The sequence below is a fragment of the Amaranthus tricolor genome, chromosome 1 (genome assembly GCF_026212465.1).
Source record: "Amaranthus tricolor cultivar Red isolate AtriRed21 chromosome 1, ASM2621246v1, whole genome shotgun sequence".
Lineage (NCBI taxonomy): Eukaryota > Viridiplantae > Streptophyta > Magnoliopsida > Caryophyllales > Amaranthaceae > Amaranthus > Amaranthus tricolor.
Genome location: NC_080047.1, coordinates 9,383,448 through 9,453,714, shown reverse-complemented (window position 1 = coordinate 9,453,714; position 70,267 = coordinate 9,383,448). Strand labels below are relative to the sequence as shown.

The window sequence follows — 70,267 nt, the reverse complement described above, 5'->3', positions numbered from 1 at the left end:
GATTAACAATTTTTATATAATCATTATACTATTTTCTTCTAAAAAAGGATCACGTGAAAATTACTCAAAGTGGTGAAAACTAAAAATCAAAACACAATTTAGCATTTCAGAGCATATATTTTAATGATATTAATTTTTGATAGAGTATATATTATTGTCTGAAAATACATTTTTAGTGATATTTTCATAAATATTTAAATGAAATATCAAATTCAAAATACATGTCTTCAACCATACATAAAATGTGCATCTTTTGAAAATACTCATGTACCATGAAAATTGGTTTTCATTATTTTCACCCTTAATTGTGTCTCATTAGATTCTTCAACCATACATAAAATGTGCATCTTTTGAAAATACTCATGTACCATGAAAATTGGTTTTCATTATTTTCACCCTTAATTGTGTGAAAATTTGAAAAAAATAAGATTATTTAACAACTTAATTTCAAAAATAAGCTTCGTAAAAACTTATTTTCCAAAATAAGCGTCCGTACATCCAAGCCTAGCCTCGGGAAGAGTCGCTGTTAGTAACAGCGAAAGTGAAAAAAAAAAAATTAAAAGCCCAAAGTCGCTGTTAGTAACAGCGACTTAAAAAAAAAAAATTAAAAGCCCAAAGTCGCTGTTACTAACAGCGACTTAAAAAAAAAAATTTTTTTTTAAAAAAAACAAATTTTAATAGTACTGAACTTGAAGTGATCGTTATGTGAAAGTTGTTTCTTTCGCTTTGCTGATTGTTTGGGTGCTGCTTTTCCTTTTTTTGTTTATTTTGTCAATTATGTGTGGACTCATGTCTCTTTTCTTCATTTCCCGCTATGGCGACTCATGTCTCTCCTTCCCTGCCGGCTGTATGTATACTTCAAAGCTGGATGCTGCTGCCCCTCAACAGATTCAAGTATAACCGTACCAATTAAAAAAGAATGTTATTCAAATGAGTTTGAACCTTAAGTAATATAGTCTCACATGCTTACTAGCTATACCAACTACTTTTAAGTGATTTTTTCTAAGAACAAAGGGGGTAAGCTTGATATTAGTTGAGATGAGGTTTGTTTGAATGGGTAATTTGTTAATTAGAACAGAGTAAAAATAGATAGAAGGTTTGTTATAAATGGGAAGATATAGGGAGATACATTTTCTGAGTTTTGAACTTTACCCAAACAATCAGCAAAGCGAAAGAAACAACTTTCACATAACGATCACTTCAAGTTCAGTACTATTAAAATTTTTTTTTAAGTTGCTGTTAGTAACAGCGACTTTGGGCTATTAAATTTTTTTTTTTCACTTTCGTTGTTACTAACAGCGACTCTTCCCGAGGCTAGGCTTGGATGTACGGACGCTTATTTTGGGAAATAAGTTTTCACGGAGCTTATTTTGGGAAATAAGTTTTCACGGAGCTTATTTTTGAAATTAAGTTGTTAAATAATCTTATTTTTTTCAAGTTTCCTAATTGTGTCTCATTAGATTCTACCCGTTCGGCGGTTCCCTCCACCCCATCGAACATGGTTAAGTAAATACTTGTTTAATTCATTTCAATCTAAATTTAATTATATGAATTATATTTTGATTTTAATTATATGAATTATATTTTGATTTATTAAAGATTAGATTAGTATATTACTAGGGGTAATTCAAATCGGGTAATAAATAGTAGAAAATGAGAGATTACTACTTTTTTTGTCTTTTTAAATTTACATTATATATTCATAACACTTAAAAAGCTCTCACGTATCAGTTAAACTATACTACTGTCTGTTACTCTATTCTTTCAGTTGTTCCCGCAAGTAATGTATTTTATTAAATAATAAATTTAATAGAGAATTAGTGTGGAATATGTGAAGAACATAATGAATATATAAATGTTAAAATGAATCTAGTAGAAATATGAAGAGATCATAAAAAAAATAAAATATTAAAATGAGAATTAACAAAATTAAGAGTAATTTGCAAAGTTTATTTTTTGCGACTAATTGCATTAACGCCGTTTCGAACAAATATCGTTATGATGGGTAAAAATGACGTTATATATCTTTTTCAAACTACGTGTTGGAAAATAGGCAAAATACTTGTTTTGACCAAATTTTCGCAAAAGTTATGATGGGTAAAAACGATATTAAAGTGCTAAAATACAAGGGTATTATTGGTAATTAGAAAAGTCAAAAGTGATTAGGGATGAACAACGAAAGTCAAAAGTGATTAATAATGGTCGACGACAATCCAAAGGTCACTTGGTCAGAATGGTGTAGATTTTAATACTTTAATGATAATTATTGGCAAAGAAACAAACTTTAAAATTATAATTCGTAAACATACTAAATTTAAAGACTATTATTTACAAACTACTGCAAAATTAACTTATATCAAAAATTTATAATATAAAAATAAATAAAAGTAAATTTTTTATGCGAATAAATATAACAAATGTAACGTCTAGTGGACAGTGAAGGAGTATATAACTTATATAGTTATATTCATCTGTTCCCTATTCAGACGAACTCCCCATCTTTTTTTTTCTTGGTGAATTTCTGAAGATATAGCGTTCTCCCAAAGCTTCTACAAATCGAATTGGGAAAATGGAAAACCCTAATGTGCAACAGGTTTGAAAAATGTTTCTATATTTCTTTCTAATCGATGAATTTCGTCTAATGAACTGTAATTTCGAAATCAAAATCTCAATTTTTTTCCTGCAGATTCTGGAGAAGCAAGTGTTAACAGTGGCGAAAGCCATGGAGGAGAAGATCGATGAAGAAATTGCGGCCCTAGATCGTCTTGAAAACGACGATATTGAAGTTTTAAGGGAGAAGAGGCTTCAACAGATGAAGAAAATGGCGGAAAAGCGTAAACATTGGATCTCTCTTGGTCATGGAGAATACTCTGAGATTCCGTCTGAAAAAGAGTTCTTCTCCATTGTCAAAGCGAGTGATCGTGTTGTTTGCCATTTTTATCGCGAGAATTGGCCGTGTAAGGTTAGTATTTTCTCTTCATTTTTTAATGAATTTTCGCTGTTGGAAATTTGTTCAGTTTCATTTAATTTTGTTGAGAATGTATGTTCGTGGAATTTGAATTCTGTAGATCAGTAGATGTATCAGTGCCTACTGCTTAATGCCATATGTGTAAACCACTTTACCAACTAACCTAGTTCAAGTGGAATTAAATTTGCCGTTTATGATGGGTTTAACAAGCAAAAGTTTTTTGATTTATATATATGCTGAATTAAGGGGAAGAAATTTACAACGCTTCATCAACATTGGAATGGAAGTTTACTAGTTTGAAAATGTAGGATTTGTGGAAAATTTTATTACCCATTTTGTTTGGTTCGACTAGGAATTGAAATGGAAAAGACTATTACATTACAATTTTTTTCTACCTTTTCATCCTCATCACCGCCGGTTCCGATTGCCCACCCCAAAGCTTTCCTTCAAATCAAACAAATGATGATTAGTTATGATTTAAATTGAAATGTTTTCCGGTAGACCAAACACTGCTTGCTAGCCAAACACCCCCTTGGTGGAAGAACAAATAGGATTGGGCTTGGATATAACATAATATCTATTTGGGTTGCATTTTTTACCACTATAGCTCATAACGTAAAAATGTAGTAATGGTCGCGACTGTTGTAATGGATTGATGTGGTAATGGGAGTGATGTAATTATCTAAACATAGGTTAGAACCATAAGGTATCCCTTGATACGCCGTAAAACACGCTGTTATTTTTTACACTTCTACAAAGCGGGAAATATTAGCTAGTTGTTTTCGAAAACCTTTACAACATGGACTATCGCGATGCAATGCGATGCGTCCTTGTTTTGCTTGGTTATTCCTGCACTCAATGATTAGTCAAATGTTGGAAGTTGAGGTGGCAATTATATTTGCTGTAGTTTAAGTTTGTAAATGCTTCATCGATTGCTTTGGTATTTGGATACACAAAAGGAAGCAGAGCAGAATTGAAGTTACTCAGTCCTTCAAGGAGAGAGATTACCATTCATTTGTGATTTTTCGATTAAAATTTTTAATGGGGGAGTTGATAAGATTTATAGGTGAAAGTTAAGATTCTAGTATAAAGTTTCCTTTATGGATACTGAAATCTCAGTTCTCATTTGTTTGTGTCACTTTATTATTCCTTTAGTCTCCTAAGATTGCAATTGGATTAGTTTAGGTGAGGTACTTATGACTCTTTGTTTATCATGCGGCATTTTATAGTTTTGAATTGATGAAGCTATTTAATTAAGTAACACCGTGCTGTCTTGTTTAATTTCAAATGATTTTACGTATACTCAATCAAACATCAGACAATTCAGCTAAGGATCCACACCAATACATGAATGATTGCAATTAGACGAGTTAGATGCTGACTACTCCCTCTGTCCCGAAGAAATTGCCACAAATGTATATTGGACAAAGATTAAGAAACGATTAGACCATTTGAATTGATTGTATGATAATAAAGGAGTGTAGAAATTTGTGGATGAAAAATAAAAGAAAGTAGTTGGGACATTTCCACAAAAATAATGGTAGCAAAGTAAAAGGGACGGACTAAAAAAGTATGGAAATCTCTTAGGGATAGGGAGAGTATATAGTAACACTATGTTATTAGAACTGTAAAGATTATGTTCCTTTAGTGGTATATAATGGAGGAAAGGGAAAAACTGAGATTAAAGTAGCTGTTCTAAGCCATTGGTCAATGCTGAAAACAATACATTTGTTCATCTGGTAGTTCTTTGTACTTGTGTAGTGTGTTTAAAGTTAAATTGCGGGAGACTTGTATCCAATTTGTTATGGAGTTAGATTTCAATAGATGTGAACTTTTTAGTTTCACCAACCATAGTACTTGTGAAAAGCTCATGTTCTATTTGTGTTCTTTTGCTGAGTTTTGGAGGCAATGTAACCGAATAGACTTTTGAATTATTGGATGCTGTCTAGACCATAGGTGAAATGGACAAATTATATTTTGACTTACTAAGGGATCTCTATGTTCTTTGTACTTGTGAAGATTATTCCAAGGTATATTTCAGTTGGCAGGCATACTATTTACTTAGGGACTCAAACGTTTCTTTAGGATGTACATGCTTGAGTTTCATGCAGTGTTTTACCTATGCCTTCATAAGCGAAGTATATTGTAATCTCTCTTCTAAGGCTTATAAGAATGGGGAATGGAGTTTTCTCGAAACTTTTTTTTTTTTGTAGCATATTTGGTTGAGGGAGCTGAAGCAGCAAAGATAATATGAGCTATTAGGTCCCTCTAATAGAAAATTAGTTATGTTTATTATGAATTGTTAACAAATGTTTATGTTTTTGTAATATATAGAGCCGAACTTTTGCAAGTAGCACATAATTGTGAGATAACGTAACTCATCAATTTGCAGGTAATGGACAAGCACCTAAGTATTTTGGCAAAGCAGCATATAGAGACACGTTTTGTGAAAATTCACGCTGAGAAAAGTCCCTTTTTGGCGGAAAAGCTGAAGATTGTAGTCCTTCCCACTCTTGCTATTATAAAAAATGCCAAAGTTGAAAATTATGTGGTATGCCTTTCCTTCCTCAGAACTACAAATTCTCGTTACACTTTGCTAAGTTGTAAGTAGCAACTTTTGTTAATTCTAGGTTGGTTTTGATGAGCTTGGTGGCCGAGATGATTTTAGCACAGAGGAGCTGGAGGAGAGATTGGCAAAGTATCAGGTTATCATATTTGAGGGTGAATCATCAGTAAAATCTTCTCGCTCACAGGGACATACCAGAAGTGTGAGGCAAAGTGATACCCATGATTCATCTGACTCAGATTAGGACTATAGCTCAAATAGTCTTTTGGAGGCCTAGGTCACTTGTTGTGTCTTTTTGATAGTTGTTGGCGCGTGTGTATTATAGAGTCAGTGGAGGGTTGGAAGAAAGGGATTTATAGTGTGTTTGAATTTGGATAATGAAAGAGGAAAAAGAGGAAGGAAATTGCTTGGAGGGGAAGAAAGAGCAGAAGAGTTTTTTTTGTTGAGGTTTTGTTTTTCACAAATGGAAGGAATCTATCTCTCCAATCACTATCCGTGTTGAGTATAATATCTTCTTTCCAATCTCCATTTCCCTTGTTCTTTTCACTTCATTGTGAAAAAGGTACCATGAATTTTTATCTTAATTTATTTTCCTTCCGGTATATTTGTTTTGGATGTATGGTATTCTTTTGATCGTATTGAGTTTGTAGCTTTATGGCCTTTACATTTTACTACATTTTCTAATTTTTGCATGTCATTTTAATTTTGCTACAACTTTTGCTATTTATGCAAAGCAGAAGATGTTGCTGGTCTTGAACTTCTTGGAATGTTTTCCTCTTGTGATATTTTTGACGATGAAAATTCCATCGATTCAATTCTTGGATCTTCAAAGAAAACCACCAGATTAGTGAACGCGACACTTAGACTTCAAGGTAACACATTCACAAATCAAGTTGAATTACTTGCAAGGCATTTTATCCCCCCACTCCTTTCTAGCTCCACTGCGGCTTCCACCACTCCTCCACCATCCTAGTCTCCCTCCCTAAGCCCTACTTTTTTGCTCCCCTTCCCAGTCACCTGGTACTCTGATCAATTTGTCCTTTGCAAGGACCCCCTCTCTTGCTCATCTGCCCCCTTTCCCCCGATCCCATGTGGTTGTTGTGGTTTGCGTGGCTTGAGTGAGTTGGGGTGTGTGGCTTTGCTTGGTTTCACAGAGGGTGGGGCAAAGAGATTGATGGGTTGGGTGGAGCTGGGGAGGGAGAGGGTGGGTTATTGCAGATGGTGGAGGGAGGAGTGTTGGTGGTTGGAGGGAAATGGGATTAGTTGGTAGGCGCTGGGGTAGGGTAGGTTGGTGGCAGGGGGGAGGGGAGAGGGGTGGTGATCGTCTGGCCGGTTGGGCAGAGGAGGGGATGAAGGTTTTATTTATTTTTATTTTTATTTTTCTTTATTTTTAATATTTAAAATATTTTAAAATATTTTTATAATTTTTCCTTTTAGGGCAAAGTGACCTAAATTAGTAGTTGTTTGGTGCATTCTAGGCAAATTACACTTGAAAGGTGGCATTGTTACAAAAGTAAATTTGGGGTAAAATTGATCATATTTCTCTATCCTTTTTCTAGAGGGGTATATGTATGAATTATCTGTTATCTTTTCTCATTTTAGCCTTGTTTTCTAGCGAAATATTGAATTGATATTGATCATTATTATTAATCAAAGGTATGAATTATAATAGGAAACTTGTGAAAAAGTTAGATCATTAACAAATTCTAAAGAAAATGCTTGTGCTGGAAGACTGGATTTTGGAAGGAGCGATGTTGAACCCCTTTTACTTGATGATTCATGATTGTCAGAGACTAGAGCATTTCAAATGGATTTGAAACCTGACCTGTTTGATTAATGATATTATTAAATGGTGATAATGAGAATGATTTATGGTGTAAAATTTCATTGAAATTTCATATCATTTCCATGGTAATGAAACTTTGATTACGAAAAAGTTTTTTTGTTTATAAATTTCCATTACCATTTAATACCACATCTGCAGATGGTAATGCATTAGAATGAATTTATGAAGAAAATGAGATGATTGAAGTTGGAGCATGACCATCAAGATAATCAAGAGATCTTTCACCTAAATTATACTAGTTTTTCATTTCCATTACCACCGTTTATTACCACCTATCAAACGAGGCGTAAGAGCATCAAAGAATTGAACATCCATATATGCACTTAAAATTCTTTGAAGGGTACTACAATTCTCAAAAGATTGAAGATTGAGTTGATTATGTGAAATATCATGTTCATGTACTTGATATACTATATAATTTTAAATGGGTTCATAGCAACCCTAATATATGTATTGAAATTTAAACATACTTGTCATCATAATACTTATAAAATCAGTTCCTAAAAAATTTAAAAAAACATTAAATAAAATGTGACTCATTGGTGAAAAAAATCGACAAAATTAAAATAAATTTGTAATTGTAGAATTTAAGATTTAGATTTCTTACAACGAATTTAAGGACTTACATATCGGATTTTTTGAGTGACATACTAATTTAGAGGTATGTAAGTTCTTAAATTTGTCGTAACAGATGATTTTTAAATCAAGCATGCTTTAAATTTAATTTAATTTTTTTAATTATTATTTTTTGATATGTATTTGTTGAGGCTTGAGAGATTTTAAGTCTCATTTACTATATTCTTTACTTATGGGCTCGAAGGCTACAAACCAAAATAAATTTTGAGTTTTTTCTTTTAAGTCTCAATCCCTTTCCCAAATAAAGAACAGCTAGTCTCTTGAGAAATCGTCTCTTTGAGAGACGTACTTCAAGTCCAGCCTATTAAAGATTAATATCTATTTACTGTATTTTTTATGTCTACTTATATTATTCTTAATGCTTGTTTACCATATCCTTAATGCGTATTTTCAATATCTTAAATGTCTATCTACATCATTTTTAATGCCCACTAATAATATTTTAAAAAATATATAATGAGCAAGTCCAATTAAAAAAATCTCAAAACAAGAATTTGCGAAGAAACAACCCCTAAATCAATATATATCATGAAATAGAGGGAGGATTAAATTAATTAAATAACAAATTGAAGTGACCATTGTAATAATCAATGATAACTTCAATAATAATTGATTTCAATAAAAACTTTAATATTAATAATAGAACTGTACCAAGTATTTATGAGTATCAAACTAAAGTTAATAGCGTTCAACTAAATTCGTAAATCGAAATTATTTATTTAATACTACATATATGCATATATCTCAATTAATAATTGTTATATTTACCGTTCTAGTTCATTCCAAATCAATCTGCTACATATTTATGTTTGGACATTCATAAAATCAATATCTTTATAAAGGGGCAAAGTTAGAAAATGCAGGTTAAGAGGATGAAAAAAATATAAAGCAATACTATCAATATATAATAGAAAAATCTATAAGGCCGAACTAAAAGTTAGCTCGCAAGAATAGGCTATGATTATTGTTATTAAAATCGTAAAATTTATACGATTCTACAATTTTACGATCCTACGATTTGATCCAACAAATTTAGTTTAAATTATTATTAAATTTTCTTATTCACCATCTTTTACTATTCTTTTTCACATACACAATTATATTTGAATTGTTCCATAATCGTAATTTTATATAAAAGATTTCTTTATCGATATACAATTTCATGCTCATTATTGAAAAATTTTCTTTTTAACTATTAAAAGTAAAGTCAATAACATTATCATTCACAAATTTAAATCTTTGAAATTAATAATAATAATTGGATACTAAATCTTTGAATTTTTCATGCACAACACGATTTATGCCTTGATTTTGACCTTAAATAGGACACATAGTTTCGTGCTTTGTGAGTCATGTTTAAGGTTCGGGAAAAACAACTCGCTCGACATGAGACCACATGGACAACATAAGGCTTGTAGGCGTGGCATGAAGCTTGCAGGCATGATCCATCAGACTCAATTATCCTAACCAAATATAAAAAATATAAGTTAGTCATGGTACGATACAACTCGACAACCTAGCTTGTCATACCCTACCTTATTGTAGGTCTAATGTTGGCTAGCCAAGTTAAGGTTAGGCACGACTTCTATTAGACACAAATCCATACATAATATGTTTTATGTCTTATTAGTCCGCTCAGACACAACGTCACATTTCCTAAATAGTTCTAAAACTAAAAGTATTATAACTACTCTTTTCATGTTTTCGTATTTGAAATTTTTTTAAATTAATTAAGGTAGTGTTTGGTAACATAGAATTCATTTAAAAATAGAGAAATTAAATTTTGATATTCAAATTCAAGAATTGTAAATGACACCTATATAGAATTTGCAAATTCTGATACTTACCACATTTTACATTGTTATTGCAATTCTATGAAATTGACCTAATTTCACATTTTTTAAATTCAAGATTTGCCAAACATAATATTTGACACAATTCAACATTTAAAAATGAATTCTAAATTGCCAAACATACCATGATCTAATAGCTTTTGAGATAACTAAGTGAAATTTATAAAGGAAGTGAGTATATACCATCTAATAACAACTTAACAAGGTAGTTAAGCATATCCATGAGGACAGTGATGCCACGCAAGCAAAGGACAAACAGCCAAAGGAAAAAAAAAAAAAAAGTCGGCTTCACTATCTCCATGGATAATGAGGGCCTTTAGCCTCAACCTCCATTTCATCATCATCATCATCTTCTTCTTCTACTATTATCCTTTTCTTCTCTTTCTCTCTCATGGACGTTCTCTATTCTCCCACCACGCATACTTCAACCCTAATTCCTCGGTTATCGCTATCTTCTTCATCATCTCCTTCTGTTTGTCTCTGCATTTCAAGAATTCAATCAATTCGGAGTGATTTCTTTGGTTATTCCTCCAAATTGAGGCTTAAATGTCGGCGAAAATGCAAGGTTATACGGTTTCGCACTGCTCAAGCTTCTGTCGCTTCGTTCAATTCTTTGCCAATTGTTGCTGTTGCCTTTGCTATAGCTATGTCTGCTTTTGCTGTTGTTTTCTATAATTTCTACAATTCTAAAAAGAAAAATGGTTCTATTCAGGTTAATTTCAGTTTTTCTTTCGTTTCTCTGTTTTTGTTGTGAAATAACGTTCTTTTTTATGAATGTTGATGTGATTATTGAGGTAAAGCATTATGCTTGCGCTTTTTGATCATTATATGAAAAGTTAGTTTAGAAAGAGAGAAGTGAGTATAGACGAATATTCAACCCTAATTTATTCCGCATAAAGATAATGATAAGGTTACACTTGCAATGTCGGACTTTATGATTTTGTCAAAAAGTATAATGCATAAATTGACAATGTATATAGAAATGAAGTATGGAGTTGTTGGCGTGATGCAGAAAGAAAGTATCTTTATTTTATCAAAGATAAAATTTAGACATCTCTAAATGGATAGTAGTAGAATTTTATTTGCCAAAAAATTAAATAGAAGGACAGTAGTAGAATTTTATTTGCCAAAAAAATAAATAGAAGGATAGTAGAAAGTAAAATATAGATGATATGATGAATCGAGTTCTTTAATCTAAACATTTGTATACTTCAAATTTTTGACTTGTATCATATGACTTTTCTAGAAATATAAAGTGTTTATCCTAAAACTAGTTTTTCTATGAGGATAGTGGTGCATTGAAGATCAATGTAGTTGTCAGAGTAGTTAGTGAGTGTTTAAACTTTTAAATCCTCATTGGACTTGGTTTGTTTAGGATGAGGCCATGAGGGAATAATAAAATCAATAAGAACAAGGAAAGTCATGAAAATCAGGGTGGGGTAAGTAACTTTAATAGGGCTGATTATAAGTGGCTGAACGATGAAACAGTCCAGAATCCTAACAAGTTTTGCTCTTGATGGTTTTTGTTTGAAGAGGAAGCAAAAGCCAATGAAATTAAGAAAATCAGCGGTGCTAGAGAAACAACAATGCACGACACATAATAATGTCAAAGACTGACAATATGATAGAAAAGTTTTTCTATTTGGAAGTAATTGGTTCTATGTAAGTGTGTAGCCGTAGATATAGGTTTTCAATTTCACCTCTTTATGACATAAGTAATATCTGGTGTACAATCAAAAGGGATGGTTATGACTTATGAGGCTCAACCAATGTAGTAGAATTTGGATCAATCTCGAGCATTGTGCTGAGCTTGGCTAGATATTTGAAACTTGAAATTTCTTTTTGAGTGGCCTGTAACAAATTCCTGTGAACTTTGCTTGTTTTAGTTTCATCTCTTAATGTAGCTGCATGATACTTAAGATTCTATTATGCGCTGTCACTTGGACCACCACTTCTCAGGATGACTCTCTGATCTCTCCTAATGCACCCATATTGCAAAAATACGGAAACGGTCGCGATTGTGATAATGGAACGGTGATGTGGTAATGGTAATGATGCGGTTATTGTAACGCCTAAATACTGGTCGAAAGCACGAGATATCCCTTGATACGGCCAGAAACGGTTTTTTTTACACCTATATAATGCGAGAAATATTAGTTTATTTTTTTAAAGAACCTTAACAAAACAGCCGATGTGATGCGATGTAACCTTGTTTTTGCACTATGATGTACCTGTTTTATGGGAATGGTTGTGTGATCAATTTTCTCTCTTGACATTATAGGGATCTAGTTCTTTGTCTTCTGAGTATAACCACAAAGGAGATGACGCTATGAAAGTTGGGTTCAATAGTCTAACAGATGCTGCTCATCTACACATAGAAAGTTTGAACAAGATAAATTATTCATCACTGGAAGTCAGAGAAAGCGCCTCCAAGGATAATGTGGGCCTGGTCAATTTGTCTTGGAAGGGTTCTTTATCTAGTGAAGACACCCCTGCCGTCGGACAATCACATTTTGCTGATTCTAATTTTTCTGAACTAGGGGCAGTTGCTTCAGCACTTTTGGAGACGAGAGATGAAGTAGACCCATCTCTTCCACATGTATCATCTCAACCTTTTCAAGCAGATAGCAAGGAGAAAAGTTACTCAGTATCAGAAGTCAAGGAAAGCACTTCCAGTGATTATGAGGGTGATGCCAAATTGTCATATCATGATCAGTCTGCAGCTCCTAAAAATACACCAGAACAAACAGAAATTTCTGATTCCAATGTTCATGATTTAGGGGCCATTGCGTCTGCTCTTTCTGAGAAGAGTAAAGAAATCGGGTTGTCCCTTCCAGAGGCATCTTCTGAAAACGTTGACATGGAAATTTTCAAGGAGAAAAGTCAATCATCAACAGAAGTTAGAGAAACCACACTAATGAATAGTGAAGATGGAGTTAATTTGTCATATCAGGATCCTTTTATTGTACCCCAAGATACACCTAATGTTGAAGTAGATTTTGTTGCTTCTGATGTCCAGGATTTAGGAGCCATTGCATCTGCACTTTCAGAGAAGGAAGAAATCAGTTTATATCGGCTGCAGGATTCTCCTGATTTAGATGCTCTTCAACCTCATTTACACATAGATGAAGAGTCAGCTTCTGTAAACTCTGGAGTGGGTATCGATTCGAATAATATGTCACCTGTACAGGTTGATGAGATGAATAATTCTGTGTCTGCTTTTGTGGATAATGCATCTACAGAGGACAAAATCGCTGAAGTAAGGGACCATAATCATGATGAGTTTGAAGTTCAGGCTTCAAGCTTTTATGAGAGTACAAAGTCTGGTAGAGATGAGCTCCACTTATTTTACGAGATTAACAAACAGGGAATAAATGGATCAACTACCGAAGCATCTGATTTGGAGAAAAATTATGTTCCTATGAGTACAAGGCCTTCTGCTCTTAAAATATTGGGAGAAGATTTTCATGAAGTTGCAGGTTATGCTGAATATTTCTCTGCTACTTTTTTTTTCTTTTCAGCATTTAATTATGTATCATGAATTTGGTTTAGATATTTCCTGTAATTTCATGATTGCACACCATCCGTCTAACTTGCTTTTTAGACTTTGATTTTTTCAGGCAGGGGAGGACAACCTGTTGCTTCCCATGCAGGAAGCTCCTTTGATGAGGGTAAAGACTTGAGGAAAGTAACACGGAGGACAAAAAATGATACAAGGAGTCCTTCTTTGCGATCTGATCACCAAGTTTCTGATCTACCTAATGCATCTGGAGTGCAAGTAAATATACAAAGCCCTATATCTAGGCACATGAGTTCTTACAATTGCATGTTGAAAAGTGGAAGGTAGATAAGTTACTGAGCTGTGCTGCTTGATTTCAGCTTTTAATTATAGTCGGACATTGATGTTAGTTGAAAACCCAAAACTTGTGACATACTGGAAATGGATTTTTATTGGTGTTAACTGATAAATTATACATAAGTTCTGGTGAGATTGTCGCTATTTAATGCTTCACCTTCTCTTTGCTGTTTAAGGGTAGTCTAAGCTTTCATACTTTGGTGTACCATTTCTATCTGTATTTCATGCGTAACATATCTTATTTATCAGGTTAAGCGAGTGTGTAAAGTTGCTGGAAGACTTGGATAGCAAAAATAAATTGGATATGAATAAGGTAAAACCACAATATCTTCCTTTTTGAAATGTTTATTAAAAGATTTCAGCTTATGGTTTTCAACTCCTACTCTCTTAGGAACTGAAAGCGGCTATATAATTGCTCTGATTTGTCAATTGTTTGTTTTCAGATTTACCATGCTAAGTTCTTTGATTTCTGTCGAACACAAAAGGCTGTTAAAGAAGCTTTCCGTTTTACCAAGTTGATTTCAAATCCTACACTTAGTACTTTCAATATGCTTATGTCCGTTTGTTCTGCGGCCCAAAATTCAGAAGGTTAGATGTTATGTTTTTAGGCTTTTTTATTTCTTTATTTGTTTTTTCAGCTTTGTTTTTTAATAGATCGATTCTTATGAATTATCTTTGCTTTTTTCCCTTTAAAAATATATATTGTGCTCTAATCATAGTGGTGCATGTAGGTGCTTTTGAAGTTTGGCATCTGGTGCAGAAGGCTGGATATAAAGCTGATTGCCGACTTTACACTACTCTGATATCAACTTGTGCAAAAAGTGGAAAAGTAGACACCATGTTTGAAGTGCGTCTTCTTCATTTTCAAAAATAATTGTACTTGTCTATTAAGATTTTGCTTCCCTTATTTTCATTTTCTTGCCACAATTCATCCAAAATAATTATTATTATTGAGGTGTTACCTTCATCAGGTCTTTCACGAAATGGTGAATGCTGGGGTAGAACCAAATGTCAATACATATGGAGCACTTATTGATGGTTGTGCAAGAGCTGGTCAGGTAGCTAAAGCCTTTGGTGTTTATGGGATTTTAAGATCAAAGGTATGCGATTGTTGAATATCAAGATGTGGATTTAGTTGACTCCTAGGTTACCTGAATTGCTCATCTGAAAACCAATTGATAGCATACCTATATGCAGTAGAATGTGAAGCCAGATCGAGTTGTTTTCAATGCTCTTATCACCGCGTGCGGCCAGTCTGGAGCAGTGGAACGTGCTTTTGATGTACTGGCAGAAATGAGATCTGAACTACAGCCTATTGATCCTGATCACATTACAATTGGTGCTCTGATAAAAGCTTGTACAAGTGCTGGTCAGGTAAGGATTCTCAACTGTTTCACTTTTAGTTACAAATTTTCTGCTCAACTGCTCGTCCTTTTGCTATTTACTGATGGCTGAATTCATTTTTTTAAATCTATCACTAAGTAATTTGCATTTTCCAGGTTGATCGTGTGAAAGGAGTATATGAAATGATAGATCAATTTAACATCAAAGGCACTCCAGAGCTTTACACCATTGCTGTTAATAGTTGCAGTCAGACTGGTGATTGGGATTTTGCTTGTAAGATATTTGCTGACATGAAATTGAAAGGTGTGGTACCTGATGAGGTATATCTAGCGATCTTAATTCTTTTTTGCATGTTGTCATTCACACGTTTTTTTTTAGAAATTTTTACATTTTAGATAGCTGAAGTGTAGCAGCCTCTTCAGTGTATATCCAGTTATTTACAAATTATAACTGAGAGTTCAATATGAATTGTGCGCTATGAGTGTTTTCTGTTGTCCAATGAACTTGTTGAGTGTTTCGGTTTTCCTTTGTGTCTGTACTTCATGAGCTTAGGTTTGCATATTGATAGTGTCAAACTGTTTGTCAGTTTGGTAAAGAAAGCCTGAAAGGTAAAAATTGATGTGAAGTTACCATGAAGTGAGGCGAGGATGATGATTACAACTGTTGAACTTTCTCCCAATGTCAGATTTTTAGCGGTATTCCCAATTGCTACAAAGTGGATAAGACTGTAACTGAAGTTGGTAGCCCTCATCTATTCAGAACAAGATTGACAAAAAAGTATAAATGTTAGTGTTCCTTTAGACATTTTAAACTCTATTATTCAGTTTGTGATCAATTCATCACAAGCATCGAATGAAATACAAAAAAGTTGTACTTTCAATTGGATTATTGTAATTGGATAGATATTGCAGTTAGAAAGTTTGTTGCTTGTAGGGAACCTCCTCCCCTCCTAACATTATTATGTTCCTAAGATGCTGGAGGGTGCTGATGTATTTGCCTATGCTAGTGTATTATAATGTATATGAAGATTTGAATACAAGGAAGAGTTTGACACTTTGAATCTCAAACCTTTAGGGAGTGGTTTGTGGGAACTGATCACAGAGATCCATGACAGTTACTTTATAGTGCTTGTTGAAACACTCTTTTCTTGTAGTTTTTACTCAATACTCTGAAAAAAATTCTGTTTCTATAATCAATGCTCTTCTCTTTCTTTAATTTCCTTGTCCTCTATATTTCTCCTCCAGATATTGCCAACATTTATAAGACATGATAAAGAATTTTGGTTGTTGAGACTGCCATCCTTGTTTATGTTTCCTGGCCATCTATATGTACTGCCATTCATTTTTTCTAAACTCTAATTTTAACATTATTGATGACTGTTATGTACACACAAGATAAAAGTTATTCCGAAAAATATGAAAGGTTTAATGTAGGAGTAATTATGTAATGACATGATATGAAAGATGTAACCCATGCATCACATGCCACATGGGTTGGACTTTAGAGACTGGCATTCTTTTAGTCATAAAAGCTTTATATTTTGCAGAAATTTTTCAGTGCATTGATAGATGTTGCTGGTCATGCTGGTAACCTCGATGCTGCTTTCGGAGTTCTTCAAAATGCAAGAACTGAAGGAATGAATCCTGGAATCATCACATACAGCTCATTGATGGGGGCCTGTAGTAATGTATGTCTCAACATTTTCCTAGATTCAGTCATCCTATGTTGTCTTAACAAACACTCATTCTGCATTTCTTGGAGCAGTCTCTGGGAAAATTTGTATTGGGACATGCCATCTTATAGTGGATGATAATTAAAATTTGTAGTTAACAGGTGCATCCGTACATTGTTCAGGCTAACGGGTTGGTGCAATAGCATAAAATCTGGTCGTGGGGAATAATTTTAATCTCACATATATATGATGGTGTCTACATATGTGTCCTTCGTATGATGCAGAACCTGTTATGATTTTGATGAAAATGTCAACTTTCATTTCAGACCCATAATTGGGAGAAGGCACTGGAGCTATTTGAGCAAATTAGAGAAATTAATTTGAAGCCAACTGTTTCAACTCTGAATGCACTAATCACTTCACTCTGTAAGTCAACTACTGTGATCTTTATTTTCAGTTTGTTTTTACAATTTTTTTGCAATAGATAGACTTGGTTTTGATTGTATTTAATTGCATTATACATTATACGGACCTGGATTTACATCGTTCGAGAAATACTCAAATGAACATTTATGTATAGTACTTCATGTTACATTTACATTTAATAGACATCAGTGTATCTTTTATCCTTCCCCTCGGCCTTTTGATGTTCTTCCTTCACTCTTTCTATGACTTCCACTGTACCCTTCTCTTTACCCTTCTCCTTGTCAAATTAAACATGAACCTGTGTGATGTTTTCTCCCTCCCCACTCACTGCTCACTGCAGATTTTTTCTTTCTCACTTCTATCCTATAATTTCTTCCTTTTGTACTAATTTTTTACTGTTGCTCCATTTATTTTGCTATTTTTTAATTAATAATTAGTTTGTAAGTAATTTTCTTTTGAATTCTGGATAGAAAATTCATTTTGCATTTTTAGGTTCTCTTTAAGTACACTTTTGTTTCTGCAATATAGTTAATTTGGTGAATTGGCTTCCTCAAGGTTTTGAAGATCGATATCTGTTTATGGTATCTTATTTGGAAGTCTAGCAAATTTAAAGAAAAGACTATTCATTAATAATTTTATGAAAAAATAAATAAGCATTGCATGGGCCAAAAAATATCAGTACATCAAATGGACGTATTTATTTTCTTTAAACTAACTTTTCATTACTTTGTAGATTACAAAAATAAATAGGTGTTGTACACTGTTTCCTTGTTTTCGACTACTCATCAGAAATGTTGAATGCTGCGGGCTTTCGAACTTCTACTTGTTTCCAACTTCCATTGTCTACGATAAGAAAATGCAAATTTATCTAAAGTTTGTAACATAAAAGTAGGGTAGGCATCAAGAACAGTAGACAACTCGGAGTTCTGTTGATTCAAATCATGTGAATATTTGTTCCAAACCTACTGTGAGGCTTATACATAACCTTGCAATTAAATTTGACTAAGAAAAATGTCCCTGCAGGTGATGCTAACCAAATGCAGAAGGCCCTAGATGTTCAGGCAGAAATGCAAAAACTGGGATTGCGCCCAAATGATGTTACTTACTCTATTCTCATAGCGGCAAGTGAAAAGTAATTTTTTGTAACTTAATTCCTTTATTTTCCTTGGTTTCATTATTTGTCCTTTGTATAAGACACAAGTGACGGAAGGTTTCTGCTTTCATGGATTCTCAAAATTTTATGAGACCTCATGTTATTCATACCTTCATGGCTTCATCTCTTGAATGCTTTTGACTCCTCTTAAGAAGCTTCTTTTTCTTTCTGTGTGTTGCAGAAATGATGATTTGGAAGTAGGCCTTGCGCTCTTTTCTCAAGCAAAAGCTGATGGCATCTCCTTGAGCCAGATTATGTGCAAATGTCTAATAAGTGAGTTCAAAAGACCTATTGATAAGCTCAGTTTTTATTTTATGTTCTTTTATTTTGGTTTTGGAGTCAAGGATCTTGCTTTCTTGCTCCATTCAAGTTATCTTGGATATTATTTGTGTCTGCTTGATATTTTCTGCTAAGCAGATCTATGTTTGAGTTTCAGCAGTAGGTTTTTAAATGGCTTGAGTTCTCTGAAAATAGGGATGATACATTCAAGTTGTAATCTTTTCAGTATCTACATCCTCTGTTTCTTTTTAGTTGTAAGCTGTAACACTTCCCATTTAGGTTTATGTCATCATTAAACTTAAAACTAAAAAAACTTACATACAAGATCCTGCACTTGAATCTGCATTGGAAATTTGAACTTAAGATGAAGATGAAAATTTGAACTTAAGATGAAGATGGAAATTAGAGCCCTAAATGGTATATTGGTAAGATTATATGTGAAGTCTGGGAGAAAATAGAGATTAGAGGAAGATGAAGATGAAGGAAGCCTGCAAATTTACATGCACGTAGGTCCGGGAGAATATAAAGATGAAGGAAGAAAGGACTGTTTCGAAAATGGCTAAAAACTTGGGCTCTGAAATTGAGAGGACGAAGTGTTTCATCTTGGGTTTTATTGCTTGAGTCATTGAGTGTACTAAATACGGAGGTGAGGTCTTTGACAATGACTACTCTTTTTTTTTCTTTTTTTTTTTTAATACTCCCGCCTATCCCAACTATTTGTTCCATTTGAAATTGCACGTTTGCCAATGCACTAATTCAATCCTTCCTATTTCTAATTCGGCATAATTTTAAATTATAAAAAATTGATACTACTATACTAGTAAAATTTTGATTTAGATGAGTTAAACAAGAGACTTTACTATGTTTGAACTTACAGTTTAAGAATAAATTACAAACTAAGAGTTATTGATAAATAGTGGAAAATCCCAAATGAGACCTTATGTAATTCATATCTTGTTTTGTGTGCTTATATGTCATTTTGTACTTAAATCTATTAGTTGAGACACTTTTTGTAATTGGTTTATGTGCTGCTATGTATCTTGTAGAAATGTGTTCACGGAGATTTGAAAGGGCTTCCACAATTGGTGAACCTGTTTTATCATTTAAGTCTGGACGACCGCAAATAGACAGTAAATGGTATTTCATCCATCTTGACGCTGTCTGATTTACTTGGGTTGTGTACTTCTATCTTGTTATCTTATTTATTTATGTGCACAAATAGGTTACGGGAATGGTTGAAACAGGATTCTATTTTGCCAAATATTTCTTCACTTAAAGCAATTTTATGGTTAAATGGAGATCCTATAGTCCCTATAGAATTGTCTAATAAAACTATTCTACTTTTGGGATAGTTGTTCCTGACCACGGGTAGGAATCCCAGTTCATATCTAGTATAAGGAGCTCAATAACTTGATTTCATGATGAATCTATGATTTAACTGTCTTTCTTATTCTTCGTCATTGTTTAGTCTTGCCTTTATAGTTGAAACGAGCATAAATGCACAGCCAAATAGAATTTTTTTACTAGTTGATGGTTTCAACTTTCAAGTATTTGAGCATCATTAAGATTTATGGTATCTGATGAGCATGTACGGCAGTAAATTGACTATTTTCATTGAACAAATAAGCTACAGGATATAGTCCATTCTTTTTTTGATCGAAGGGGTCAAAGTTACTTCTCACTTTATTCCCTAACACTTGATTTAGCTTACCCACCTACCACTTCTTCTACTTTTACTTGTTTAGATATAATTTCTTCATTTCGTTTTTCAGGGAAGGACCCTCATTTCTATAATTACATATGTTGCATCTCTCATTTACTCCATTGGCCCCATCACCCTCTCACATCTCCTCCCCTCGCATTAGAATGATATTCACTAACGCCGTACTAGATAATGACACCTTATATATGCTCTCAAAACTATGTAGTCTACCAATTGGGTAAACTAAAGCCAAATGAAGGGAGTATGTTAAGAATTCTTTGTAGTACTTAAACTCATGTACACATAATCTCATGCATTTCTATGGACTTTTGCCTTTTCTTTTGTTTTCTTCAGGGCATCCTTAGCGTTAACGATTTATCGTGAAATGATTAGAGCTGGTTTGATCCCTTCTACGGAAATGCTTTCTCAAGTTTTAGGATGCTTGCAGCTACCAAAAGATGTATCTTTGAAAAAGAGACTGATTGAGACCCTGGGTATCAATGCTGAAACATCAAGAAGTGCAAACCTTTTTCCACTGATAGATGGTTTTGCCGAATATGATCCCCGAGCATTCTCATTATTTGAGGTCAGCTCTATACTAGTTCATTTTTCCATTTTCCCACTCCATCTTGTTTGTATATTGCCATGCCCTCTTTTGTAGTGGTGTTGGGGATTGTGCTTTGTGTAGTTTGTGTGATTGAATTTTTTAACATGGCTTGATTTTTTCGAAAATCTTGAATATTTTCCATCTTACATGTTGATAAACAAATCTTTTCGATACATAAAGAATGGTTTCTTTGACAGAGGAGACTAGTGTCACACAATTCGTGATTAGGATTGATTTGTTGTACGAATTTGGTTTTGCAATTCCCTAGTCGGCATATTTGCTGTTTGTTTGCTTAGGTTGTTTGGTTCGAGTTTTAGGTTCATGATTCGTGCATTTGTAGTTTTGTTCATGTTATGTTATTAAAAATATCAAACAATTAAGTATAAAATAGAGTCACAAGAATCAAGATAAACAAAAAATTTAAAATATAAAAAGAGTCCATTTCTCATTACTCATTAGGGCTAAAATTATGCTAACGTTACTACTTGCAAAATACAAATAGATTATGAAAATACAACGCAAAAGTTTTGTAAAGCTATCAAAAGATAGACTTTTTTGCTTTAAACTCTTGGCCTCTTTGAATTTTTTCTAAGTGTAGCATCATCATCAAGTTCAAACCATCTCATGTCTCTAAATCTAGAATAATGTCCCACTTTCTAAAAGCTTTTAGGTGTTTGGGCACTAAGATATGCACGATCTTAGAAATGGGGTGTAAGAGCAAATCCTAAGTGTTAGGATATTTGGTGACTTGGTTCACCAAGTAATCGAAACATGATTAAGAAATTAATCATATTAGTTAGTGTAAGTAGAAGAGGACACAAGTACCATTCTTGTGATAGGTTTTTTGGGAATCATGTAACCGTAGTACTTTGTACTAGTGGTAGTGGAAACATGAATGTGTGAAGCCTTGGTGAACAAGAGTAGTGTTTGGAGTGCAAGCATTCGGACCAAGTACAAAGAGTAAGAACCATAGGGGACCATTAGGGTGTTTGGACAAATCGAAAAAATGCAACAGAAGGCTGATGAGAGGCGCTTGACCGAGCTGCTCGATCGAGCACTGGTCGAGCAAGCAGCATTTTGGTGCTCTGCTTTGTATCTGCTGCCAGCTGCTGATCCCTTTAAATGCTGCCCCTCTTTTATTCTACTTCCCCTATAAAATACCCATGTTGACCTTATTTATTTGGTGCACCAAAGTCTCATCTTGTAGAGCTTTATACCTTGCTTGGTTTTCTCCCTAAATTAGCTCCTCTCTTCTTACATTAAACCTCCATTGTTATATCCATTGTAATACCCATCAAGTTTGTAACTCTCTTCTTACACTAAGCAATGCAAACATCTTATACCATCTAGTGACAATGATATTCTCCATCTTAGTAAAGTCTGATTTGTACTTGCTATTATGCATTATATCTTTCACCTTTCCTAACATATTGTCCATTCTTAGATATATCTCCCCATTCAAGGTCCTTCACCATCTCAAAATTTCAACAACTTGTAAAGTAGCTTACTGCATTTAGTCACCTCATGAATTTCATCCAAGAAACTGTTATTTTGAATATTTGTACTACCAAACCCCCAATGTTTCTCCATGCCCTTAAGACAACAGTGGTTCCTAGTGCTTCTTTGCATTGTACAATCCCTTTGACAATATATAGTGCGACCTGAATCTAGTTTTAGCTAACTTCTGCAGAAATTTATTTGAATGTGTTTTAAACAGCGCAAGAGCATAATTATGAGCTGTAAAAAACTTGACCATCTGTTTTCCAGTTTTATATTTATATGTATCATTGATCCAATATATTTCTTTAGCAAAGTCTATAAAAATAAATTGATAGCTTGGAAAATTGATCCATTGTTGAGAGCTTTTAACAACTTAGGAAGGAAGAAGAAAGGTTAGTGATTGCAATCGCAGTACCTATGCTTTTGGGCTAATGATGGATAAAGGGCTTTCTTTCTGTTATATAATTAGAGTAATTTTCTTAATATTTAATTATAACAGATAATTTGATCTTTAGTTTATAATTATATATAAATAATGTGATCTTTAGTTTTATATATAATGTGATCTTTTGTCATGACATTAATTTAATTGTAATATCCATTGCAAAAAATGTTAGTCGTGACATTAATTTGATTGTATTGTATTGTTTTAATATGAACAATGTGATTGTAAAAAAATAATGTGACATTGATTTAATATAATTATAACATTGATTGTAAAAAATAATGTGATCTATCATTTAAACTCTAAACCATTTAAGAACAATAGAGTGCTAGAATACTCTACAAGATTATGTAATATGGTCTAAAAGTAGAGTGCTAGAGTCTAAAACCATTAAATAGTCAAGAAAAATAAGATAAAAAAGTGTGCATGAATACAAGGGCTATTACTGTAAAGTGTAAATCCAATTTATGGGTCCAAGGGCCTATAGTTGTAAACCTATAAAGTTATCGGAACACTTGTGAGAAAAGGGAATACATCAGGTCTTGAATGAATGAAGAAACAGGCGTCTCTTCATCTTATTACTCTTCTCCCTCATCACGATTTATCCATTCTTCCCTATTTTTACATCAGTAGCTGAAAAAAAGTCCCTCACAGATTACATGACAATATCTTGTCTTTAATGGTGGACAAGTGGTTGAAGTGGTGGACTAACATCTGGTTTGTACTTTTAATTGTCTTTTACTTGGTAAGAAAACACATTTTAGATCGATTTTAACGATCTAATTCGTGAATCAAGGCAATTCAATCAGCGAACAAACCCCGATTTAGGCCATCGAACCGAATTGCAATTCGTGGGTATAAGCAGCGAATTATGTGACACTGGAGGAGACACATGACAACATCACACATACATTTTAATTTATCAAATGCTTTTGAGTTTTTGTCAGAAAATTGCAACACATAATATTAAGGTTTTCTACTAGATTTAGTTAGTGTTATGGTAGTATTTCGAATGATATGCGATTCAAACTCTTTTTATGCAGTTTTGTTTTCTGGTAATTTATGCGGGACACCCTCTTAATGTGGATATATAACTTTGGTTAATGATTGTGAACAATTTGTCGATGCATAGTCATTAGTCAATGCTCTTATTTGATTGCTGCTTCTATTTCTTATAATGTTACTGCCTGGATTGATTGTCCTTTAGGAGGCAGCTTCACTCGGCATTGTACCAGGTGCTTCCTTTAAGGAAAGTCCTATTCAAATTGATGCCAGGGATATGAACATTCACGTAGCAGAGGTAAGTTTTTTGCTATTATCGACCGGCTCCTAAAGCTCATAAGTTTCTGTACTATCATAAGCTCAATCATAAGCTTTTCCTGACTCATTTATGTTTAAAGTCCTGCATGCTAACACATCAATACACTAAAATATTACAGTTCCAGACATGTATTAATCAGTAAATATACTATGTTCACTGCTCTTTAAATTCTAGTGTAGCTAAGTGAAGTAATTGATTCACTATTGGTAATGGACTTGTTGAAGAACATGCTGATTATTCTGCAGTGCTCCATTTTTCATCATTTCTATTGAGGTTAATAACGTCTTACTTTGTTCCCTAGCCGAATATCCCACCCTTTGAAAAGCCTATAAGGATGTGCACCAAGTGATATCTAACTCTAAATAGGATGCTATCCGATTCACACTTCCTATCTCTTTGTGGATGTTTTGCAATTATATTATCTCAGTGCTTGTTCTGGACATGATCTTATACTTTGTTTTTGTTCATACGTAGACACACTTGCACAGCCCAGTTAAGGAGTACATTTTTGTCCCATCAATTGTTGAGATTAAGTATCTTTCCGTCGACTTAACTCTTAAGTTCAGCATCAAGATGCAGTGCCATTATTGACTACTCTTCCACCCTCCTAGACTCCAACGCTGTATTTTCTTATCTCATTGACGAACATGAATTCTGTGGTTGATGAATGGGAATGCCACCATGCAGTCACCAGGATTCCTTAAAAGCTGCAGCATCACTATGCTGTGATGTGTGGATTTGTTGGGAGTATCAATTTTAGTGCATTTACTCCCTCCGTCTCCCAGAGCTTTCCTCGTTTACTACTTTTGGGTGTCTATTAGAGTTTGCCGCGTTAGTTATTATTGTAGGCTGTTTGTTGTCTCATAAAATTCTTTATTTCACTCCTCCCACATGCTTTGCTCCACCCAAATCACTATTTTGTCTCCATAGGGAAAACACACAGGGACAAATGACTAGATGAGTATCCCTTATAGAAGAATATATACTGAAGAGAGTGAAGATAAAAATTATAATGAAACATCTGTAATACAGAGAGGTTATAGCCAGAGTAGGTAGAGGGTTTGCAGGTTGTCATCCCACAACTTTTAGAAAAGATGAAGATAGGTGCATTCTGTAAGGAGTGGAGCATTTCACTTGAATGATAAGGTATCTTTTTGTTAAATGTATACCTCATTCTTGGTCATATAGTGGCTAAGCAACCCTTCAACTTTCCATGTACGTTGAAACTTGGAAGTGGTTTTCTCTGTAATGTTGTGGTCTGCTTCCTAATTGTCAGGTATCTTATATGCTGCCCTATGCTTATGTTGCTAAACAAAACATCAAAGTGATTGTTTCCTCTATTGATATTCATCTATGATCAAACATCATCCGAATTTGATGATTAATGCTCACGGTTTAACCTGTCTTTTGAGAGTTAGCACACTCCTGCACTCATAGACCTGTAAATGTGTGCTAATCAGTTCTTGTTTGCTGTATGCTGTCAGGTATATATCTTAACAGTTTTGAAAGGACTCAAGCATCGTCTTGCTGCTGGTATGTTTATGCTCTTTCTATCTCATTGTGCATTTAGGCTCTTTAGCTCCTCCATTTTCATCTCTTTATAATGCTGTTCATCCTTTACATGAAACCTTATCATGTCTAGTATTTTTCTTATCTCGGAATGCTTTCCCTCAAATCTGCTAATGTTCGTGCTGTTTAGAAGTCGAGAGATTCTCTCCTCTTGGCTCCACCCTCTATCTCTACAGTTGGCCTTTTCCTACCATGAGCATTCACATTAAATGATGATCCTTTTATCAAGAAGCTTTTTTCTTGTGTTTCACCACGTTCTTGTCTGCTATTTAATACTGAATTCGCACATACTTTGAACATGACATTGTATGATATTCCTGTATTCTAGCAATTAATAGCTAGAAAGTTCTGGTATCTTTTTTTAGTTATCCTGCTCTCATTTTCAGTGTTGTTCTTTTTTTTTTTTTTTTTTTTTTTTTTTCTGAAGTTGCTCTCTCTGTTCTCATGGCTCATTCGAACAAGATCATAATAAAATACCAAATTTCTTCTTGGAATGACTCTTGTAATTATCTGTAGTAATCCATTGTAGATCATCACTATTCATCATGTCTGTTTGTTCATTAATTCTCATTATCATTTGTTACTACTTTATGGTGTGCTGTGTGTATGACTGGTTAACGATAATGAAGAGAACACACTTGGGGTTTGATATGAATTGACTTGGAGATTGAAATTTACGACGAGTACCATAAATTAAATGTAGACTCATTCCTATTCGTTGACCTCACCAAAAATGCTTGTGTAATTTGCGAAAATGACATTTTTGAGGGAATTTGCAGACGCTGGTGGAAAATTGCAGATCTACCATAACCACGTTTAGCTTTCCTATTGGAGCTACAGAATGCATATCAACTGGACTAGCAAAAATTTGACTATTCAATTTTAAATTCTTATGCAGGTGCAAGAGTGCCCAGCATTACCATTTCACTGCCCGTGGAGACAACAGATTTTTCCAGTCTGAAAGGAGAAAAAACAATCAAAATTTCAGCAAGGTGAGACATACCTATTAAAAAAGTCAATAGATTGTCTGTTTATTGAGCCGTTGTAATAGATGCTTTTGAATTCCACCAAAAAAAATAGATGCTTTTGGGGTAGTTGGGGGCTAGTTATGAGCTGTTCAATTAGTCAGTTTATATTGCTTGGAAAGCAATTAGTTTATCAGGTTTACAATTTTCTTTAGTCACTTGTACTTTGTAGAGATTAGAATAAAAAAGGTTTAAAATAATTTGAAGAAGAACAAAGTATATGGAATCATATGGAATGTCAATTCGGCGTGATGAATCAAAGTAGAGGTTTTGTAAAGTTTGATACGAATGAGCTCCTTCCCAGTTAGTGTGACTTAAATGGAGAGTTAACGATCAAGTATGCTACTTAATTTAAAGGGGATACTCTAGGGAACTGCCATTAGACCAATACTATATATGGGCCAGAATGTTGGGTTTTCAGAAGAGATCATTATAAAGGGGTAGCTGAAATGCTTATGTTAAAATATATGAGTGGACATACCCTATAGGATAATATTTAAAATAAAGACATAAGAAAGAGTCTTCGAGTCGCATATGTTGAAGAAAAGAAAGAGATGGGCCCTTTATGCTTTTTCATGTTCAAAGAACAAAATATTTTACAAGCTAATATTAAGTCAAAGTGACCTCGATAACACGAGTATAGAATGGCATGAAGAGTTGTGATTTGCATGGGTATATTACAATAAATAGAAATGTTTCGAGAAGAAAAATATATGTAGACGATCATTGGAACTAATTTTTTAGTTGTAGATTAGTACTTTAGCGGTGTTTTCCCATGCTGAAGTGTTTTTATTCGTGTAACCGACTCCATAAGGCTTTTCATTGTTGTATCCTTATTTTTAAAGGAGAGTTTCCAATAAGGATGCAGGAGAAAGTGCAGGGATGCATCAATGGAAAGTTCAAACAAAGGCGTAGGCTTTTAGCTATATTTGTGCATGATTGTATAGGCATTGAAAACTGTGGACATTTTCTTCCCTAATAAATTCTGCGACTACTTTTTTCTTCTTACGACGTAAATGTGCAGTTCTGACAAATCATTGTTCCCCTTTCTTTATTAAACAGGCTTAGCCAAGCAGTTGGAGCTTTATTTCGCAGAATAAGGCTTCCTTATCAAGGATATGAATCAAGTGGCAAAATCAGAATCAGTGGAAATGCTGTTAAAAAATGGCTTCAGCCAAAACTTGTTCAGTCATTTACTCGGAATTTTCCACATGCACAGGCACATCCACAGCTAGGTTTATCTCAATTACGATTAGCAAATGGGATCACAAATCAGCAGCGCAGAATTCGTACTGGGAATCTTTCCCTGGAATGATGGGAAAATCTGTAAGTTAAAAGCACAAATATTTTCTTCATAATTTGTATATGTAAATTTTTTATAGAGTTTAATTGTTAATTGGTTGCATCCACCAATTTTTGTTCTCCTAACTGCATAGCATGTATAAAGAAAAAAGTCATTTCATTCTCCTAACTCTCTTACTAAGTTAATTCAGATAGATAAATGATAATTTGGTTGTTTATTGGGTTGGAAAAGTCCCCAGTGTTGCTCAACACCGGGATCCTTCATATCTTCATCAAACATGGCAAAAAGGAATCCTTCTAGCGGTGCATCCTGCTTTTTTGGAGTCCCTCGAAATGTATTGACATGGTGTATGAAATTCTGGTTGTAAGCAGCTGCAAGATCTGGAGTTGTGAAATTACCATTCCCATCATGAGGCCAGCCAGTCTCGGATATTATTATGTTAACATTTCCAACACCTTCTTTTTCCATGGCGGAGAAAAAGCCGTCGAGCATGGCATCAAGAAGGTTGGAGTATATCAGATGCCCGTCTGTGATTAGGTGCACTGGTCTACCAAATTGTGCATAGTTTAATGGTATTTGTTGAGGCTCGGCCGCATAGGGAAAATAAGGGTAGAGATTTACCAACAGTGGGGATTTTTCTGATGATAGGAATCCAATAATTTCACTCATAAAGGGCCGGGCACTGTCCGAAAACGTCCCTGCTGAAGGAGGGTAGGAAGTTCCTAACACTGCTGAATGAACCACTGTGGTTGTCCTTGTACCTAATCTCAGCAGAATAAGAACACAAATTAGTTAAACACTGCATTCTCATGGAAAACCAAAATCAACAGTAAAGCAAAACACAGAGAAATTTAGAAATTAAGTCACAAAATAGATGGCACCGTACTGATTGATTTGTGATTATTCATGATGTGTCATATCTTTTGACCCGATCCAAATTAAATTTTGTAATTGAAATTCTCTTAATAAGAACTCGTGGGACTTAAAAAGAGGGTGAAGAAGACCGAAGAGTGGCAAAAGACAGATTAAGATGATAGGAAATCGAAATAAATGAGGAATAATATGTGTGGATAACCCCTTGAACTGATCTATTGGTTCAACTGATCTGTTAGGTTTATGTAACCGACCCATCTCTTAGAACAAAGGCTTTGACAATGTTGTATTTCTATTGATAATGTTATTAATCTCTTTTTTTTCCCTAGAAACCGAGCCCTAAGCCCAACCCCTATTTTTTTAGGTGAATATCCAGAACAAGTTTATGTAACCCACGAGTCTAAACAAGTCTACTCTAGAACTAGCACAAGTCTAAATACATACCAAGATTTTTACTCCTGAAAGCTTTCTGCAGATTCTGCATGGCTGGCAATATAGATTCACTGAATTGTCCAGGAATAACTTCATTGCCGACAGTGATGTATGTTATGTTAATATCATCAACATAAGGCTGAACATTGGTCATGAACCATGAATTAGCTGCATCTTCACCAGCTGCGAGAATTGGTATATCGTTATTTCTAACACCTAAAGTAAGTTCTATTTTACTCCCTCGTAGAGCCTCGAGCACTCTCGGGTTTGGCTCAAATATCCTCATCTTCGTAAAGTTATTTTGTTTGTAAAGATTAACAACTTCGTTTGGAGACGGTAAGTTCTTCCCATTGAGTCCGTAACAAACACCAACTTTACCTTGAATTCCCTCTCCGAAAACTTCGAAACCTGCTTGCAGAGCTAAGAACAGAACTAGGAGTACCCGGATTTTCGACATAATTGATCTGTGACTGTTAATATTGACAGGAAGTTGTAAGTTTTGAGACTTTGATTTATAGCTATATAAATGTTTATAGGTGTCTAGGAACATTTCTATGTAGGATTTAAGAATAAAAATCTAAAGAGAATCCAAAAGATTGCTTTCTGATTTTAAAAAAATTAAATTGTTATGTGCAATATGAATTTACTGATATTGTGATACTGAACAAGAGTATGTATGTATGAATGTTTTAGGCCCTGACTGCAGCAAATGAATAATAGACGGAAATACTGGTAGAAAAAATATAAACATTTCTGTTAAAGTAGTCATTTAGAATTACATTTTCTGATCAAGTAGTATGATGTGAGCATGGAAATTTAAAATTTTTTTCTCCTCATTAAAAATACTTTCTATATGAAAATTTTTTGTAATTTTTCTGAAAAATATATCTTTGTGTATCTATAACATATAGAGGTAGGGTCAAATAAAAAACTACTAATAAGGACAAATCACTAAATATTACAAAAAGGTTAAATGACATATTTCTCAAAAATATCATTTTTTATAATATAAAAGTCCTAAAATTTTAAGATTTCTTGATCCATATCCATCTTAGATATTTTTTATGTACAATTATTTATATATTTATAAATTTTAACTTATTTTTTCTGGGGAGTGCAATACAACATTTTCTTCTTGGAAAGTGAAAATTTTGTTGTCATATTTGCCTTTTAATAATTTTTCAGTTGTCATATTTATTTCTAATTATAATGTAAAGTTCTTCAGTTGAAGAATGCAAGAAGAGGTGTAAATGGAAACTTCTTTTATAATTTTGTTTCATGTAAGTAAGAAAATTTTGATTTTTGTATAATTTACTTTAGATAACAAAATATAAATATGAAGGTTTCTTTCATCACAAAGGCGTGGAGAGTACATGGATATTGGTTTTTCGTACGACCGATTTATGATTTTCACACACCAAATTGCAATTTTATTTTTTTATTGAGTAATTTGAAGTCCAGTAAAGATCTTTAAAAACAGCATGAAATTTGAATTGCCAAAAGGATAAAAGGCTATGATCCAGGGAAACTTACACCCCTATTAATTACAAATAGTAGTATGATTTAGTATAACATTAGGTGTACAATTTTCACTATTTTCTTTCATGTTTTTCATCTTCATGTATGTACTTGTTAAGTATTTAACGAAGGAGGCACATTTGAACCTTTTAGGTATTTCTTTGAATACAAATTCTCAAATATGACTGTCTTACGGTGGGATCATCTCTATTAGACTGAGTCAATGTGCACTAATAACCTTAAATTGATCACTTATAACCTTAAAGGCCCGTTTGGTAGGTGGTATTAAACGATGGTAATAAGAATGAAAATAAGGGTAATTTGGCTGAAAATTTTCTTGGCTATCTTGATAGCTATGCCTTTTCAACTTTAATTATCTCATTTTCTTCATAGAATTCATTTCAACGCATTAACATTGGGAGAGGTGGTATTAGGTGGTAATGAAAATTTATAAACAATTTTTTTTTTTGTGATTAGAGTTTCATCAATCATCACCATGGGAATGACATAGAACTTTTGATGAAATTATACACTATAAATCATTCTTATTACCAATATTTAGTACCACTAACCAAACAGGCCGTAAAGTTATTACTTATAATTTCAAAGTGACCAATTAGAGAATTGTATGAATATGTGTCACGGTAATTATTTTTTTTTTGAGAGGAGAGTATCGGAGGATGGGTATTAAGTAGCTTTGTAAGAACCACAACAAAATAATCTTAAAACTGAAGCAGTGTATCTAACTATTGATTTTACTCCCCCACTGAATGATGCAGATGGGGGGAAACAAATTACATCACTCTTTACATTATACCATCTGGGTATCAAAAATCAATAAAATCTAAAAAAATCCTACAAAATTTAGAACAGAAAATGAAAATTTCCTGTTCTTGATCGAGTTCTTGATACTTTTACCACACAAGTTCAGATGTAAGATTAAAGAATGTTTCTTCAGTGCAAGGAATAGTAAGAGCACCCATCGGATGATTGAAACCGAACTCTTCTTCAGCACGCTGTAGCAAGTCTTGGAACACAGGGTGGCTCAAGTAAGAAATCGGAACCACATATCTCTTCTTATCGGCTTGCTCTCCAACATACACCGGGATGTGCCCTTTCGGGACTACTTGCTGATTTTTAGTAAGACCTTGCTTTGTTTTAGAGAGTACATAAGGTAAACGGATTGCCATTTTTAGAAGGTATAGAACTTGAAGGATTTAGATTAGGCTTTTTGAAGAGAAAAACTTGAGTGTGATCAAATATTAAGGCATGATAAGCTCTTTATAGTAGGAAAATACTGGTATTGAGCACAATTCAAGTATGACCCATCAGTAAAGACTGTCACATGGCTTTGTTTATGCCAGTTTACTCTCTTTGACACTCATTTTGTCGACCCACGACCCACGTGTTTCTATTTTGGGTGAAACTCCACCTGAACGACATGAGGGTCTTAGGGCTACTAATAGATTTGATCGACGATTACAATATTTATTTCATGGATGTTATTGGTTGTCCAGTCGCAGTCGATGCTTGCAAATTGATAGATACATGACCATGTGAGTGCTTACACTTAAGGGTATGTGAGGTCCGAGATGCTTAGATTCCACTCTTTCCAAAAACTTGTTCCTTGATGAATGATTTTTATACAACTTGGACTGTCCTGGACTTGATTCGTGGAACCCGATTCTGAACAGCTGGATAGAAAGCTAGGGACATTACCTTCCTAATGTTCATTTTTATCCTTCATATGATCATATCTTCCCGTTATCAATTGGTTTTGGATATTTTTTGAAATCAACATCTTGGGTATTTATGTTTTGTTTCTAACTCCGGTTGTTACCAATTGCTCCCTCGATCCTCTTAAGTTTGACGCACTAGAGTAGTTTTAACATATAGTTGGAGAATAAGACAAAGATAAGCAGATGAAAGGAATATGTAGATGCGATTAAAAAACTGAATGCGTTTGTGTATGGATTAAAGAAAAGAATTTGGGACCGTGGCTAATATAGAAACAATTCAAAAACAAAGAGATAGACAAAAATGATAAGTGTGCCAATAAACTCAATGGGACAGTACGACTTAAAAGTTATATCTTTCGTTTGTGAAGATTCCGTTTCTTGATCAACACAATCTTTACATGTATGGACTAATGAATAACGATAAAGGAAACCAAGTTAGTTGACTCATTCTTTAGGGGTCGATTGTGTTATACTTATGGGTAATCAAATCTTGATATGTTGAGGTAATAACACTTTACACTGATGAAAATATGATCAAATTACATCAGTACAGAAAATGATCATCTTTTTAGTCTTAAATTTGTTAGTGTTAGTCGCATTCGTTCACTCATTTACGAGCACCAAAATTTCAAAGAAACGTTGCAGACAAGGCCGTCGATAAGAAAGGGCAAAGCGGGCTAGCGCCCAAGAATATTTTAGGGCCCAAAAAACTTATTTTTATGTAATATATAAGTGATATTTTTAATGGAGTAAGTGATATTAATTTGAATTAAATTTAGATATAATATAATTTTTTTGCTATGTAAATGAGTTCTTATTGCTTTTTTTTATAAATAGTTTAAATATCAACAATAAAAAACAAAAGGTACTATATTATTTGTTACGCCTTAAGTTTTTAGGGGCTTTTTTTATCTTTTTCTCTGGGGCCCAAAAATGAACGAGACGGCCCTAATTGTAGGACGACGAAGATGATTAGCGTACAATTGAGTAATAGGTAAACAAATAGAAGATATTATGCTCCAAAATTTGAATCCATTATGTAAGATTAGAACCAATACATTAGTACATTGTTAGTTGTTAGTTTATCTAAGGTAAGTCCTAGAAGTAATGTGTAACATCTATATTTTTATTAGTACTTCAGTTCAGAAGTTAGTTGGAGAAATGTTTCGGAACTGCAAGGAATGGTGAGACCGCCCATAGGATGATTAAACCCGAACTCTTGTTCAGCTTGCTGTAGCAAGTCTTGAAATGTAGGGTGGTTTAAGTATGAAACCGGAACCTGAAATCTTTGTGTATCGACTCCATCACCAACATATATCGGTATGTACCCTTTAGGCACTACTTGCTGATTTTTGCTAAGAATTCGCCTAGCATTTGATAGCACAGAAGGGAATCGGACAGCCATTCTTGAGACAAAATGGTTCAAATGAGAGAAAATCGACTGATGATCGGAAATTTGGATTTATGTTTTGTAATCGAAGATTTTTAGTGTGATATATGCTATGGCAATGGCTTAGCTATATATAAGGTGGATTTCCATATAAAGAAATCTTCATAGATAGAGTTGGATGAGGATGACCCACAAACAAGGCTATCACATGGCTTGTTTTCTCTTAGTTTCTCAAAGCCACAACCCATAAACTGGTACAAGTGCTATGTGGCTGCTGTTAGTTGCCAATTTTCTGCCATTGCTTGTTCATTATAGGATAAACATACCCATGTGAAGTACCATAAAACATTTGGACCCATATGATGAGGAAAGGACGATTCATTGTGATAAACTGATTTGTTGCCGGACTTTTCCCATGACCTCAATTGACTCCAAATAATATACAACATCATTTTTTTATCAAGGTTGTTAGAATCGGGATTCTATTTAGAATCGTTAAGGGGTAGGATCGTAATCGGTAGAATCGGATCGTAGGATCGTGTAATCGTATAGATATACATTAATTTGATTTGGATCACTGATTATTAATTATATTTGTTCTTTTTTTAAAGTTTTAAGGTGTAAAAAAACCTTATTTGACTTTAATATTAAGTTTCAAAAAAAAAAACCTTTTAATAATCATTCTTAAATTGCAAATCACGAAAATTTGAATTTTATAGTGGTATTGATATAAGTATTATAAATGAGTGTATATTTATGCAAAAGTGAGATGAGGATTATACGAAAATATTTTACAATTAAAACTACCCTTTTAGGATTGGATTGTTGGATCATAAGATCGTAGAATCGTGTCATGATTCAACCACCTAAATTCTTGAGCTATGTAGGATCATACGATTCTACCAACATTAAGATCATACCTACGATCCGGATCGGTCGCCTATTTTTAAATCTTAGGATCGTAGAATCAGAGATCGGTATCGAGATTCTAATAACCATGCTCTTTACCCAATGCCATCAAATGATACTCAAGTCTCACCTGTCGGGGGTTTGAAGGTCGGATGTACACAACCTTACCGTTGTTACTTCTTAGTGATATATTTCTCGCGATAATCTCTTTCATGTTTGAGAGAAATGTTCTCAAATGTTGCAACTTGCAACTATTAAAAGTCGAAAGAAGTATTAGTATCTGCTAGTTTAAAAGTGTTGATGTTGATCCAGCACTACTATTTTTTTGTGCATATTTGGATAATACATTAGGATACATTTATTTAATTTGGGGTAGGATAGAGAATCCTTACAAGCAATGAGGACTTCTTGTTGGTGGTGAAAATCTGATCCCAACTGTCACAAGGGTGAAAGGAAAATCCTTTAAAATGGGGGAAATATCCTAGTTGACACGACTCTGTGCCGAAATTTAGAGAAGGAAATGAACCTGATAGACTATAGATCATATTAGAGGAGGGAGTGAAGTAGTAATTTGATACTAGTTTTGTATAGATTTTATCTTATAGGACTGCTGAAAGTAGATGGATGCCTTGTTCATTTCCTTATCTTAGCCTTCGAAACCTTTTTGGTGGTCCATATTCATTGGTTACATTGTGTTGTATTTGCTGAGTCACAAGAATTTCGAATCCATTAAACCGATACTAACACGCATTGTTTTAGGCTCGTTTAAGGATATTTTATGATTTTGGCTGATATTTGGCTATACAGAAAACACATCATCCTCTAACCCATCACCTCGATTGTCCTTACAATTGCTTGCACAATGGCTAGAACAAAACATAGATAAACAAAATCATCGCAAATTAGCTTTGAAGACCAAAAACTAAGGCCATTGTATAGAGAAATTTGAGTACATTCAAAAATTCATTGAGAGCCACCCATCTTTTGATGGTGAAAAATGCATATCTGTACAATATTGATCGTATTAGAATAATATATAACTCATCTAAGGAAAAACTTCCTAATAAATATGTAACTAGCTAATAAAAATCGATTTGCTTGTTCTTCATATCGTTCTAGCACTTCATTTCGGAAGTTAGTAGGAAGAATATTTCTTCAGAGCAAGGAATCGTTAGACCACCCATAGGATGATCAAACCCGAATTCATCTTCAACACGTTGCAACAAGTCTTGAAATGTAGGGTGACTCAAGTATGAAAGTGGGACTACATATCTCTTCTTATTATCTGTTTGTTCTCCTACATAAACCGGTATGTACCCTTTCGGTAGTACCAATTGATTTTTGGAGTTTTGCTTTGCACTCGATAGTACAGAAGGGAAACGAATAGCCATTTTTTTATGAAACTTTCGCTAGATCGAGAAAAAGAGCGGATCAAGTTGTTTTTAGTTCGGATGAATTTGTTTTTGTTGTCGTTCGAGAGTGTGATGCAATTACAAAGCCGTAGGCGGTTATATATACTTAGCCAAATAGCTGAAAAAAATTTGTGAACAGAAATTGAGATGATCAGATGAGCCAACTCATTAAAAGCTCTCACATGGCCTTGCTTTCTTGGTTCCTAAGTGAAAAGTTTGTCAATGTTGTTTGTTCTTTTGCCCCACATGTTGCCCTAACCTACTCTTATCTTTCTATTCTAGCCTCTTATTTGGTGTTCTATCACCATCTGTTCTTGGAAATATATAGGCAAAACATACCCATGTGAATGATCCTTAGTTTGTATCAGGACCGCCCTAAGATTTATGAGGCCCGGGGCGAAATATTAATTATAGGCTCTTAGCTACTAAATATACTATATGAACCCCTAATTATTAACTATTAAAGCGTTGGTTTTCTAATATTTTGGATGGATCTAGGGCATAGGCCCCTCTTGCCCCCTTATAGGGCCGGCCGCGATCAGTATATATATCACGAGTTATACCCAGTAATTATTTTCCTTGCCGATAGAAAAATAACTGTTTATGATTACAGATGCACATTCGGGTATTCAAGTGGGTTTCAGATATAATATTTTAGGCCAGGTCAATTTTAATTCTTAGATGTACCTATGATTATAGGTGTACAGTGTACACTATAATTTGATTTATATGTGCGGGTCATTTCAGATCGAGTCGAGTCATATTCGATTTTGGTCATTTGGGCGATATTTGCACAACTCTAATTATGAAGAACATGTTGCCTCTCCTATATAGTTTAATTTAAAGTTAGCTGTACACATTTATTACAGACACTATGTTAGTGTATACTGTATAGTCTCCATAACCATTAATCTGTTGTCGTTCATCCATCAGTTCTGTTTCTTATGGTGTATAAAAGTTGTCGAATTTTGTAGCTCCAGCTTGGATAAACAGATTAGTGGTTTGCATTTCTGTCATGTTTTATAGTTATGAAGTTGTCCTCAGTTCTGCCTAGAAAACCCAGTTACATTTTGATCCAAATGTCTGGTTACTGGTCAGAAAAGTCTCTTTTGATAAAGCAAGTGTCTGGACAGCCAGGTACAGGTCTTGAGTTGTTGGGACGACAATTTTCTTACGCGTTTAGAAGGTCATTACATGTAGAAGTGATGGTTGTAGTAGATAAGAGTATATAAGAAGAGAGGATTTGGCGGATGGTTAAGTTAAGTCTTACATAGAGTTTGTAGTAATTGTTATACACTTATACTTCTATTTGCCTTTTTGTATCATAGCAAGTGTAAATAATTTCTTTGTTTGGAACTTATCATCATCATCCCAATGAGTTCTACCTAAGGGCTAGGTTTGAGAAGGGTGGAAAGAAAGGCAAAACTAATATTCTCATCACTAGAAGGTTGCGATCAAAAGGAACCCCTCAATTTTAGTATCGCCTGACATATGAAGTCACTGCAAAGGAAAACAAAAAAAAGGCAGAAAACACCAAAATATATGAACACAACGCCATTAAATGTTCAAATGTTTCAAATTAGTGCAACATACCTTCATCACTTGGAGGTCGCGATCAAAGGGTGCCCCTCAATTCGAGTATCGCCTGACATATGAAGTCCGAAATTAAATAAAAGGTAGAAAACTCTAAACATATGACCATTAAATGTTCAAATGTTTCAAATTGGTGCAACATATATTGGTATCAGTTCCATAACTAATATCTGGAATTTAAACAGCTAGCAAGAGTATCTAGTTTCTTTTGGGTCTTTAAAATTTGAAGTTTGAGATTTTGGGATGAAGAGTTCGAGTTAATTCTTTTTTTTGGCTTCGGAGTAAGGCTAGAGAATATCCTACAAGCAACGAAAAGGGGAATATAATCCTTCATATAGGTGGTGAGAATCAAATCCCATCACACTAGGGAAGTCCTTCAAACACTAGGCCAATCTATAATTCTCGGGTTAATTTCTTATATACGTTCTCATATAGATCTTCATTCGGTTCAAAGCATCAGGAAACAACTTTTGCGATAGATGCGTATGGTTTCACGGTAGTCTTAGCCTATGTTTCTATCGTGTAAGCTCTACAGTGATATGGGCGGTATTTTGCACTGTTCTAGCTCAAAAGATCCTTGATGATTCTATGTAATAATATGTGTATTTTCATCGCCAAATCAAAGGTTACAGAAACAGGCATAGCTACTAATCGCATTTAGCCTTAATGAAGCTACGAAGCACGACCCTTGGAATGGTTTTTGGACCTTTATGTAGACTAGTAATTCAGAAAACTTGTCAAAGTTGAACTTGTTACTTGGATAGTTTTAGAAAATGCAAGATTATTCGAGGTTTCGTATGAAAATAAGTTCAAAAACGCGGTTTTGGTCATGGTATGTGTCACATTGATGTGGTGCAGAGGAAAGGTGGTTGTCAAACCATCAAATACTGTTCGAGACCATAAGCTATTTCTTAAACCGGCCTAACGTGTGCTTTTCCTTACACGTTGACGTTTAGATGTGGGTGTTATCGAATGATTATAATTGAGAACCATAACGATATAGCAAATACGAAATTCGAGTAATCGAGAAACTGATACATGAGAAAATGTTATTTGAATAAATAAATGAATCTATTGATTTCGAGAACTACCCTACTGAGTGATGCTGTAGGGGAAGTTACATTTAGACTTAGTATGTACATTATTCTTAGCCTGGTATCGATATAGTAAAAAAAGCTCAAAATAATCGGAAAAAAGCAAGTGAAACATCAGGTCGATCATACTTCATCATGTTGAATTAGAGCTTGAGTTTCGAAGTAAGATTAAAGAATGTCTGTTCGGTGCAAGGAATAGTGAGAGCACCCATGGGATGATTAAACCCAAACTCTTCTTCGACACATTGTAACAAGTCTTGGAATACGGGGTGGCTCAAGTAAGATAAGGGAACTACATATCTTTTCTTCACAGCTTGATCTCCTACATAAATAGGGATGTACCCTTTTGGAACTAGTACTTGTTCACTTTTGGTAAGAATTTGTTTTGCATAAGAGAATACAGTAAGAAATCGGATTGCCATTTTTGGAATCAGACCGTGAAACTAGGGATAAATCGGATCAGGAAAGAAAGAAGTTTTGAGTGAATCTAGTTATAAAAGATCAGGTTGCTATATATAGTAAGGTAGTTTGTACTATTTGAAAGACCAGTAGTTGATGGGTTTGGGAATGACCCACTTCATGAAAGTTCTCACATGGGTTTGTGTTGTTTAGTTTGAATGTTAAGCACTTTCTCTCGAGGCTTATTGGCTCGTTGCCTCGATACACAAGTTGTTTCGGAGAAGGATGCTCCACATGAATAGCGTAAGGGTCTTAATTAGACTAGACCTTTACTAGCTTCATATGTCTGCTGCTGTGAAGTGGGTTCTAAGTGGATTGATGCTTGCACCTTTCCTACTAAATCTAGTTTGAAGGAACTAATGTAAGTTAACCAAAAGTTTAAGATGATAGTTGAAGTCCAAGGATATGTTATATACTCTATCAGGGTCTGTCAGATATATGAGCCTTTTGGGTTAGACGTTCGAATGCAATAAATGATTTCCTCATACATGAGAATGAATAGAATTGAGATTCAAACCTGTAACCATCCGTTATATTCGATTTAGATACCATGTCAGGGAACCAACTCAACCAAAAGCTTAAATCGATGGTTGAAGCTCAATTGTTTACTTATTGTTTGATGAAGATGATGCATTACATGTTATTTGAGTCTGTGCACTATGCGATGAACCTATCTCCTATGTGGATATTCTCGATAGACACCTCGATAAATTATATTTCTGCCTTAGAAATGTTACAAACATAAGAAATTTGCTGCAATAATTTACAACCTGGCTTAATCTGTGCTCCAATATCCTTCAATGTTCATATTTATTTTGAGGACTTGGCTCGATACGTTGTGTCTTAGGTTCCATTTACCGACCTTTATGAATCCCATGGATCGCCTTGGGAATCTTCAACGATTAGATTCCAAAATTGCTCGGTATTTATGAACTCAAATACATTCGCTTGTCTATGTTAAATTCCTTCTCAAGTTACAAAGTCTATATTTTTATTGACTACCTAAAAACAAGGATGGTGTTAGTTCATGTAGCTGAGGCCAATTTTTTTAGATAAGCTTTGGCATTGTCGTTATTGTCTGTAATCGTGAATCGTTCATTCTGCTCTGCAATGTATAACGCCTAATTCTGTCGATATTTGCGGCAGGGTCATGAAGAACAATAGAGTGCACATTTCAACAAATTTGGAAACTTAGATATGCTGCAAGGAATCGTCAGACCACCCATAAGTTGATTAAACCCGAACTCTTCTTCAGTGCGCTGTAGCAATTTTCGAAACACAGGGCGATTCAAGTAAGAAAGCTGCACCACAGATTTCTTCTTATCAACCAAATCACCTACACAAACGTCAAACCGGTAAACACCCCTTAGGTAATACTAAGCACATAAGGGAAACGTATAGCCATCTACGCGATTAGATTGTTTTTACCGAAAGGAAAAAGGGTATTGTAATTTGAGAGAAACAGGATTTTTGCTACAGAGAAGGATATTGTTAAGCCAGCTACTTATACTATGGAAAATTGCTTCATTTCTTCAGATTAGAGAAGTCTGGCCCACACCAAGGGCTCCCAAATGGGTTAGTTTTCTTATCTTCTTGACCCACATGCTGCCCTTGAGGGGAATGATGCCATGCTGCACCTGATATACTGTCACTTGTATAATCCATGGCTCCATTAGAAACTCTGGCCCATTCAATGCTTGTTAGTAATAGGTTGAACATGCCCACGTGAAAGCGTATTGTCGTATACCAAGTAGATATCATTAACCCAGATGCTAATAATTGTATTCTAATCTAATTGATGTGTGACTCAAATTGGTTAACTACATCCCACACTTATCGGCTTATCTTATGCTTGTATTCTGTATTCGTAGACATGTTTAGCATATATCCATATCGGTTAATGTGATTAGTGACTTGCTGTTGTACTGATTACTAGACAATCTAAGGCCCCGAGTCAGACTGATCCATGTGAGTACACATGCTTGGTACAATTGCTTAGGTTGGATTCTCTGTTTTGGAATTTAGAATGTGCGTTACGTTGAATGAGAATATAACATATATTGAGACCTCAAATATTAGCGTATCAGCGTAAGTTTTTGGTTGATTTAGTTCTTTGACATGGTACCACAAGCCCAAATCAGGAGTTCGAATCTTATCCACCCCTGTGTTGCAGCTAAACTTCTAGCTCAAAGGCTTTTGGTGAGGGGGTGTGATAGAGTATATAACATATATTGGGGCCTCAAATATCAACTTAAGTTTTTTGGTTGAATTGATTCCCTGACACATCTGATCTCTCTGAGCAAGCTAACGAAATTGTTACATTTATAGCTGTGAGAACTTAGTATTAAGACATGATTTGAGCTTTAAATCTTGATGTTATAGGAGAAATGATACTAGTTTTTATATGTTCAGAAATGATTCTGATTGTATCTGTATGTACTCATGCAAAGATATGTGTCTGGCCTATCATTTGAGGTGTTCAAAACAGACCCAATGACCCGAACCCAACTTCAAAATGAATTTAAAATAATATAGAAATTAATGTGGACACTAGAACCAATTTAAAACCGACCCAAAACACTTGACCCGAAATTGACCTGATGACATAAATAAACACCTGTACCTATCATATACTAATATTCTGGATTTGTCCGTGTATTAAAATAAGACCACATACAAATTTCAATAAATAAAACCAAGAATACTGCAACTGTAATCCAAATTTTGAGTATCAAAAATTTTATACTATGAACCACCCATCTGAATAATGCAGCTGAGGGAAAAGTACAATGTATTCTGTACAATGTTAAATATGTATAAAAATTTTAAAAAGCCTCTAAAAAAAGAGCAGTCAGTAAGTACTGAAACATGCTATTGATCTTCATACTATTCTCTGTTAACAGGGCTCTTGGTGTTACCATCTCTCATTTTGAGGGTTTTTACTGCCTGAGGGTTTTCTTGATTTCGCACATTTCTTCTGCCCTCTCCCTCGAGAGGGGTACGGCTATGATTTGTCTGCTATATCTTCCCCCGTACCTTGACTTTGTGCAGGATACTGGGCTGATGACCATGACTGTTCTCTGTTAGCACTTCAGCTCAGAAGTTAGGCCAAAGAACATTTCTTCGGAGCAAGGAATCGTTAGACCGCCCAAAGGATGATTAAAACCGAACTCTTCTTCAGCACGTTGTAACAACTCTTGGAAGGTTGGGTGGCTTAAGAATGTAAGTGGAACTACATATCTCTTCTTATCAGCTTGCTCTCCTACATAAACAGGGATGTGTCCCTTTGGTACCACTTGCTGACTCTTAGCAAGAATTTGCTTAGCATTAGAGAGAATGATCGAAAATCGAATCGCCATTTCGTTGGGATGTAAAAACCTTAGAAGAACTTTGTGTTCTTTAGAAGAGAAATGGTATAAGGACTAAGGATGATATGCAATGCATGAGGTTTTGTTAGCTATTTATACCATATTGATGTAGGGAGAAATTTTGTTGATGAAAAATGGATGGCCCACCTTATCAAGACTCTCACATGGGTTTTGTTTCATTAGTTTTTCAACCTCTTATATATTTGGATTTGGCAACATCTCCATGTGAATACTGAATCAACATAAGGACCCAATTAAGATTTTGGGTATGAATCATTTTTCATTTGATTGATTTAGCTTGTTTCCTCACCTATCTTGCTTAAATATTATTGTTATCTTCTAATTTAGACAATGTGTGTACTTTGTGGTTTCCATAGCCACTTGTATAATGGAGAAAACAAAGAAAAATTATCATATCTCCTCTAAACTCAATCCGGATTATATAGCAAATTAAAAGGAATAGAGGTTTAATCACGAGTCATTGTCGGTATGCATGCTATAATTATGAAGTACTTGTTTTGGCTGTGTACTCAAGATAATATTTCTGGCTTTGATCAGGATGGGTAACTAGATAAAGCTTTTGTTAAGGAACCAACTCAACCAAAAGCTTAAGTTAAAGGCTAAGGCCTTAGGATATATATTACATACTCTAAGACGCCCCCACACACGAGAGCCTTTGGGCTAGAATTGTGGTTGCACTTGTATCACAAGCCTTTCTCATATATGACGCTGAATATTCCGCTATAAATAATAGGTGGTTGAGATTTGAACCCGTGACCTCTGGGCAAGCTGGCACTGATACCATGTCAAGAAACCAACTCAACCAAAAGCTTAAACTGATGATTAAAGCTTTAGGACATATTGTATACTCTAATAGCTTTATTGACTTATAGTTTTTGTTAGATTATTTTTGAAATGTACAAGCTGACGGCTAAAGTCTCAAGATTGGTTTTATACTATTTCATGTTCTCTTACATAATAGCTTGTTGGACTAGCTAGAACTGTTCTTAACTACCTAATGCTACTACGTTCTTGAAAGGATGGATGAGATTTGTATCCTTAACTAGGCTTTTGATCATTTTAAATAACCGTCTTAACCAAAATCGTAAGTTGGTAGTTGAAGCCCCAATACCCAAGATTAGTTTTATACCCTATCAGTTATATACATTCTTCATTGACAGAAAATAACAGTATTTTTAACATAAGATTTCTTATGAATCCATCATTGTAATTTTATTTCAATATTGAGTTCTTGAGCTCAAAATTTTGATCCTCAACATAAAATTTCCTAACTTGATCACACTGAAAACTGAAGATCACAAGAAAACCAGACATAATCTGAAAACTCAATCAATGAATAAATAGATAAAAATTACCACCCCTCTGATTAATACAGATGGGGAAAAAGGCACATACATCAGTCTATACATCTAGTATTAATCTTGGGTATCAATAAAATCTCAATGAAACCCAATAAAAATTAGTTCCGAAACTGAAACATCAACTAGTCCTTCATATTTTCCTATTAGCACCTAAGCTCAGATGTAAGATTAAAGAATGTTTGTTCACTGCAGGGAATAGTGAGCGCGCCCATCGGATGATTGAACCCGAACTCTTCTTCAGCGCGTTGTAGCAAGCGTTGAAAGACGGGGTGGCTCAAGTAAGAAAGTGGAACCACATATCTCTTCTTATCATCTAGCTCTCCTACATATATTGGAACATGTCCTTTTGGGACTATTTGCTGATTTTTTGTAAGGATTTGTTTCGTTTTCAAGAGTACAGAAGGAAATCGGATTGCCATATTTGTGGGAAAATCTGTGCAAGCAAATAACTAAGAGATATTAGCTAGGACTTGCTTGGAATGTTTTGAGTTAGTTTGTAAGATAAGAGTTTGAGTGTGATGAAATTGCTATAGCCTTGGAAGCTATTTATAGTGGTAAGTATTGGTAATAGAAGTTATATACAGATATGTTTGATAAATAACTTTTTATTGACTTTTGACTTTTTTAGTAATAACATCTGACTTGAACAATTGTCCATATAGTTAAAAGCTAGTAAATTAGCTAATACTTCTGGTTGGTCAAACAGACTAAGAGTTCGGCAACAATCATTTGTCAAAGTAAGTGTCCCACTTAGTGAAGGCTCTCACATGCCTTTGTATGCCAAGTTTTTCTCTTTGACACTCATTTTGTGGACCCACATGTTGCTTTTGAGGGGGATGCTCCACCTGAACAATATCAAGATTTGGATAGATTAATTCTTCTATCACCACATTTGTTTCTTGGTTGCTATTAGATGATCTATCATAGTCAATGCTTGATAACAAATGGAATGCATTTTGTGAATGTGAATGCTGTCATTGGTTTATGTGAGGACCCAGATGCTAAATAAGGTTTAACTCATTTGAATTAGGTGATTGTTATCTTCATGATTGCTTGATCATGATGTAACATTGTGTTGCTGGAATTGCCACCGGTTAGCTTGTATTTTTGAAGAGTTTATATCCCACTTTCTCATAGCTAGATATTGTAAAAGATCTAAAACTTTTGCACCATTCACCAATACCTACAAATCAAATGAAGTCTTGATCTATACATATAAGATACTCCTTCCTAGTGATGGCAACGGTCTGGGTTGGGCCGGTTTCGTTCCGGTTCCATCCGGTTCCAATTCCATGTGAAATCTGATTCGAACGTTCCGGTCCCGGGTGGTTCCAAACTGTTCCTTGGCGGTTCCGGCGGTTCCAACTCTCGGGGTCAGGCGGGTCGAACCATTAGTTCCATTCTTATTTTTCCTTTAAATATAATATAAAAATACTATAATATTGCGGACGTACCTTTGATGATTACTTGATTATTAGCAAAATTCATTGCTTGTCATCTTTATCAAAATATTTACTAAAAAGAAGAAAAAAAATAAATTAATAAGAAACGATAAATCTCCTCTCGTATGGGTCTTGTGTACAAGCCCAATTTTATCAAATATACTCCCACCTAGGCGAGTTTTGAAAGTTGGATGTACGCAACATTAGTTACAGATTATTTTCGATTAACCTTAGTAGTAAACATCATGTGCAGCTTCACATAAGGAAATCCTTAATTTATGCTGTGAGAATGGTGATAAAACAAACACAAAACAAAGTGCAAAGAAAACAACCAAAACAGAGCACAACAATGGAAGAAGCAAAACACAAGAAATTTGAGGTATCTAAGGATACCTCCCACTCAAAAAAAGTATCTTATCATTAATATACTCAACAATACATTAATGACTCATCTTACAAGCTTCAAGAACAATCTCCCAAAGCAAAGACCTCACCTTTAATGGTGGTCTCTCACAAAATCACTAATACAATGAAGAACTCTCTTGGATAAATCCTAGTCACTTCTAGTGAATTAGCTTTACTCACATAACCTAATGATGCTCTAAGACTTCTTATATAGTCATAAAACATATTAGAATAACCTAGGACAAAAGGACTTAAAGTCCACAAAAGAACCGGAACTAAATAGAAACTGACAAATGGGTGTACTACTGGTTGCTCGACCGGTTGAATAGCCTTCGCTTGACCGGTCGAGCACCTCATCAGAAGCTGCTGTTCTCCTCCTATTGTACAGCTCGATCGTGCTCCATATGCTCGACCACTCGAGCAACTATCTCTTGCACTTCATTGCAATCATCAACACACACCAATTTATCGACCTTGATCACTTTACCAAGTAATCCAAAACGAATGCTCTCATACTTCCTTGCACTCACAACTTCGTTCTCAAATATGCAAGCCAAGAAGTAAGCCACGAGGTGATCGAACTCACCTCCATCAAAGTGAAATTTGGAACTTGACTCAACAATTTGAAGCTTGACTCAACTATAACAGTAAGTTTCGTATATCCAACTCCCAAGACTTAGGTGGGCATTATTTAATGATATCAGGACATAATAAAGATTTCTGTAGTATATCAAGTCAATATTATTGCTGATTCTATATGCATACTTTTCCAAAGAGGAATATATTATAATACTTACAGAAACTATCAGAAAATGGATATATTTAACTACTAAAAAGGATTGTAAAAGACAATACAGAAAGCTGTATATACAAGTTTAATCTACACTGAGTTTTGAGTCATTCTATTATGTATAGAATAACCACCATTTTGAATGAAGTAGATTGGAGAATGTACAAAGATTAAGCTCATGATTAAGGCCTTAGAATATGTTATATGCTCAAAGATATAGTATTATAACACCCCAAAAGTTAGATCAACAAATGCAACATTTCTAACTGTGAAGCGGCATTTTTGACACCCTGGTGCAAGGGCGACACTTTAATGAATATGGTGACATTTTATTGTCGCCCAAAATCATTTTACTTGAGTGTCAGTTTGTACTTCAATTGAGGAGTTCAAAGAACGCTTCTGAAGTGCAAGGAATCGTCAAACCACCCATAGCATGATCGAACCCAAACTCTTCTTCAGCCTTTCGTAGTAAGTCTTGGAATTCCGGGAGGCTTAAGCAAGAAAGCGGCACCACATATCGCTTCCTATGAGCTTGATCTCCTACATAAACCGGGATGTGCCCTTTTGGAACAATTACTTGCTGATGTTTTGTAAGAACTTTCTTTGTATTCGAGAACACAGAAAGGAAACGAATAGCCATAATTGTCATAATAAAGTCGATCGAACGAAAGATATACTAATAGTTTAGTTTGAGAACTTGGCTTTGATGTTTTGCTATGAATAGATTTTTGAGTGAGATATGTACAAATATAAGCCTATAGAAAGGCTATTTATAGTAAGGAAAATTGCCTTATAGTGAGAAAATTGTGTAGATTGAGATCACCTAATGAAGTCTTTCACATGGTTTTTGTTTTGCTTAGATTGTTAAAGCCACAACCAAATTGAGAGTTGTACAAATGATTTATGTGGCTGCTGTTAGTTGTTATTTCTGTGCCATAACATTACTTGTAGATTAGGACAATAGGCTAAACATATCCATGTAAATTGAATGATACCAAACAATAATTATGGGGACAAAGATGGTGATTATGACTGATTTTGATTAACTGATTTGTTGTATAATTGTTGTATACAATTAACTTAAGAACCCCATCTCATCGTCCCAATTCTATTAATTGACTCTTATTTAGGCGAGGTTTAGGGATCAGATGTACGCAACCAAAGTTATTAGAATCGAGATTTTACTTGAAATCATTTAGAAAGTTAGAATCGAATAGTAGTATCGTATAATGTTACAAATAAACTTAAATATGCTAAAATATTTAGTGATTATTTATTTCAAAAGTTTAAAATGCAGTATCAATTAAAAAACTTATTGTGTTTAAATTAAGACCATGGATTTTGGAAAAATATATGGGTATGTAAAAGATAGTATATACAAAAATTAATAGTAATAATTGAAACTACATATGCTAGATCGGATCGCTAGATTGCAGAATCGTGAAATTGTGTTATGAATCTACCTCTCAAAATTTTGTTTCAATTAGAATCGTAAGATTTTAGCAGTATTACGATTCTACCTACGATTCGAAAACGCGTTATGATTCAGCCTCTCAAGAGATAAAAGTGCACATGATTTAATAAACAAAGTTTCATAAATACAATATTAACAGTATTTAATTTAGTTAATTATCAATTGATAATCCATCCTTAATGAGACCAGTTTTGGATCATAATTGACTATTATAAATGATTGCAATAAAAGGTCAGAAACAATTTTCTTTTCATCATAAGAGATTTAAGTTCCCAATTCTTGCTTTGGTGGGAGCCTATGCGGGAGTCGCTAAATGACATTGGGTGATAGAAAGTAGTAGTTAATGATCCGTTTCAACAACAGTCTCCTCAGATCAACATAAATTTAGCAAACTAAACTTTGTTCCCTTGTTTGACAAGATCTTGAAAGGAACTTATTATTCTTAAGTGGTAAACACGATCTTGAAATGACCTAATGCTCAATTGCTCATAAATCATTAATAATCAAAGAACTAGTAGGTAGCGTCCAGGTTGAAAACTATGTTAACATGTTACTTGAGATGGAATTTGTAAGATTTTCACTTACCCTTCAACTAATTTGACCAAAAGAGTCTTTGTCATCCATATTCTTTACTCATCATCATTATCCCGCTTATAGAAACTATGATCAGGGCCTGAAGAAGAATGAAAGACTGCAAACCATACTCTATTATCTGCTACAAATAATGTTATATTACCCTAACTAATTCGACCGTTAAAATGACACGTAAATTTAGGAAAATTAGGAATTGTTGCAGCATAGCAGGCAGCGGCGAATCCAAAATACTTGTATATGATATGCCTAATTGTCATCTCTCTATATGTGTACAAAACCAACTTAACTGTTATTTTTATGTGTTACATGTTACTCAATTCATATTAATAAGATTTTTAATCAAATGACATAGGCCATATCCTAGGCAGGTCCGAACCTAGAAGAAGCACGAACCATTATGAGAAACTATAATTAGACTATAAAATGAAGCAAATATACTTGAATTTTGAGTTCATTTAAATTAAGAACCACCATCTGATATCTGAATGATATAGATGGGAAAAAGTATACCTTTGTACAGTAATAGTTTATCTAAAAAGTCTATAATGATTAATGTCTAAGGGGAAAAAACCCCCAAAAAATTAGCACAGCTAATGAATCTAAGTATACATCTATTAGCACTTCAGTTCAGATGTTAGGCCAAAGAATGTTTCTTCAGAGCAAGGAATGGTTAAAACACCCATAGGATGACTGAACCCAAACTCTTCTTCAGCACGTTGTAACAAATCTTGAAATGTAGGGTGGCTCAAGTAAGAAAGCGGCACCACATATTTCGTCTTATTGCCCTGATCACCTACATAGACCGGGATAAATCCCTTTGGTATTTCTGCTTGTCGACTTTTTTTAAGAATTTGCTTTGCGTTAGAGAGGACAGATTGAAAACGGATAGCCATCCTTGATATGAAATCGTCTAAATGAAGATTGAAATAAGTTTTTTGATGTTGAGAGGATTTGGATTTTTAGCAAAGATTTTGGATGTGATAAATCTTTCAAAGTCTTGTTACTTATTTATAGTAAGGTGCATAACTGCATTTTCTTAAAGGTTTGGAGAGAAAAAAATGTGGATAGAAATGGATGACCCATTTCACTAATGATAAAACTTCTCACATGGGTTTGTTTGCAAATCTTCTTATGTCCCACATGATCAAACCTTGTCAAAATAGTGCTATACAAGTTCTCCTATCTTTCTATTCTTGGTTCCTATTAGTCGCTATGTCAATTTCATTGCCCAAAAATTATAAGCTAAACTTGCCCATGTGAATATGATATATCAAGACCCCATATGCTAGTACTTCCTTTGGCCTATAGGATTTGCAGTAAATACGTGATAAATTTGCTATTAGACTTGTACACAACAAGATCCGCATAAGAGAAGAGTTAACTTTACACAAACCCAATGAGATTTCATCCTAAAATCAATTAATATTATGAGGAGTATCCCATCAAGTATATATGATAGTCAACTTCTTTCTAATTCTTCGATGTAGAATCACAAAAGCGTTATTTCAACAATATGATAGTTTTTAAGTGTTTGGGGGAAAGGCGTACTTAATGGAGAATTGGGAAAAAATATATGGATGAGAATTAAAGATAGAAAGTGTGTCATAAAGCTAAAATAGAATTGTAAAAAAAATTTTCATTCGGACTATAATAGAAATTGTTGCAAATTCAATGGGACTGACAAAGTTAATTGTTTTCAAGCCTTAAAAACTTGTGACTCTTTGATCCACTTGATGCCTCACCTATAAGTTATCAGAACTTATTAATTATTTCTGGATACAAGACTTAATGTTTACAATACTTTCCATAACCACCTATATCCTTAATTGATCCATTACTAATCAACTTGCAGCCTTTAGGCAATGTGTACCAATTGTCGGAATTTGTAGGTTTGAAATTAATAATTTAAGTTCTATGATGTTATATAGCAATGAAAATGTCTTCATTTCTGCCAAGCAAATTAAGATATAATTGTGTTTATATGTCTAGTAATTTGTTTCATATCATTTATAGTTTTCACATCATAGTGTTTATTGATAAATGAACTGTCTAGACAAGGTGAGTTGTCCACTAATCACATCCAGTTTCTTGTGTTTCTATTCTACTGTTTTTCTAAGTGAATTCATGATATGATTTTGTATATAAATATGCTTCTATAGTACACTAAACTGTTGCAGCAGATGAAATAGTTCATGAGTAACCACGAGACTTAACATCCATGATTCAACAGAGCTTTGTCAAGATGGAAGTTGTCCTTCTGTCTTGTCGTGGTATCAGAAGTCAACGTGATAAAGGCTATTGAATTAATAGACTTTTCCATTTTAGCCTGGTCTGCATGTTTGGCCTTTTGGCTAGATGATTAGTTGTAGATGTGCAGCTGTTGTTTCTTAGACTGCTTAACATATAGGGTTGAACGTGTTAGTAGATAACATATCCTAGACTTTCAAACATCAACTTAAGCTTTTAGTTTAAGTTGGTTCCTTGACATGTTATCGGAATTTAGCGTGACAAGAGGTTATAAGTATAAATCTCAACCACCCCTCATTTAAAGTGGAATATTCAGCGTCAGGTATAAAGAGGGTCTATATTGCATCTATAGTTCTAGCCAAAGGGCCTTCGTGTGAGAGAGCGCGTTAGAGACTTAGAGTAGATAATATATATTGGGCCTTGAAAACATCAGGTTAAGCTTTAAAATTGAGTTGGTTCCTTGACAGAAGGGAAAAACGCAGATTGTGGAAATACTTATTAGACTTTTACATCGAATCCACAAGAAACAGGTACATGGAGCTTTGCATTCTCCAATCGCAATGCGTCTTTCAATTCTTGATTTGCTTTTGCTAAAATAGTTTTTGAGGAGAAGCTATGTATATGAAGATGTGGACTAGTTTGCATTCGAAGGTGGGATGATTGTATGAAGCTTTGTTGCTGCCTAGGTTTGAGTTTAGGGCATTCTCGCACACAGCTTATGGGGAAAGTAGAGAAGGACTGAGAAATTTGTGATATCTGTGACCTCGAATGTATATAATTTTACTATTGAAAAAGCAAAGAGATTGTATCTTTTACTCATTAATTTTTATGCCTAGATAATTTAGTATCTGAGAATTTTGGGTACTCATGTGTTTGTAGAGCAATTTGCCCTTGTTTTGATGAAGTCGAAGTTATATAGCTCTTTGGTTTTGAATTATAATGAAAATGACACATTTAATCATATATTGTTTTTATTCACGTAAAATTGCAGGTGATGTTTGCTATCAAAGATCAATCAAAAACAACATTTTTTATACAAATAAGGGTAAGGTTGTGTACATCTGACTTAGGGATGGTCATAGGTCCAGGACCCTGTTGGACCCGCCCCTGTTTAAGGGTCTGGGTCTTATTTTTTGAGACCCATCGGATTCGGGTCGGATCTGGATCCAAAAAAATATTTGACGGGTCCGGGCCCGGGTCCGGGTCCGAGTCCTAAGGTGAAGACTCGGACCCGAACTCGGACCCTAAACTTTTAAATTTTATATTATGAATTTCTGATTTCTAAATTCTAATATTAATTTTTTTATTATTAATATGTAATGCCTTGAATATTGATTGCCTAATTTGCCTTCTCATTAATCTCAATCCAGTAATTATTTTGTAATGTTATGGAATATAAACTATGTATCTCATTTAGTCTTTTATATTTGATTTTTAATTATGTATTTAGACAAGTGTTTTTATGTTTTGGTAATTATTTTGTATTTGAATTTTATGGACTCGAACAAATGTTTGTAGTACGATAATAAGTTGCTTATAAAAATACAAAAAGACTCGCAAAAGGTTCAATTTTGACGAATCAAAGAGGCTTTGTATAAGACTCATTAAGGACCTTAGACCCATAAGATCCGTAGGGTATGGGTCTGGATCTGAAAACTTTGGACCGTCAGGGTCCAGATCCGGATCTGAATCCATAAAAAAATAACCGGGTCCGGGTCCGGGTCCGAGTCTGACCAGACCCGCCCCATAACCATCCCTAATCTGACCCCTCGAACCCCCTAGGTGAAAGTCACTAGGTAATAGAATATTGTTGTTTTTGTATGTGTTTGTAGAGCAAAGACTATGCAACTCAACGTCAGTATTTCTAGCTAAAATTGTTGTCATGCAATAATGTTTGGTTCAGGTAAAGAACTCCATATATGTTGATATTAACTATTTGTCATTGTTTTTTGTTGAAGTATATATGCAAGAGAAATTTAGTTTGTCTCTTTTCTGGTAAGCTATTTGCTGTATGTGGTAGTTACCTGTTGAAGATCATTTGTAAACAAACAAAACCCATACTTGACAAAATGGGAAATAAATTAAAAGGTAATAATAACAACGGAAAACAGAATCAAAGAATTCATAGATATTAAGAACCACCCAATTGACAAATGCAGAAGGGGGAAAATGTCAAATTATATGTACATATCTTCTGGGTTTAAATAAAAACAATATTTTTTGAATAAAAAAACCCATAAAAATAATCTATTTATAGTAGTTCTTCAATTCTCTTAGCATCTAAGCTGAGATGTAAGAGTAAAAAATGTTTGTTCAGTGCAAGGAATGGTGAGTGCACCCATGGGATGATTGAACCCGAATTCATCTTCAGCACGTTGCAGCAATTCTTGGAATGCAGGGCGGCTTAAGAATGAAAGGGGAACAACATATCTCTTTTTATCGGTTTGTTCTCCTACATAAACTGGTACATAACCCTTTGGTACTACTAGCTGATTTTTGGTTATCATTTGCTTTGCATTTGTGAGTACAGAAGTAAAACGGATTGCCATTCTAGTAAGATAAATATAATTGTGGAAAGAGAAGAAAAGGCAGAAAAAAGTGTTTTTATTTGCAAGAAGATTTGAGTATGATGAGTTGCAAAAGCTCCGGAAGGTATTTATATTAGGGGAGATTTCGCGTTTCATGGGAACTGTTGTAGGAGATAAGAATAATGAAGAGTTTTTTTTATAATTGAGGCCTACTTTTGTTGAAAGGTCTATATAGTTGGGTGTATCATGGAGCCTCAACCATAAGCTTAAACTTTTAGTTGAGTTGGCTTCTTGACATAATATCAAAAACCAGAAAACAAGAGGTCATAGGTCGAATCTCAACCATCCAAAGTGAAATATTTAGTGCCATGTATATAATGAGGACTTGTGTTACATTCACACTTTTAGCGCAAATGGCTCTCGTAGGAGGGGGCATGTTAGAGTATTTAACATATTATGAGGCCTCAACCATATGCTTAAGCTTTTGATTCAGTTGGTTTCTTCAGCTTGTGGTTCCTTTATGAAGTAGGTCATTTCTAAGCAAAGGAGTTCCAAACACATGCTATTAGAGTATATAAGATATCATGGGGCATCAACCAAAGCTCTGGTACCATGTCAAGGAACCAACTCAACCAAAAACTTAAGTTTATGATTGAGAACTCATGATATGTTATCTACTGTAATAGCAGGTGCCTAGAACTCCTATGCTTAAAAATGACCCACTTCATGAAGGAGGCTCACATGGCTTTGAATTGTTTTGCCCATCTCTCTTTTAAGGCTCCTTATCTCAATCCACATGTTGCTTTAATGAAGGGTGCTCCACCTGAAGAAAGTAAGCCCTTGATCATATTGACTAGTCCTATTAGTACCTGCATTATATACATTTCCAGGTTGGTATTGGGTGTTATGTCAGTCAATCAAAAGCACATTCATGTGAAGCACATAACTCTGTATGTACAAAGAGTCCTAGAGTGAGATGTTAAGGTTTAACTCAGTTTCCACTCGGTGAGTTGATGCCTTTCTACTGATTGCTAGATGCTGATGCATTATGCATATCTTATATGTTACCTGAGTGAAAGCTATATGTCTCTCAGATATTTGGGCATCATTGAACTTTTGCACTAAAAGCCAACTTGTTTACTCTATTGATTTGGTATGCACTTTAGGGCCCAAGGACTTCCTTTAATTGACCAAAAGTCAACTAGGAATCTAAAGCTCTACTAGTAGAAAATACCATATATGCTACAGTTTTTTGCTTTTTATGCTACATCTTTACCCCCCAAACACTTCAAATAGTAATATATATCATTTACTTTCAACTATGATTTAAAAACGAAGCAAAAAATAGACTATATCTTGCGGTTCTATGCCTGTTGGGCCAAGCCCACTAAATTAGACCCAAAATTCTTATGCTAACATCTACCGACACTGTACTTTTGGAACAGTATAAATACTCTCAAAATCCACATTGGGAAAGAAGCCATAAGCCCGACACACAAAACATTTATGAATCATCTTGAATCATGATCAATCACATCAACAACTTCTCCATTTGGATTTCATATTTAACTTCTATATATATCATATGGTCAATTGTTTCCACTTCAATTACCAAATTAGCCTCGAAGAGGCTTTCTTGAGCGTCAACCCCGATTTAGTAACACTCTTTATAATTACTGGTTAGAATGGGAGTCTGATAATGTACAACTTGAATCTTTTTACTGAGTGATAAGGACAGAGAAATATGTCAGGCCCATGGGTAATTCTCCTAATGCCATATGGTTTTGGAAAAGAGTGAATTTTCAAATGTGTATATAAGTCAAGACTCATTATCCGTGGGTTTATGGACACAATCCCACGGGGCATCCGTTGGTGTGCCCACAAGAGTGAATTGATGGCGAGATTATGTGAAAAGTTGTCATGACCTAACAAATTATAGTTCGACTTACTCTTCCTGTGTAAAACAATTATAATTATAGTTTCTTATACATAAATGGTATCAGTATGTAGAATAATAGAGTGAAGATAATGTACAATACAGAGTCATAGATAATGTTTAAGAGGTCCATACCATATCACTCATATCTCATACCAAATATGCAGATTTAGGGTTTTAGGGTTTTAGGGTTTTACCAAGAGTAAAGGTTTGGAAGAAAACACAAAGAAAGAATACAGCTGTTTGGTAGTTAACGGAAGTTTAGGGATTAGAAATTAGATGAAACGGTCTCACGGTAAGACCGTCTTTATTGAACTGGTTCAATATATACTATTTGTCTTAAGGTGATTATTTTAAGTTACAATTTAAAAATAATCACTTTTATGGTTACTTATAACCTTATAACGATCACTTACGATCTTAAAGTAATCAATTAAAGAAATGGGCTAATTAATTATATGGCCTCGTCTCATTGTGAGACGGTCTCATACAAAACAAGCTGTTAGAATTTTTTTTTTTAAATTCTCGTGGGCACGTGCCTTGAGGTGTAACCCTCATTTAAGGTGAAATATTTAGTGTCAGATACGAGGAGAGTTTGTGTGGAGGGCATGTGTTGCATCCACACTTCAAACGCTAAAAATTCGTGTGTGAAGGGGCATACTAGAGTATACGATTTGATTTAGTCTGGTCTGACACTAAAAACAGACCAAATTAAAAATTTTGGTCTGTAAATTTTCCAGATCGAACTGGATTGTTTAATCACCAGATCGGATCGGACCAAACCGTTCTACAACACTCTGGTCTGGTCTACGCTTTTTATTTTTATATATTTTCCCATATTAATACCATGTGTTTTATGAAAATTTTTCCCACCTACAAACACCAAATTCAATAATTTGTAGTTAGTTGATTGCATCAACATCATTTAAGTATACAAAAATAATTACATCTCGAAGCATCTAGGTATCAACCTTTTTTAAAATAAAATTTGGTTTTTAGTCGTACACTCATAGTGTGGTTTGTGGTCTGATTTGGTCTGAAAAAAAAAAAAAAAAAAACCCGAAATCATACCGTAAATAGTTTTTTTTTAAAAAAAAAAATCATACCAGACTGTAGACCAGATCAAATACTAAAATTATGATTTGATTCGATTTGATTTACGGTTTAAACAAAACTTTATTTAACCTTACACGTGTCACTTGGAGCCCTAATGTAAGTTTGCCCTTGGCTATTGTCATAATTCAATATAACAATCGAATGAGTATATACAGAAAAACACTAAAGATCTCACACACATATAACATAATTCCCTAATAATGTATTAAATAACTACATACGTCCATACAGAGAACATATTTCATTAATATGTAAGATGAAAATCGAATACAAAATACAATCAATATACTTAAATGGTTTTCTAACCCTTAAAAATCCTAAACAGAAATAAACTCTGGCCTCTAGAAAACCTAATCATAATATGACTTATACTAGGCCAATTGCAATAATGAAAACCGTCAAACATATTTGAAAAATGAAAACTCAACGCACCAAAAATCCACCGTCAAATATTTGTATAGCGAGTACATAAAAAATAACTCATACTCCCTCCAATTTAGTACTAACGTCCAATTTGCTTTTTAAATACTATTCTTCTCTTATTTTTAATTTGTATTTTATTATTAATCTACCAGTTAAAACATAGTCATGTGGATCTTGTTTAGTTCGTCTCAATACAAAGATTATTCATATCAATTTTCCATAATTTTTAATAATGCACAATTAGAAATATTAAAGATTAAATAAGTGTATTAGATAGAGTGCATAAAGTAAATGACACATTAGTGTTGAATTGAAGGGAGTATTAATTATTACAATCCTCTTTTGTAAATCCCTAGGTTTTCTTCTCATATATACATGTTAAATTATAATGTCTCCTATTTATCAAAAGTGTCTCATTTGCTTTATGTATTTTAATTAATATACTTATTCAAGTTTAAATATTTTTAATTGTACATAATTAAAAATTATAGAAAATTGATATTAATAATTCTTGCATTAAGACGAAACAAACAAGATGTCGCTTGACTATCTTTTTACTTATAGATTAAAAATAAAATACAAATTAAGAATAAGAGATGAATAATATTCAAAAAATAAATAGAACACTTGTATTGAATAGTAACGAGTATATTCTGACCTATTAATTAATCGACACCCATATACCCTTTGTTAAGGGTCCATGTATAAAGTATTATCCTTGTTAAAACAAAGATATTATTTCTAATTCAACCATCATTGCAATTTCAAAATATCAAAAAAGATAAATCTTAAGCATCCATGGAAAAATTGCTCATGGACCATGCATTAAGAACTTGAAAACAAGACGGATTATAACTAGAAAAGGAATCAATATATGTATTTATAAAAAGCCATCCTAGCTACATCATAATTTATAACTCAGAAGGAAGAGTTACAAATATATGTACATAGTTTCTTCTGAGTACGAGCAAAATATAATTATATATATATATATATATATATATATATATATATATATATATATATATATATATATATATATATATATATATATATATATAACATATTAATGAATAAATGAATAATTAAATCTCAATTAACATGGAGTATATAATATATTAATACTTCAATTTAGAAGTAAGATGAAAGAATGTTTGTTGAGTACAAGGAATGGTAAGAGCACCCATTGGATGATTAAACCCGAACTCCTCCTCGACACTTTGTAACAAATCTTGAAAAACAGGGTGACTCAAATAAGAAAGTGGCACAACATATCTTTTTTTGTCTGCTTCCACTTCTCCTACATACACTGGAATGTACCCTTTTGGAACAATTTGCTGGTTTTTCGTTAGAATTTGCTTCGTCTTTGACAGTACGGAAGAGAATCGGATTGCCATGACCAAAAATTGGAAGAAAAATTTATGTGCTCTGTAGAGGGGTTTCAAAACAGATTTGAATTCCGATAATTCGAAATTTACCCGACTTTGTAATCGAATCTAATTTGACCCGACTTTAAAAGTGATTTATAATTTTGTAAAATATAAATGGGCTGTGGGCACAAAATCCGATTTCAAACTATCCCAAAGCACCTAACCCGAAATCAAACTGATGATTCGAACGAACAGCTCAATGTTTGTGGAAGGATTTAAAATAGATAAGAGAGTGAAGTGAATGATGGAGTAGGAAAAGATGAGTAAGGTTATTACTATTTATAGTAAGGGAGTTTCCGCGTTGCAGGGTGCAAGAGCTAAGAAATGACTAAATACATAGAAGCTTTGAAATGATCATAATGTCCGCCATACTCTCTTGACGATATATCCAGTTGTTGCATTTATGAGGGATGTTCCACATAACGTACCTCGACGTAGTAGGTTGTAAGTTGTAAGTTGTAGTTGTACGGCCTTGGTAAGCTTCCTAGCGGGGGATATAATATACGAAAAATAAGGTTGCATTGGATTTTCTGCGTTGTAAAGGTTTTTAAGACAAAGGATATTTCATGCGTTGTAAGGTGTAAAAATTAAAATGCATTTTGACTCATATCAAGGGACATTTTATGGTTTCGACCGATATTTAGGTGTTATGATAACCGCTTCACTCCCGTTACTGCATTAGTGTTCCGTTACTGCAATCGCAATCGTTACTGCATTTATACACTATGAATGATTTATCATATCAGTGCTAGGTATTTGTTATACATTTGTAATGAGTTAGTGTAAATATACAAACTGGCGTCTATAGACATGGTTAATTGTGAAATCCTCAATGCGATAGAGGATTAGATATTTCATCTAGTGAATTAGGATCATCTCAATTTTTTCTCTCTTCAAATAGGTGTTAAAATCTTCACATGATCATAAATTTTGGACTGCATGACGCTAATAGTTGAAGCTCAAGGCCCTGAAATCTTTCTATAGTCCAAAAAACGTTAAATGAGATTAAAACTCATAATCTTCTGTCATAATAACTTCTATTAACATGTTAATAAACCATTTTAACTAAAATTTAATTTTAATGATTAAAATTTTAAAATATATTATATACTCTAGTGATAAAAAAAAACCAATATTTAAGGCTTTCTCAATCTCTTATACTCCATATGTGATAAGTTTTGGCAACACTCTTAATGTGTATAATAGATCATACACATACAGACCGATAAACATTACTACATTAGGACCCAATGCTAATTAAGGCGTTCTAACTTTGATTGACCAACTGCTTCCATCACAATCATTGAGTTTGAATCATCATTAATATTAAAAAAAAAATTCTCATATATTTATGTTATATAATATAAACTCAAAGCAAAATTGGTTGCTTAATCTTAAGTGTTTATAGTCAGACAACTAAATATAATTTGTATAATATATGGTTTTCATACCAAAATAACAAATGCATTGACCGAAAAATTCAAAGAAATAGAAGTGTCGGCCTTAATCATAAATGCTATGCAATCTGAAGTTCCATACGATTACTCTAATCATCGTTGATCGACCAAGTCAACATAATATGCAATTATTTGTATAATACTATCTGGTTAATCGTTAAAACCTTAAGATATACTCCATATCTTATATATTGTTTGACTATATAACATATAGTTTGAGGTTTTAAATATCAGTTTAAATTTTTTGTTGTGTTGGTCTTTTGACATGATATCAAAGCCAATGTGATAAGAAATTATGAGTTCGATTCTCAATGACTCCTTATTTAAAGTAGAATATTCAGTGTCAGGCATGATGAGAGTCTGTATGGAGAATCTGTGTTGCATTCACACTTCAAGTTTAAAGAGTTTTCGTGTGAAAGGGCATACTAGAGTATATAACGTTTTTCCTCCGTTCCAACTTACTCACAACATTGGAAATACTTGCACTATTCACTTATCACTTTTAATTTGTGATTAATTTGTAATTTATAAGTTAAAACATAGTCAAGTGGGATCTTGTTCGATTCGTCTCGATGCAAGGATTATTAATATCAAGTTTTTATAATTTTTTATTATACATAATTGTTGAAGGCCTTTCTCGAGCCGATGGACTCTTTGACTGCACTCTCCTCTATGGGTATGAGTTTCCGTCGTTCTTCACTCCCCAAACCCTGAGCATATTTTTCTATGAGCGAGATACACTGGGTATGATGATGATGATGATGATGATGATGATGTAGATATTAAGGATTAAATTAGTGCATTAAATTGCGTGAAAAAACAAATATTGCAAGTATTTTGGAACATAGGAAGCATATCTTAAAGCCTTAATCAGCAGCTTGAGCTTTAGGTTGAATTGGTTCATTTACGGATATTTAGTCATGCCTCTTCATACGAGAGCCTAATTAGGCTAACCTTTATATCACATTGACTTCTGAGTTTTGATATTATATCAAATAACCAATTCAATCAATTACTTAACTTAATCATCATAGCTAAAAGAAAGTAGTTTGACAAAATGAAAAACAAATCAAATTTAGCAATTCAACCAAACAAAACATTTCAATTTCACTAACGTTTATTATTTCTATTTTTAGTTTTATAAACACCACATTTGATCGCATATCGTACTCAGTAGAGCATAAAGTCAACTAGACAAGAGAATAAGAGGGCAAATATAATTTAGAATTTCAACTAAAAAAAATGAATTTTGTTTAACATTCAATATTTCTATATATAGGTTAATTTATACAATATTTGATTGCTTTAGTCATATAAAACCATATGTAATACTCCCTATATTTTCATATGTTCTTCTCAAATAGAATTTAAGAATTTTAGTGTCAAATTTTGACTATGATTTCTTTATCGATCTATATGAAAAAACATATTCATGTGAGATCTTGATAGATTCGTCCCAATATCTATTTTCTAAATATCAACTTTTTAGAATTTTTAAAAACTCACAAATAAAATTATTTAATTTTTAAGTTTGCATTTGAATCTACGTAAAAAGTGAATGGAGAGAACATATCAAAATAAGAGTATATACTGCATACAAATTGTATTATATACGGTATATCCTTTATCAATTCTTTGTTTATGTCTATTAATAAACAATTTTTTAAAATGACAATTTGTCACACAGTGATAAATTAAAGATAATATACACTATACACACTTTAAAAGTTATTATAAGAGCTCTTTCTGCCGAATTCATATGATTTTGAGATGATATCTCCTCAACTTACAAAATGTATACATCTCCTATTTTTCCGATTATATGCTGAAATTGAGAATAAGTTCAGCTAAATTTAAGTCATAAGATTATCGCAGATCGTTTTTGTTGGATTGAAATCTTAAGCACTTCAATTCAGAAAACAATTTAAAGAATATTTGTTGAGAACAAGGGATGGTCAAACAACCCAAAGGATGATGAAACCCAAACTCTTCTTCAGCACGCTGTAGTAAGTTTTGAAATGCAGGATGACTTAAATAAGAAAGTGGGACCATAAATTTCTTCTTATTATCTGCTTCATCCCCAATATAGACTGGGATATAACCTTTTGGAGGAACTTTTACATTCTGATTTCTGTTTAGAATTTTCTTTGTTTTAAAGACTACAAAATGGAAATGTATAGCCATTTTGTTGAATACAGATAACAATAATAATATGTTTTTTTTTTTTTTTAGTTTTTTACACTAAAATTGATAGATAAGTTTTGAGCGATGGAATTTCTAAGTTTTTGGTACCTTTATATATAAGTATTAGCTTATGCGGATAGTAGTGAGTGGTTTTGAGAATGCGTAACTTATTCATGAACAGTACAAAAATCTTAAATTAATTAGGGAGACTTAATTAGTAATTCCTCTGTTCTATTTTGTTTCTCTTTTACTTTTTTTTCACAGTTTTCACATTTAATTTTAAGTCTCAATAATACGCATTATAAAAAATTATAAAAAATACTTCTGTTTTTTTAAGAACTTTCCATTTGTCATTTTAAGTGTTTCATTTGTTGTTCCCATAAAAAACCTTTTTATTTATGTAAAAATTTTGGACAAAAATAACCTTATTTATCCTCATTTTAACATTCTTATAATGCTTATGAACCCTACATATCTTCCACTAACTTCATTTTAATATTTTTATATTCATTATGGTTTCCACATATTTCCTATTAATTTTATAAAAATATTTTTTATTAGTTGTAAACCTCATTTTTTTTTTCCACTAATTTTATTTTAATATTTGAAAATATTCAATTTTTTAGAATTCTCATGAACATTCTTTATGGAACTTCATTAAGGAACGGAGGGAGTATAATAAAAGAGTATACATTAAAATGAATCATGGATATATTTATCTTCTATATATATTTCAAAAATCTTAATTAAATTTTTCTCTTCTAAAGGAAAAAACATTAGAAAATAGAGGGAGTATTAGTTTACATTAGTTTACCCTAAGACTCCCATGAGTTATCGTGCATTTTTTGATACAGTTTATATAACATTTTTAGGGCCATAAAATTAAAGTTAAAGAATTTGAATCTCATTCCTTCTCGTTTTAAATCTATTGTCCAACTCTAATTATGAGGAAGATTATTGTGTTGTATTTACACTTCGATTTCTCATCTATAGGTCAACTAAGAAAATATACTATTTCCTTCGTTTCTTTTTGTTTTTCCCGTTTACTGTTTGCAAAGTTTTCAAAGCAAATTTTAAATCTCAATATCTCTAAATACACATAAAAAAAATTTATAAAATATACATAATAAAAAAGTATACATTAAGACAAATGTAACGAGATCTCACTAGGACATATTTTATCTTCTAAATATATGTCAAAAACATTAATTAAATTTTTCTTTCCTTAAAATAAAATATATTTCAAAAAAAAACATTATAGAAGGGACTACTATTTATTTCTTTTTAACGAATACACTTCTCTTTAATGACTAGCTCTTTTATGGAATACTTTTTGAACTTTGAAATCAAGAAATAGTTTTGTGGTATACCGAGAAGTGTGCCACTAGTATTATCGTTGCCTTAAGAATGAGCACTCTTCATGCACGAATGAGCAAAAATTTCAACTTGATTAATTTTTCATTTAAATTTAGTCCTAAATTCAATACTTGTCTTAAAATCTCTCTCCTATTTATTTTAGGTGTTTCATTATTTTATGGAATCAAGTCATCTTAAATGTCTTATTTTTTTTTGGTATATTAACTTTATTAATTTACCTTTACTAAAATTAACTTTTTCACTACATTTACTAATTCCACTTTTCCACTTTTTCTTTCAGATGTGGTATTATTTGACCACTTAAAAAATGATAAAAAGTCAATTGAGACATATTAAATAAATAGGACGGAGTATAACAATTTATGAGACTACAAATTAAACCTTCAACTTAAATTTTTAACTAAATTAATGGTGGGACATTTTTCCCGCCTTGTGGAGAAGTAATGAGGAAATTGGAAGATGGACAATGGATAACCCACTTAATGAAAGCTTTCACATGGCTTGTTTTCTTAGGGTTTCTTAATCTGTGATGTACGTAAAAGGTACACACAGACATAAGGTAAACATAAGGACCCAGTGCGTGCCCTAATTAATAAGATGTTCAAATATTGATTGAATAACTTATGGTTGTACTCCGTCAACTAAAGATACTATGTGTATAGTCTATAGTTTTCATACCATAACCACATATTCATTGACTAAAAATCTGTACTACTATCTGGTAGCACAGCGTAATATCATCAGGAAAGTTCCAGGAATTTGTGATAGGAATTTATTATGACATGATAAATAGTATGGCCTTAAAACAAGAAGTTTGCATTTTTATTTCCTTTTTAATTTATATTAGTGGGTTATTCAGCCCATATATATTGCATCTCTCAAAAAGACTGTCTCTTACAACAATTTATGCGGCCGTGGATATTAAAGGGCAAAATGAGTTATTGTCTAGAGCGTCAAATATTTTAAGGTCCAAAATTATATTTTCATATATAAGGAAGATATTTTAATTAATTAAATTAAATTTATGTATAATTTACATTTTTTACTATGTAGTAAGAATAATTAGAGCTTTTTTATTTAATAGTTAAAATATTTGTCAAGAAACCAACTCAACTAAAAGCTTAAACTGATGGTTGAGGCTTCAAGATATATATGTTATATACTCTAACACGCCCCTCACACGAGAGCCTATTGGGCTAGCAGCGTGTATTTGTACATGCGCTGAATATTCCACTTTAAATGAGGTGTGGTTGAGATTCGAACCCGTGATCTCTTGTCATGTTGGCTTCTAATACCATATAAAAAACCAACTCAACCAAAAATTTAAGCTAATAGTTAAGGCTCCAATATATATTATATATTCTAACAATATCAACAATAAAAAATAAAACGAGTAATATATATTATTTAAATATACGCTTTAAATTTTAAAGGTTTTTTTAGCGTTTGCTTTCAGACCCAATGGGACGGCCTGGAATTTACTATAGCAATGAAAAGCTATCATATATGTCCTAATTAATTAACTTGATCAAGGCAACAAATATAGTGATTAGTATTTTGTTAGAATGTGATTGTTTGAATTAATGACACTACGTTGTTGTTGAGAGATCTTAATATAATACTAGAATTCGAGGAAGCTTCGTATTGAAAGAGATAATTTAATGAAAGAGATAATTAATTAACTTGTTTGACGGACACTAATGCGTTTATGCTCAGCCTTTTGCTGATACTATGCTTTGTATGGTTTTCCAATGGTTTTGTTTTTAGAGTAAACCCCTATGGCACCTCGACGGAGAAGGGATGTGAGAGCGGAAGATGAATCCGAGTTGGAATATGACTCCCTTTTGTTTAGATCTCTTTATTGTATTTGAGAGACTATTAGTTTAGTCGTTTAGGTTTGGACTATTTTAGGAATGTAATTTGAACTTTGGGCTTATTTCGATTTGGTTGTAATTTTCCTTTATTTTGGACAGTTTAGACTTCTGTTATATTGCAATGGTTTAACCTTTAAGTAACCCCTTAATTGTGTTGGCAAAATAAAATTTCCGCTTGATTAATACTAAATTTTCGTTTGATTAATACTAAATTTCAGTTAGTGTTTACCTTCATAAGCCGAGGCGTTACAAATAATATCTCCAATATCTAAAAAATTATAATTTTCTTAATTCCTGTGAAGAGAAACTTCATTAAAGAACCGAGAGAGTACAACTTAAATTGTCTTAAAACTAGTAATTAATAGATTCTCCATGAACTAACCCTAGGGACTAGGTTGATTTATCAGACTTAATGGGTCTATGTTCAAGACATGCCCCAGACCTAGACTCCTCCAATCGGTCGTACATCCTAGACCCCAACTCACAATAATTAATCAATTTTAGAACTATGTTATATTTATTATTTTAAATGTATATCTTGTATATATACTCATTCTAAATTAATTAGACATTAAAAATGTAAAAATAATAAAGTATGAATGATAAGACTAAGATTCATTTATATGACCCAATAAGAACCAATTTCAAATCCTAAGCTCATTAGACTCGGTGGGTATAAATCTCTGTCCTATAAGTCCATGTTTAGGTTTGGGTTCACACAAAATAATAGGGTCTTGTACTAGGTTTGGTTGAACCCAACTCAGACCTGACTCTTTACCATTTATACTTAATGTTGAGAAAAATGAGTTAATGAGACAGCTTAACAAGGCATGGGCGGTAAAAAGAGCCAAGGACAACGCCCAAAATTAACGTATTAGTAGAGTTCTAAAGATGGTTTTTTTTGCATTAATTTAAAAGTTTAGACTAGAAATTCAAATCTCATTTGACTAAAAAAATATATATTTTACGCGTACATATTTTTAGCATGACTAGAGTTAATTGACGAAAACAAAATATGTATTGGTTGAAGATTTATTATAACCTTCTTCATAAAAAATATTTTTTATAAAGTATATAATAAATGAAATTGGGACCGGTAATCTTAAATCAAATCCAAACTTATCTCATTTATCAAGTTCAAAATGTGAATACAAGGATAGCACCTCACAATTGAATACTAGTAGCTAGACTATATAATCTAAACGACTTCTTTTAATGAGACTATAAAATAAAAAATTTACATTCTCATAATATGTATTAATTTAATTATTTAACTAATGTATAAAATACATTTCACTATGACATAATCTCGTACAAAAATTTGTAATCATTTTACATTTTATACTTAATTCATAAAACTGATCAATATTACTTATTTAATTAATTGGTCAATCTATTTAGTATATTATTGACGATTTCCCCTAATTTTATGGGACCTCAACTTATGTAATTTTTTTTATATAAATTAATTTCTTATTAATGAAATAAAAATATCATTGTTGAATCTTTGTAAAAGTTTATCATAAAAACATTTATCATTAAATTACAAACTAGTTAACTACTTAACTCAATCTAATTTATGAATGCTTGTCGCTTACGGCTGCTTCCAAGTCCGGATAAAAGAGAAGTGTAAGTAGTAACAACCAATTTAATAAAATTTAGGCACATAATCACATCCTATTATTACGAATCATATTTGAGAGTAAGTAATTGCGTTGTTAAATTTTAATTAGTTATAAAAAATAGAGTTATAAATTGATTTAATACCTTGACAAAACTCAAGTGATATGGCTATTTATTGTACAACAAATTGGAACAATATAATAAACTGAATATTGACTTTGTCTTTTACTTAGTGTCTCCGTTTTTATCGATTTACATTATATTTTATTTTAGTTTTTCATATAAATTTTGTATTATTTTCTTCTTTAATATGATCTCAATAATCTTCTTTTTATATTCATCCATACTTATTTTCTGTTTTATCTTAACCATTCATTTGTTTATCACCTACTTAGTTTTTTTTTTATTCTATTACATTTCCCATTTCAAACAATTTCATTCAAAATAGTAGGGGGGCATTTTAGAATAACAAAGGGAGCAGTATTTTTCTTCGTATTTTATGGGCTCTAGGCAAACTAAAAAAAAATAAGTCATTTCAATAGAGGATCAATTATGAACTTAAATGGGTAATGATTGAGACAGACGCTATATATTGTAATTATCATTCTGAGTGTAGATATCTCGTATTTTTCTTAATTAAGAAAAAACTAATCTTAAATTGTAATTTTTTAAGTATCTACTTTATTAACTATAATTTTCAGATTATATCCTCCTTTTAAACTCTGATTTGACAAATATCAATTCGGAAAGGGAGTATTCATAATTCATGTGAAACTGTGGGTTCAAGCTTTGGAATATTAACGTCCTTTTGTCGTTTGATTGGATATGGGCGAATGGATGATGAATCTACAGTACTGCCCTTGTCCTATCTTTTATGTTTAACCTGTACGTGCTGTTATATGCGGCTTGTCTAGAATTCTGAATTCTCTATCCATATTATCTACTGATTCTATTTCATCCTCTCTCACTTTAATTTGTATTGAATTTTTATTTTATTTTTATATCATTAAATTTGTAATTATGCTCTTATTTTAATTTAGATCTCAACATTATTTTCAAATCTCATTTATATATCTGTATTTTCTTATAATATTATTCATACAACTCAATCTAATTTATTATTTAAATATCATATTTATTACACTAAAGAACAAAATATTACCCTTATTCCACATACTCTGATCCCCCTTTAAACAAGGTATTTTTCTAATTCTTTTTGTCACAACAAACTCATGGACAGGGGCGGCGGAAATGTAATATTATCACTTAAATTTAAAAAAAAAAACAAATGATACTAAAAATAATAAGTTGGTTAATTTGGTAGATTAGTTATCTTATAACCTCTTGGTCTAGTTCAATCCCATTAATCTCATTTTTGAGTTTTTAAATTTTAATAAGATATGTAGGAAAATAGGAAGTAGAATAAAATAAAAATATTATTTCAAAATATTATGTTTTAGAAAATTAAGATATTTTTAATATTTAGGATATTAAGGTTATTTTGTTTCCTATTCTTTAGGTTTAGGTTAATATTTTATTTTCTTATTTTTAGTCATAATCTCATGTATAAATAAAGGTGTTTCTCTTATTGATAAATTAATACAATTCAAGTATTCAAAACCCAAATCAATCTTTATTTCCGCATTATGATTTTCTACATGGTATCAGCGCCGTAAGGTTTACCTGGACGGAAAAACTCTATCGGTATTTTACCATTGATCATAATCGACCAAAATCGATCAAAACAAAAACCAAGTCAAAACAAAAACCAATCAAACCAAACCAAATCAAAAAAAAAAACCAAACCAGCACTATGATTTATGGCTCAAATGGAACAACGCTTGTTCACTTATCCAAAAATACAACAAAAAAATTTCATACTTGGCCAAAAATTTCTGAAAAATTAAATTTCAAAAATTACACCATATCGGGAATGACTCAATCATATCATTGCCGCCCCTCCTACCACTAGAGATCAACAATGGATCCAAAGTGATAAATTGGTGATCTCTTGGATCCTTGTAAGTCTTGAACCCACCATTATTGATTGTGTTCTTAACTATACTACTACTGCCCATGAATTGTGGGCTTGGATTCACACCTTTCTCAGGCCAATTTTGCTACCTCCCGTGAATAACCCCATCCAGCGTGAGGTCGCGAGGGGGAGAAATACAGGAGACACCGACGAAAAGATAAACTTGAGCATTTCTGGAATAGCTCCGACAACCACCGCTGTAGTGGCCACCGAAGCTTACAATGGCAGTCCATTTAAAATGATGGAGGAAAGTGAGATAAAGGCAACATATGATAAAGAAGTTGAGAAGACAGCAGGTAACAAAGAAATTAAAACAATCGAAAAGAAAGAGAAAAAGGGGGCAGGAAAGAAAATTGGTGCATATGAAAAATACTATATACCCCTTTTTCCAATAACCTTACCCAAATTCCTATCCAACCCGTTTCATTAAACCCATACACGTATCAGTTTTCTAACCTTCACCCAAATGATTAAATAAACAAACTCAATTTGTTTCTTTACCTTTTATCTAAACCCGAAAAGTTAAAAATCAATTATGAAAAATTTGTAGATTAAATTATCAAAATTTTCTTTGTTAAACAAAAAGATCAACTAGCGGACTTTGTATTAAAGGCAATTCGATTGGAAGAGTTAATAATTATTGTGCAAGTTCAGTTTCAGTGATCTCAAGACCTAACTTGAGGGGGAGTGTAGGAAAATAAGAAGTAGAATAAAATAAAGACATTATTTCAGAATATTATATTTTAGGAAATTAAGATTTTTTTAATATTTAGGATATTAAGGTTATTTTGTTTCCTATTATTTAGATTTAGGTTAATATTTTGTTTTCTTATTTTTAGTCCTAATCTCATGTATAAATAGAGTTGTTACTCTTATTGATATATTAATACAATCTAACTATTTAAAACTCAAATTAATCTTTATTTCCCTATTATGATTTTCTACAAATTAACCTCATTAAAAGTTGTCAAATAAAGTATGAAATACCCAACACATACAAATACATTGCAACCAACATTTTTTACCTTTTGCCTCACATAGTCACATATAACGACTGTAGTTCCATTGATGATATTATGCGTTGGTTTCTAA

General features: G+C 33.2%; 12 protein-coding genes and 1 long non-coding RNA gene across 16 annotated transcripts; 2 read left to right on the top strand and 11 right to left on the bottom strand.

Moving 5' to 3' along the window:
* The first annotated feature begins 2,449 nt into the window (after window positions 1–2,449).
* Window positions 2,450–6,713, top strand: LOC130824691 (thioredoxin domain-containing protein 9 homolog). Of its 2 annotated transcripts, XR_009046797.1 has the most exons (5): window positions 2,450–2,593; window positions 2,687–2,962; window positions 5,361–5,519; window positions 5,599–6,096; window positions 6,272–6,713. XR_009046797.1 is itself a non-coding variant. In XM_057689752.1 (4 exons), the coding sequence occupies exons 1-4, from the start codon at window positions 2,570–2,572 to the stop codon at window positions 5,776–5,778; spliced, it is 639 nt and encodes a 212-aa protein (XP_057545735.1). In that variant the 5' UTR covers window positions 2,450–2,569; the 3' UTR covers window positions 5,779–6,198. The 2 variants fall into 2 exon arrangements, 1 of the variants encoding a protein (XP_057545735.1); XM_057689752.1 differs by lacking the exon at window positions 6,272–6,713 and having other exon boundaries at window positions 5,599–6,198.
* Window positions 6,714–10,126: 3,413 nt separating this feature from the next.
* On the top strand, window positions 10,127–30,315 carry LOC130824612 (pentatricopeptide repeat-containing protein MRL1, chloroplastic). 3 transcript variants are annotated; one of them, XM_057689695.1, is made up of 20 exons: window positions 10,127–10,581; window positions 12,151–13,348; window positions 13,490–13,712; window positions 13,975–14,038; window positions 14,169–14,313; window positions 14,457–14,572; window positions 14,697–14,825; window positions 14,926–15,099; window positions 15,225–15,389; window positions 16,616–16,756; window positions 17,068–17,167; window positions 18,191–18,299; window positions 18,502–18,593; window positions 19,646–19,736; window positions 20,656–20,887; window positions 24,061–24,153; window positions 25,659–25,707; window positions 26,642–26,735; window positions 27,831–28,094; window positions 29,420–30,315. In XM_057689695.1, the coding sequence occupies exons 1-19, from the start codon at window positions 10,261–10,263 to the stop codon at window positions 28,081–28,083; spliced, it is 3,789 nt and encodes a 1,262-aa protein (XP_057545678.1). In that variant the 5' UTR covers window positions 10,127–10,260; the 3' UTR covers window positions 28,084–28,094; window positions 29,420–30,315. The 3 variants fall into 3 exon arrangements, with proteins under 3 accessions (XP_057545678.1, XP_057545683.1, XP_057545669.1); XM_057689700.1 differs by lacking the exon at window positions 29,420–30,315 and having other exon boundaries at window positions 10,127–10,434; window positions 27,831–28,239; XM_057689686.1 differs by lacking the exon at window positions 29,420–30,315 and having other exon boundaries at window positions 10,128–10,581; window positions 27,831–28,239.
* LOC130824261 (probable glucan endo-1,3-beta-glucosidase BG4) lies at window positions 28,258–29,833 on the bottom strand. Its single transcript, XM_057689227.1, has 2 exons — window positions 29,389–29,833; window positions 28,258–28,832 (listed from the first exon to the last, which is right to left on the bottom strand). The coding sequence occupies exons 1-2, from the start codon at window positions 29,831–29,833 to the stop codon at window positions 28,258–28,260; spliced, it is 1,020 nt and encodes a 339-aa protein (XP_057545210.1).
* A 1,023-nt stretch (window positions 30,316–31,338) lies between the features above and the next one.
* LOC130824634 (auxin-responsive protein SAUR21-like) lies at window positions 31,339–32,600 on the bottom strand. Its single transcript, XM_057689722.1, has one exon. It carries the CDS (start codon window positions 32,082–32,084, stop codon window positions 31,809–31,811), a length of 276 nt encoding a protein of 91 aa, XP_057545705.1. The 5' UTR covers window positions 32,085–32,600; the 3' UTR covers window positions 31,339–31,808.
* A 3,303-nt stretch (window positions 32,601–35,903) lies between these two features.
* LOC130824654 (auxin-induced protein 15A-like) lies at window positions 35,904–36,433 on the bottom strand. Its single transcript, XM_057689745.1, has one exon. The coding sequence runs from the start codon at window positions 36,321–36,323 to the stop codon at window positions 36,048–36,050; it is 276 nt and encodes a 91-aa protein (XP_057545728.1). The 5' UTR covers window positions 36,324–36,433; the 3' UTR covers window positions 35,904–36,047.
* A 1,303-nt stretch (window positions 36,434–37,736) lies between these two features.
* Window positions 37,737–41,055, bottom strand: LOC130824680 (uncharacterized). The gene is made up of 3 exons (XR_009046776.1): window positions 40,008–41,055; window positions 37,938–37,989; window positions 37,737–37,844 (listed from the first exon to the last, which is right to left on the bottom strand). It is a non-coding gene; the product is annotated as an uncharacterized LOC130824680 (long non-coding RNA).
* Window positions 39,081–39,507, bottom strand: LOC130824630 (auxin-responsive protein SAUR21-like). The gene has a single exon (XM_057689710.1). The coding sequence runs from the start codon at window positions 39,451–39,453 to the stop codon at window positions 39,175–39,177; it is 279 nt and encodes a 92-aa protein (XP_057545693.1). The 5' UTR covers window positions 39,454–39,507; the 3' UTR covers window positions 39,081–39,174.
* Window positions 41,056–42,102: 1,047 nt separating the features above from the next.
* Window positions 42,103–43,246, bottom strand: LOC130824642 (auxin-responsive protein SAUR21-like). The gene has a single exon (XM_057689733.1). It carries the CDS (start codon window positions 42,847–42,849, stop codon window positions 42,574–42,576), a length of 276 nt encoding a protein of 91 aa, XP_057545716.1. The 5' UTR covers window positions 42,850–43,246; the 3' UTR covers window positions 42,103–42,573.
* A 1,010-nt stretch (window positions 43,247–44,256) lies between these two features.
* On the bottom strand, window positions 44,257–44,763 carry LOC130824664 (auxin-responsive protein SAUR21-like). The gene has a single exon (XM_057689751.1). The coding sequence runs from the start codon at window positions 44,657–44,659 to the stop codon at window positions 44,384–44,386; it is 276 nt and encodes a 91-aa protein (XP_057545734.1). The 5' UTR covers window positions 44,660–44,763; the 3' UTR covers window positions 44,257–44,383.
* A 2,439-nt stretch (window positions 44,764–47,202) lies between these two features.
* Window positions 47,203–47,659, bottom strand: LOC130824602 (auxin-responsive protein SAUR21-like). Its single transcript, XM_057689674.1, has one exon. It carries the CDS (start codon window positions 47,524–47,526, stop codon window positions 47,251–47,253), a length of 276 nt encoding a protein of 91 aa, XP_057545657.1. The 5' UTR covers window positions 47,527–47,659; the 3' UTR covers window positions 47,203–47,250.
* Window positions 47,660–49,011: 1,352 nt separating this feature from the next.
* Window positions 49,012–49,981, bottom strand: LOC130824596 (auxin-responsive protein SAUR21-like). Its single transcript, XM_057689664.1, has one exon. The coding sequence runs from the start codon at window positions 49,836–49,838 to the stop codon at window positions 49,560–49,562; it is 279 nt and encodes a 92-aa protein (XP_057545647.1). The 5' UTR covers window positions 49,839–49,981; the 3' UTR covers window positions 49,012–49,559.
* A 3,369-nt stretch (window positions 49,982–53,350) lies between these two features.
* LOC130824583 (auxin-responsive protein SAUR21-like) lies at window positions 53,351–53,858 on the bottom strand. The gene has a single exon (XM_057689645.1). It carries the CDS (start codon window positions 53,739–53,741, stop codon window positions 53,466–53,468), a length of 276 nt encoding a protein of 91 aa, XP_057545628.1. The 5' UTR covers window positions 53,742–53,858; the 3' UTR covers window positions 53,351–53,465.
* Window positions 53,859–58,262: 4,404 nt separating this feature from the next.
* On the bottom strand, window positions 58,263–58,734 carry LOC130824586 (auxin-responsive protein SAUR21-like). The gene has a single exon (XM_057689652.1). It carries the CDS (start codon window positions 58,590–58,592, stop codon window positions 58,314–58,316), a length of 279 nt encoding a protein of 92 aa, XP_057545635.1. The 5' UTR covers window positions 58,593–58,734; the 3' UTR covers window positions 58,263–58,313.
* Between the last annotated feature and the right edge of the window lie 11,533 nt (window positions 58,735–70,267).

Bases quoted from the DNA above. Each gene is read 5' to 3' on its own strand.
- LOC130824691 (XM_057689752.1), top strand. From the start codon at position 2,570: ATGGAAAACCCTAATGTGCAACAG. The intron at 2,594-2,686 runs GTTTGAAAAATG...TTTTTCCTGCAG, and splicing joins AAAACCCTAATGTGCAACAG to ATTCTGGAGAAGCAAGTGTT. The intron at 2,963-5,360 runs GTTAGTATTTTC...ATCAATTTGCAG, and splicing joins GCGAGAATTGGCCGTGTAAG to GTAATGGACAAGCACCTAAG.
- LOC130824612 (XM_057689695.1), top strand. From the start codon at position 10,261: ATGGACGTTCTCTATTCTCCCACCACGCATACTTCAACCCTAATTCCT. The intron at 20,888-24,060 runs GTCAGCTCTATA...ATTGTCCTTTAG, and splicing joins GAGCATTCTCATTATTTGAG to GAGGCAGCTTCACTCGGCAT. The intron at 24,154-25,658 runs GTAAGTTTTTTG...GTATGCTGTCAG, and splicing joins TGAACATTCACGTAGCAGAG to GTATATATCTTAACAGTTTT.
- LOC130824261 (XM_057689227.1), bottom strand. From the start codon at position 29,833: ATGTCGAAAATCCGGGTACTCCTAGTTCTGTTCTTAGCTCTGCAAGCA. The intron at 28,833-29,388 runs GTATGTATTTAG...TGCTGAGATTAG, and splicing joins TTTCAGGAGTAAAAATCTTG to GTACAAGGACAACCACAGTG.
- LOC130824634 (XM_057689722.1), bottom strand. From the start codon at position 32,084: ATGGCAATCCGTTTACCTTATGTACTCTCTAAAACAAAGCAAGGTCTT.
- LOC130824654 (XM_057689745.1), bottom strand. From the start codon at position 36,323: ATGGCTATTCGTTTCCCTTCTGTACTATCGAGTGCAAAGCAAAACTCC.
- LOC130824630 (XM_057689710.1), bottom strand. From the start codon at position 39,453: ATGGCAATCCGATTTCTTACTGTATTCTCTTATGCAAAACAAATTCTT.
- LOC130824642 (XM_057689733.1), bottom strand. From the start codon at position 42,849: ATGGCGATTCGATTTTCGATCATTCTCTCTAATGCTAAGCAAATTCTT.
- LOC130824664 (XM_057689751.1), bottom strand. From the start codon at position 44,659: ATGGCAATCCGATTTCCTTCTGTACTCTTGAAAACGAAACAAATCCTT.
- LOC130824602 (XM_057689674.1), bottom strand. From the start codon at position 47,526: ATGACAATTATGGCTATTCGTTTCCTTTCTGTGTTCTCGAATACAAAG.
- LOC130824596 (XM_057689664.1), bottom strand. From the start codon at position 49,838: ATGGCTATCCGTTTTCAATCTGTCCTCTCTAACGCAAAGCAAATTCTT.
- LOC130824583 (XM_057689645.1), bottom strand. From the start codon at position 53,741: ATGGCAATCCGTTTTACTTCTGTACTCACAAATGCAAAGCAAATGATA.
- LOC130824586 (XM_057689652.1), bottom strand. From the start codon at position 58,592: ATGGCAATCCGATTCTCTTCCGTACTGTCAAAGACGAAGCAAATTCTA.